At 33.1% G+C, this 72,089-nt stretch overlaps 2 protein-coding genes and 1 long non-coding RNA gene across 3 annotated transcripts; all 3 read right to left on the bottom strand.

Annotated features, from left to right (window-relative positions):
• Nucleotides 1–19,047: 19,047 nt before the first annotated feature.
• On the bottom strand, nt 19,048–27,117 carry LOC127711215 (uncharacterized). The gene is made up of 3 exons (XR_007986598.1): nt 27,038–27,117; nt 19,986–20,080; nt 19,048–19,277 (listed from the first exon to the last, which is right to left on the bottom strand). It is a non-coding gene; the product is annotated as an uncharacterized LOC127711215 (long non-coding RNA).
• A 6,749-nt stretch (nt 27,118–33,866) lies between these two features.
• LOC127710718 (heat shock 70 kDa protein 12A-like) lies at nt 33,867–41,440 on the bottom strand. The gene is made up of 5 exons (XM_052216680.1): nt 41,382–41,440; nt 38,295–38,647; nt 36,615–36,842; nt 35,538–35,694; nt 33,867–35,044 (listed from the first exon to the last, which is right to left on the bottom strand). Exons 2-5 carry the CDS (start codon nt 38,634–38,636, stop codon nt 33,996–33,998), a joined length of 1,776 nt encoding a protein of 591 aa, XP_052072640.1. The 5' UTR covers nt 38,637–38,647; nt 41,382–41,440; the 3' UTR covers nt 33,867–33,995.
• Nucleotides 41,441–57,423: 15,983 nt separating this feature from the next.
• Nucleotides 57,424–70,024, bottom strand: LOC127711635 (uncharacterized). Its single transcript, XM_052217742.1, has 6 exons — nt 69,989–70,024; nt 68,018–68,093; nt 66,835–67,152; nt 61,383–61,507; nt 60,680–60,860; nt 57,424–58,048 (listed from the first exon to the last, which is right to left on the bottom strand). Exons 2-6 carry the CDS (start codon nt 68,073–68,075, stop codon nt 57,852–57,854), a joined length of 879 nt encoding a protein of 292 aa, XP_052073702.1. The 5' UTR covers nt 68,076–68,093; nt 69,989–70,024; the 3' UTR covers nt 57,424–57,851.
• Nucleotides 70,025–72,089: the final 2,065 nt, after the last annotated feature.

Here is a 72,089-nt window from a genome sequence, read left to right as displayed (position 1 = left end):
TTATGAAAAAGTATGCATTTTTTAAACTTCTTTTGGTTTAATTTATCATTTGTCATTTTGGTTTAACAAAAGAGATGATGAAATAAATTATGAAATGATAAATGAAATGCCACTTTCACGGTATATCAGACGGACATGACCTTATTTTCGGCATTAACATAAAGAACAAAAATAATCAATTGGATAAGATAAACTTACTTGCTACTTTTACTTTTATCGTGTAATTACTCCATCCTCTATCATTTTGCAACACAACTGTTATGTTGCTAAAGTACAATCGATTTTCAATGAATATTCTGATATTAATTTCATATCCAATAACATCAAAAAGCTTATTATAAATAATTTCTGCAACTGTAGCTTTGTTAACTGATATACACATATCACATCTTCTTAAATACTTGTTGTCCTCTAATACAGTGACATTTGCGATTGGATGTGCTATATAATAAACTTTAAATTCGTTCGGCTGATTAAAGTTTATATAGTGCTCTGGAGTGTTGTTGGATGCGAAACGTGGAACAGCTGTGGTAGATGTAACAGAAAAAATATATATTAATGAACAATTTATATTTTGAAGAAACTTCTGTTGCATCAAACTTTTAAAGTATTATTTATCAATAACAATTGGTTTCAAAATTAAGCAAAACCCATTGTCGCTATTATTACCTGAATATATACTAAATGAACAATAGTCAGGGATATCAGCATGGGTGTATGTTTTATTAAATGTAGTATCATCTTCAAGGAAAAACGTTCCTAGTTTGTACCCCCACTGTTGACTTGGGAATAGACATATGGTCACTGCATGTCTTTTTCTGATTTAACCCATTTCATAAAAGGGGGGTCCGTTTGGGTGTGCTAAATGTACAAGTACGTCCAGTCAAAATGTCAGGTTTGTACGTTCCTGGTGAAGGTAATTACATTTGAGACGCACAAAAATGCTAGTGCTTTTTTAAAACTAGCACTGGGCTGTTAGTGGACTTTAAATTCCCCAGAGTATCATCAGCTAAGTAGTCTGAGCTGAGTGTGGATATATAGTAGGTCCTTTATTGTCTAATTCATATGCTAAAATTAAAGTATAGTAGATGATTTGCTTTTAAGTAAACTATTTTGTAGATACAGCAAATTTGGTTTTAGCTAGAACTTTATAAAGATGTTGTGTAATTAAATATTTTTACTCACTATTATACATCCCAAATCCATGAGGAAAATATAGTATAGCGTGATTTGATATTGATTGGCTTTGTGTTTTGCAGTTGTTTAATAAATAAGTTGACCGCTCTCACTCAAATTAATATCCTCAAGGGTATCATCACTTGCGCGTACGCGCAACGTCACTTGACAGAATAAGCCACGTTCTCCAAAAAAAAAACGAACACTATTTCCAAGTCATGATATCATTAATAAAAACATTGTTGTGACATCATTCTATTGTTGTACCCGTTCTTTATTTCAGTGATTATACTATCATTTACCAGTAAGAAACCATTATGTTACCTTTAACTGTTTTAGGAATTACCATCCCAAGGAAGCATAATTGATTCTTATAGGTAAACTATAGTTCCAAGAACTGAAAAAGGATAAATTAATTCACACAATTTGTTTCTTCGTATGAAAAAAAAAGTTACTACGAAAGAACAAATGACAATTACATAAAAACATTTTATTTAAGGTCACATTCATATTACAATAATTTCGTCACTCAACAAGACGGTTTCTTGAAAAAAACACTTTCAAATTGATTTTAACACAGCCAGTACTTATTTCACAGCCTGTTTCTTTATGTTTTGGGTTGTCTCTTATAGCTACGATTTGGCTGACAACGATCGTTATAAGTTTTCTTTTTGTTGCTTTTGTGTATTTCTTTAAGCAAATGATTTATCAATGTTCGTCTTTGGATATACAAATCGACATCTGGTATGCTCGCATTCTTCCTAGCATTTTTCCTACAATTATAGTGAAACGCTAACGCTTAATAAATCATGCTGCAATACAAGGTCCACACGTTAAATAATTGTATTATTATAATTAGGAGGAAATCGTTGATCTGACGTAAATGTTTTACTAAGTGTTGATGTGCAAGCCACACATTGTTCTTTAAACAATATTGCTAATCAAGAATAAATTAACAACCTAAATCTAACCATGTGTACAAAATGCAAATCGAGAACTTGCTTCATGAACTAGAGGGCTACAACAGTATTTATAATATTCAGGTGTCTGTGTTGATTTACAAAACTCCGCTTATTAATGACGATGAACATGGGAAGCAGAAGAAAGAAACACGTTACCACAGTTTAAACAAATCAATCAGGTCTTGCATTTGCACTTTGTTAGTAGTGATTTTTTTTAAACCGATGTATTGAAATTGAATAAACGTATGTGCTAGATAATATCATATGTTTGTTTGAAAAGTTTTAGACAGTTTGTACATGTGTTATATAAATTCAAACAGAAAACCCTCTCCTGCATTGAATTGATTGAAAAGGGGAGGTGAGTTGTCAATAAAAGTATTTTTACTATCTATGACACCAAGATACGAATTACATTTGTTTATTTCAAATTAATTTATCAACAGTTTCAAACACTTCACTTAATTTTAGACCTCAAATGTAGAATTAATTGAATGCAATATTTATACATTAAGCACAGAAACAGAGATATGTAGACTTGCATTGCTTTGTTTTAAAAGAAAAAAAAAGAATTATTTGCAAAGGGAAATCGGGCGCCAAATTATATTTCGGTTACACGAAAATAATCACAAGGTACATCAATTCGCTAATAAGCGAGTAAAAGAGCGACACGAACCTTGAAGGAAAAAAACAGAAAAAGGGATTGGATATTCAGGTGGTTTTGTTTGGATAAACAATAACGTGTCAAGAAAACAACCTCGTCGAGGTAAATTTTGGTGAAAGAGGAAAGAAAAAGGGGGCTTGCATCATACGGGAAAATTGTGAATAATGTTTATGGAAAGGTTTAATTGCATTTGATATATTGATCTCCGGCCATCCCATGGCGATGATTTTAGATATAATAACTATATTTATTCACGTTTACAAATAAAAGATGTACTATTTGGAGCACAATTCTCTAAAAACTCATTGAAATAATGTATGATGGAAAATTCTGATTAACAACAAAAGAATTTGAATTGATTACGCTTGTTATCTTTTCATTTGAGTTCATTCTTTATATTAGATAGTGTTGTATTTGAAATAAAATCGATTGCTGTGCACTCGACATGGTTGAATCCTTTTTTTTTTTTGCAATGTGAACCTGTCTTCAAGCCTCCTGTGTTTTTCGTTTTTCTCTCTCGTTCACCTAATAAAAAATAAAACCATCGAAGGAATAAGGAAGTAATAGGAGAGGACTACATATTAAAAAATATATAAAACTTGCCATTATTTGCTGATATCCTCTTCGTTATTCACATTGAAATCGGATATATCTGAATACACATTTGATTTCAATCCAGAGTTTAAATCAACACAATCACTATTTTACAACATCACTTTCTTCTTTCGTTTTATTTTTTTATTTTTTGCATTAAATATATACGTTCGCCGTCTTTATCCAATTTGATACACCAAACGCATCAGAAGGTATCCACGGAAAATATAAAAAGTAGTCTTAACGAACGCAAAAACCATTATATACTTGCACTGTGTCTTCATGTACATGTAGCTATGCATATAGTGTACCTTCAATTTTTCGTTGTCTATTGTTTAAGTTGAACAGCTATTTTAAGGGATATAAATAAAGTTTATCAACAAAACTAGTTACACAATTAATGAAAATGAATCCTAATAAACTTTTGTATTTGCTTGTTTTTTGCACTTTTTTTGACATATTAAACAATGTTTGAAGTAAGATATAAGCGTCCAACAGTTCATTCTGTAAAATAGAGGACAATATTTTATAGAATATACTGTAATCGTCCTTTACATAATTAAAATCGGCATGCAAAACTTTTGTGAAACAACCTACTCGAGGGCGATGTGAATCAGATGAAAGGTCTCTGTAATAGTACATACAATGTTAACATCTCTTCTCTTGTAATAGTTTCGACGTATCTTCTATCTACACACGTAATCCTCATTTAAATTTAAAAAGACATGAAATTTCTTTGATTTACATAAGTTTATTTGAAATACTGAAAAGGTCTGTACATTATTATGCGCACTTAAATTGATATTACTGTGTTATGCTTTATATTATGATATGAACATTTAATCCTTGTGTATTTACGTATATATTTTCTTTAGACATATACTAATGAATAGAGTATAATGGCTGGGTTATTGGTTGTAGTGGAATAAAAAAGTAAACATGAATATAAAGAAATATACAATTATTACATATGTCACCTGATATATTAAGATGATATACAGCACTTTGCGAATCAGTCGTTGTTATTGAGTCAACACTACCGAACACAGTGCAAAAATATAAACCAATGCTTTGAATTGGGTCATTCTTTATTCTGATCGTAGGTTTTGATGGTAGGAAACGTATATGATCATCGGCATCTGTTCTGTGTTCCCATTCGTAAGTATAATTGTCTGGGACACCGCCAAATGCCATACAAGTCAGCACCAGTGTGTTTTCCCTGATATTGATCGTATTTACAATTGATACCTTTGGCGTTCCTGTAAAAAAAAGAAATGCATACGTCTTGCGTTTTAAAGAATTAGGACCTTTGCAAGGTTTGTGTTGTTTCCGACCTTTATCGTGTTGATCAATTTATGTTTTGGTTTTAAAAACAAGAGTTTTCTCACAGGTTGTGAATACATTCTAGATTTTAAATGATTGTTCGTAATCATTGTTTAATCCATTGATCGAACGGACATCGATATGTTTGGGACAGAAGTATAATGACTGCTATAGATATATGTTTTAGAGCATTCAACAGATATTTTATAGTTTGTTTTTTTTTTTTCTTCTTCTTCGTTGTATTTGTTATATGAATCAGTGTCAATTTTCCTAGTTAGATTATCTACCTTTGTATCTTCATGGAATGTACCAATAAGCAGATACTGTATTATACAAAAAATGAGACGACTTCAGGAGTAATACAAAATTGTAAGTGAAGATTAAAATGATTTTTGCGATGAGTTATTTTTTTTTTTTTTATTTGTATGCAGTAGGTCAACTTTTTTTTTTCTGGCGGCACTTAATTTGTGAAATGGAATAAAATGCTTGACGAATAAGTTTTTTTTTTATTTCGTCTCCATATACATTTCTGTAATACTTATTCTTTACTATCCATAATTAAGCGAGTAAACTTGCTTGACGTACACATTAAACAGACGTCATACGTCTCACATCTTACATAAAAACAAATCTACAAAACATGTATGGTTTTAACTAATTTATTAGAAAAGAAACCAAAAAATCACTACGGAGAACATGTATAAGTAGAGGCAGGAGTTACTGTAGTTAACGGATTTCCAGCTTCTTCTTTTTTTCGCCGTCTCATTTACCACTGTCTACAATCTATACTAATATTTCATGAGTGCATTTTATTGAGGGATTGGTTTTGTTAGCATGCTGAAATAGCACACAAAGTTCAGTAGTATCCCACTTCATTACAATGTCTTTAATGCATCAGAACCAAGATGGAGGTTGCTAAAGAGAAGTGTTGATAATTTGCTGCTCTAATTTTCTCATAAATCTAACGACAAAGGACGGAGCTATCTTTGTTCCAATTGATGTTTCTTGAGTTGAGGAACTTTTCACCATTGAATTTGAAATTATTGCAATTCCATGCCAAATTAAGAGGTGAAATATTCATTTTTTGTATACAATGTGTGTGTGTGGGGGGGGGGGGGGGGGGGAGGGAAGGATGTGTGGGTGGGTGGGTGTGTATGTGTGATTTCTTTTTTCTGTAGACAAAAAATAATGTTTCTTACATATGTAATATTTTGTCTATTTATTGACTATTATGTGCTCCTAATATTGGCCAACAAAAATTTCAGTTTATGAAACACTGTGTCAACATCAAACACTGTGAAAACATCAAACTAAACATTTTGACGAGATTACACCTATAACATTGAACAATTGAATAAAAGTGCACCTGTCAGTACTATTAAAATAAATACCGCTTCTGGAGGTCTATATTTGTAACAAAAGAGTCACGTTTATCTCATGAAAGTTGCACTTCTGTAAATAGAGACAATGCAAATCCCATAGGAAATCCCTTTACGCCTCAAACTCTGCAACTTTTACTATAAAGTTTCGTAAAATATTTGATATCCTAGAATGGAAAGTTGATATGCACTTTTATTTTATTCAAAGGTCAACACATAGGGCTGTGCGGCAAATTGTCAACATGTATATGCCCCTTACATCTACGACTTTAAACTTATACTAGAATTATGTACTACCCCTCCCTTCTCTTAAGGTCTTCTTCAGAATTCAATTTTTGTCGCTACTATGTATTATTATACTGGTAACATTCCCAAGTTATGTCTATAGTTATCAAATGTACCAGGCTTATCATTTGATACGCCAGACGCGCGTTTCGTCTACATAAGACTCATCACTGACGCTCAGATCAAAGTAGTTAGAAAGCCAAACAAGTTTATAGTTGAAGAGCATTGAGGACCAAAAATTCAAAAAATTGTGCCAAATAGGCTAAAAAAGAGGGACGAAAGATACCAGAGGGACAGTCAAACTCATAGATCGAAAACAAACTGACAACGCCATGGCCAAAAATAAAAAGTCGAGTTGCTTATGTTATTACAAATCCGGTGAATAGTCTAATTCGGTAAGTCACATTCGTGAAAAGGGAAGGGTATTGTAGTTACGACATAAGGAACATATCCGATATCATCTGTGAAACGGTTATTTCATAACGGTCAACCAACTCGTGATGGCGTCCGTAAAATTTACGAAGGTAAATAGTCTAATTTGGTAAGTCACACTAAGGTAGTCTAATAGTATGTCTGGGATAAGAAAATCCTTAGTATTTCGAATAATTCATACTTTTGCAAACAGTTAATAAAATGACCATATAATTGATATTCATGTCAACACCGATATGAGATATATGAGATATATGAGGTGAAACATAGAGATCATATCTGGGAACCAGTACGTAAGCAAAACAAAATATATATGAATATTATATATCTCCCCAAAAGAGGCGTGGTTTGTGAATTAGCTGTATTTACAAAGTGCAACCTTTACTAACATTTATTCAAATTCTTAAAAAACACCTTTTCTCCCAACAATACTTATTTATCAGAATCATAGCCTTACAGAAATCGCTGCATATACTCAGACTTTTTTGACAGTACATTTTATACCCCCATCCCTGTTTCAATTTTTAAAGAATTTGAAAATAAGTCTTTAATTATTGTCAGCTTACCCTATGTGCATGTTTTCTGACATGAAATGTCTAGAACTTGTTTGAAACTATTCTGTTAACAAATTGAAAGCATTTCAGAATACTATAAATGTAAAGTTTAGTAGTTAATCATTCCAACATTGAATTTTATACCCGCGAAAATAACCCGCTATACGGTATTTATATGGAAATAACTATTAAATTAAATACAATTAAAGAGAAGAATGAGACGGTCGAATGCTAAACAAAATCAAATAGTTGATTTTTTTTGGAGTTGGTTATCAAAAAATTAAACCATTGTCGTGACGTCAGCCTATTCCTTTGCCGTGGATTCTTTTTTTAGAATCAACGCTTCCTAAATCTGTCGCTGAAATGGACTCCCAAATTATATTCAATTGTTTCCTTTGTGTGCTTAATTTCATTAAGTTTGAATTAGCTAATTTACTGATTTCTGTTCACTAATGGAATTAATTTAAAAACTTACCTTCAATTTTTGTAACTTTTATATGCCATCACTGGGAATAGAACCCCTCCTTGAAATCTGTTATATGTGACTGACATCAACATATCCATGAAACCTCTCGGCTACCAATGGGTTGCAAGTTAGATGTCTATTTTATATATAAATGAACATAGGATACTCATCGCTACACCGGACACACAGGGCTTGTACCTTTATATATACATAATAGGCAATCGTATAGTATAAATCAGTAGCCGCCAGGTTAACGTGGTTAAGATCAATGAGTTGAAGATTCAAGTTAAAGGTAGAGAGTGACTTGTCGGTTTAGGTTCGAATCCCTGTATTCTTTTTGATGTATCTTTTCTTCTTTAGTTTTTCCGTTTTTCTTATTTTGTATGTTAGTGTGAATATTTTTGTAATAGCTGGTTTTCCCGTTTATGTTTTTGGATTATTATTGGCCAATTCGGGTATTTCATAAAAAATGATTACATTCAATTTATCCATTTTTGTTTATATTTATATAATATGATTTCATATGTTCTACATGTCTTTACAAATGCTTAATCGCAAATACCTATGCGAGTAAATTGTGATGTGCCAATAATAAGGGTTCTTGCTAGAAATTTTGGTAACATACTTATTATATATACTTAAAAATAAATTCGAACATGTCTTATTTTGTAAATTAAGGATGATATTCAGATGCATAATAATTCAAAGACGGACGTGTTATGTTATATTTGTATTTCCTTAACTAATTAATTGTGAACCTTGTTAATGCATCGTTGCACATGATAACATGTCTATTTATATTCACTTACAATACCTTCTAATTAAGAAAAGGCTTTAATTTCGAAAAGAAATCAACACAATAGTTTAAGTAATAGATACAATGGATAAGCGTAGATTCATGAAAAACAAACCATTCGCCCTCCGGGCTCATGGTTTCTTTTTTAAGAATCTACGCTTATCCATTGTATCTATATTACATAAAAACTTAACGATACTTACGCAATAGCCTCAAATTAAATAAATCATCTCCGCCATTAAATGATATACACAGATATAAGCCTTCGTTCTTTGCTTCAAACTTAGATATCTCCAAAATGTTTTTCTCTTGCTCTCATAGTGGATTACTCGTACGTTCGTTTTATTACGTCTCTTAGTTCCAGATGAATATACTGTCAAATTTGGAGGTCCACGCCAAGTGAGACTATCTATTTCACTTTTCATTGGACAAGTAAGATTAATAGCATTCCCTTCCCGGACATATATTTCGGTAACAATGATACCTGGTGCTACAATGAATACAATGTATAAAGAGAGACAAGTTCAGAGTAAAACATATATGAAACTAGATATTATTTCTATGTATTGTGTGCGATTTTGTACACTTACTCCATATCCTTTTATTTTCTAATGAAACTAGATAGTATTGAATAAACTTAAAAGCGTCTTGTTGATGCTCTGAATCCATCAATTTTATGAAACATTTTACCGGCGCCTGCATATAGAGTTATTATCAAAGTTGAACGATAATCTGTTACTAGCGTTGCCTATAGTGGTTTACCTTATAGAATGTTGAAACATATAAAAAAAAAAGTTTAAATAGTTACCGGGGTATTCTGAAGTAATTTTACTGTATTTTTGTTCGGTACGTTATCGAAATTGTGATTTTAGCAGCTTGTAGAAATCGTTATGATATGATCCGTAGATGCGTAATGAAATATACATTCTATGACACATGTACAATAGCTTTCAAAGTTTTTATATTTAAGCGTCCAACTTTTAGTGCAGTGAAAGCAAAATAAAATATTTGACTCATTTATAGTCATTTAACATACACTAATATATCTATAATATTAAAATAATATAATATGTTTATTATAATCATACAGACAACTTGAAATATTAATAAAATGAAATTGATTGAGAATGGAAATTGGGAATGTGTCAAAGAGACAACAAACTGATCAAAGAGCAGAAAACAGCCGAAAGCCACCAATGGGTCTTCAACACAGCGAGAAAATCCTGCACCGAGAGGCGGGCTTCAAGTCTATATAAAATTAAACCAGACAACACCCTGGCCAAAAATACGACGAAAAGACAAACAACAACAACAACAAGACATTGGCTTTGAACTAGCTGTCAGAAACTGCGAGTACTCTCAGATCTTTAGCATGTGTCTTTTAGTTGTTAGGTATGTATGAATAACTTGCCACATCCGGTCTGTTTGTTATATGTTTTTCTGCTTTGTGTTGATCTGATGAGTTAAGCCCTGTTCAACTGATTTTTATAGTTTTTTCGTATGATGTCATGTAACACACAAACATGTTTAACCCCGCCAATTCGTTATGTGCCTTTCCCAAATCAGGAGCCTGTAGTTCAGTGGTTGTCGTTGGTCCATGTCTGTCATATTGGTTTTTCGTAAATTGTGTTGTTATAAAGTAGGCCGTTTGTTTTCTCAATTAAATTGTTTTGTATTTTTCATGTTGGGGCCTTTATAGCCGACTAAATGTTATGTTTTTCTCATTCTTGAAGGCTGTACGGTTGCCTATTTTTGCTTACATCCTCTTCATTAGAACTGTGTTGGATAGTTGTCTCGTTGGCAATCATACTACATCTACTTATTTTTTTATCGATATACCTTTTGGAAATAGAATGAGATGTTTGAAGCTGTACATTTTTCATGTTTTCTGCCTGACAACATTTATGTACTTTTCGGCAATTATGTGTATCTTCACTTAATATGTTCTCGTACTATGAACAACAAATTTATTTATTTTGTAAAAAAATATTTCCGTACTCCATGTACTCCTTACAACAAAATTATTTTTATTTACCTGTGTACGTTATTATATTTAACGGCATTTTGTCCAAGGTCATAGTTATCTTTCTGATTTTGATTTACATCTCACTCCCCCTTTTTTTATTAAGTTTGTAATTACTTTGTGTCAAAAATCAAATGTATTCGTTCAGCGTATATAATATGTCTTTTGATTGAGTTAAGCCATTCCAATTGATATTTTATAGTGTGTCTTTCTATGTTGTGATGTTACAATATTATTTCAGGTTAGGATGAAGGTTGACGCCAGTTATAAAGTTTAAACCCGCTGCATTTGTTTGCACCTGTCCTAAGTCAGGAACCTGTTATTCAGTGGTTGTCGTTTGTTGATGTGGTTCATAAGTGTTTCTCGTTTTTTATATAGATTTGACCGTTGCTTTTCCTGTTTGAATGGTTTTACACTAGTCATTTTTGGGACCCTTTATAGCTTGCCGTTCGGTGTGAGCCAAGGCCCAATGTTGAAGGCCGTACTTTGACCTATAATTGTTTACTTTTTACGCATTGTGACTTGGATGGAGATTTGTCTCATTGGCACTCATACACCATCTCTCTATATCTATTTGCAGGTTATATGCATTCAAATTGCGACACATTAATAGCAGACTTGCTACTATTGTAAAGAATAAGTTTTTACGGCCAAACTGAGTAAAGATTTGTCTTAAGGTGGATGAATGGCATATATTTCCCCAGATAAAACTTTCTTATACTTTGCCTGAATGTAGATTCTTCCATGTTTTTTTTCAAAAATATAATAAAAAGTATTGGTCAACGTGTAAAATTGCCCTAAATTGCATAGATTGTTCATGAAAAAACACCTTGTGTGAGTAAAAAGAAATCTATGAGATAGAATTTTGAAATAACGTATGAGAAAATAGGTTTTATAATATTCTTTAAGAAAATAGAAATTAAAAAAAAATGTGTCACCGACTTTGTTTTTCTTTGCTACAAGTAAACATTTTACTATTTGAGATATCTCCCCTTAAATGTCTAAGTTGACAGTTTGATTTTATGGTGTGTATATTACCATATTCGTTCGCTGTTCTCGTAACTGGGGTGACGTTTTATATTGCAATGTTTGTTATCTATGTATAACGAGTAAATTGTGATATTAAATTTAGTAGAACCTGTAAAACTCTTAAGAAAAACGGTATAAAGCATTCTAATTTTCTCGGTTATGTGGTAAATAAAGCCCATGAATTTAGATACAAACAACGTATTTATTCTTAGAATGTACTTATTCTTAAAGGATATCCATTTAAAACCGTAGTAAGATCTTTGAATATTGTTTTTATCGATCGGAACTGCCATTGATTTTGCATTTCATCAAGTAAAACATAATTAAATATGTACAGCTTTACATTAATGAAAACTTATGGTCCTACATGTTGTCGATATTATGACTTTTATATCTTGTACAAGATCTTTTTTTTTCTGAGACTGTTTACGTAGTACCTTAACTAAATCCGTTGGATGGGTACTAATTGATACTTAAGTCTCGGAGAATATAATTCATGTATTTGTCATTATTGGCTTTGAACTAACTTTTGGTGATTTCGAATATTCTTCTAATAGTACTTTGTGTCTTTTGTCGTTGTGTTAGTCGTTTTTGTGTTTCATGCAAATTTGATTAATCAAGCAATTTCCAATTGTATTTTACAGTTTGCTGTAATGATATGCTGTTACACCACTGTCCCAGGTTAGGGGAGGAATGAACGTTCACACAATTGTTTAACCCCTTCACATTCTATATGAGTCCGTCCTTAGTCTGGAGCCTGTAATTTAATAGTTGTCGTTGGTTGCCGTCATTGTTTTTTTATCAATCAGGCCATGGGTTTCTTGTTTGATCTACTCGAAAACAATAAGTGATAAAGACAGTGGATCTGCCATTATAATCCTGGGATCACATGATCTACTGTATGGTAAAAAGTATAATTACTACAAAAACGACAAAATATGATTTAATTGAAAGAATGGACATGTTGAACGAGACAAGACAATCAAATAAAGTAAAGGATGAGTCATTCCAACCCCCTGCCATTTCAAAATGATCAAATATCTTGAAATACTTCCATCCATTTCATCAACTGGATGATTGTGGAAAAAACAGCAGGGTATTGAATTAAGAACAAGGATGGACATAATAAAAAGGTCAATTAAGATCTAGAGAGATTGATAGTGTTAACTATATATATATATATATATACTTTCAAAGTTGAGAGAATTGAATTTACATTATTTTCACGCATTGTAAATAATGACTTACCTTGTAAAAAGACCAACACAACAATAAAAGTTATGCTTCCAATCAGATTCATGCTGTCAACAGTTTATTTGATATAGCAATACGGAAATTAGATTGTTTCCAAATTCACATCAACCTAATTCATAAAGTGGTCATATGACTTTGATTCACATCGCTTTCTAACATCATAAAAAATTAAAAAAAACACGTTTAATAATTTCATGCGTCCGAAGCGCTTTTCTGGATTGACCTTCATCAGGAACGCTCAAAGCCAAACATTTGAAATCCGAGGGATGTATAAGTACCAAAACAGTTGAAGAGCTATATGTTAAAAATACCTAAAACAAATAGCCAAATCCATCTAAGGTCAACTTTGCCTGAGGGGGTTGAAACATAAATGATAATTAAATGTCTTTTCGTCGTTTTTTTTTTTTTATTTTTTGTGCAAAGATTTTGTTGGTCTCTTAGCCTTATTAGTTTATATTCTTTTTTATTTTTATCTTCCATCTCTTTTGACAAGTTCTAGTTCAATTATTATGGTCTCTATTGCACATTTAAGACAAACCATTTACTGAACCTTTGTATCGAAAGCCAATATGTCAATAAGCAGACAAGATTAAGTTATTTTTGTCCGCACCATTGCAACTCATGTAGAGTTAGATATAGATTATCGATAACCCAACATACATGTCGTCACATGGAAAGGGCTTTCCCTACACATAAGAATTACATTTTCCTTTTTCCTACAGATAAAACAAGTGATTTTTTTCTTGATATTTTTAACTGCCATGTGTACATATTTTGACTTTTGAATTTTTGAAATCATGGTTATTGTTGCCATGGAAACAGTTTGGGTGAAATCTCATATTGCTTGCAATCACAATTCTTATTATCATCATTATTCTTCCCGTTTCTTGTACATGAACATGTCCGCAGCCATTATCAGAAATTGCTAGTCAGATGTACTTTAGATTTAATAGCATGTACAAAATTACATGTGTAGGTGGCATTCTGTTTGTGCATGGGGGTTCTATTGAGATGAGTTTTGAGGTACCAAGTACCATATGTGACCAAAAAAAATAATTGCACATGGAAGTTGTTATTACTTGAGAACAATAAGTAATAAAGATATTGGATCTTCTATTATAATCATGGGACCATATGATCTACAGTATGGTCAAAAGTTTAATTGTCACCTATGACATTGACCCTTTCCCTTGAACTTTTTTTTTCAAATTACAAAGGAAGCCATTCCAACCCCCTGCCATTTCAAAATTATAACATATCTTGAAATGGTTGAGATGCTTATGGTCCGTGTAACACTTATCAATTCAAAATTTCAAAAAGTTTTGAAATTTTAGATTTTTGGAATTTTGATCAAAGTTTTAAAATATCAAAATTCCAAATTTTTTAAAAGTTTTGAAATTTTGAAATTTTCACCAAATAATTAAAATTTTAAATTTCTAAATATCGTTTTTAAATTTGATAGTTTAGATATTTGATCAAACTTTAAAAGTACTAAACTTAACGTGCAGTTTTGATTATTTCGCTTTTTGAAAGTTTGATTTTTTAAATTTTTGATTAACATATCAAAAATAGAAAAGGGGAGAAAAGAGGGGTACCTATAAACACGGCTCTGATTATGATCATTCTTAGTTAGGAATAAAAAACACGAGGTATATCAAATCAGTGTTAATAACAAACTAAATAATTAAAAGAAGAATTCGGATTTTTATAAATCATATTAGACATCACAGTATCCTGAAAATTTTAATGTTGTGCATCTATTAAAAAAAAATTATCAACCTATTTAAGGTAGATAGGGTGTCTTCCTCCATCTTGGATTTTGTAATACCTGAAAACAATCGGTCTAGATCTTTAATAGAATGTGCAAATTTTGAGAGTAGTAGGTAATTCATGTGTAAGAATTTTCATTTCAATATAGAAAATGACATGTTTTATCATATTTATGGTTGTATTTTACAAAAAACAGAAAACTTTTGTTTGATTCAATTTTTTCCAACTTTGCCACATAAGGGGAGGCAACTCAAATGTAAGGGCAGATAATTCAGATAAAGGTACTTTTACAATAGAATGTGTTAGGAATTTACCTATTTTATTATGTAGCAAGAAAACGGGTCCGGTGACCCAATTTTTTCTTTTTCTTATCTGATAGCATACTATTAAAGCTATCTTCTCATATTTTATGTCAAAATTCTATGGTGTAGTTTTCGTTTTATGGCAAAAAATTGGGTTTTCCATGCATAATCTATACAAAATCTGTTAATTTTGAACAACCTGTAGCCTGAAAATAAGACCCGTGACCCATTCTTTTTATCATTTTTTTTAAAAAGCTTGATATAAACTACATTTTGGCAAATTATTAAAAAATTCTATGGATTATAATTTAGACACCCCATCTACCTTAAACCAGCATCAAACAAGTTGATTTACTTTTTTTTAAAAAATCTCTAATATTTTGGTGTCCCCAGGGCCCAACATATGGGAGTAACAGTGAAAACTGACCAACTCGCAGTAAGAAAAATAGTATTATTCGACTTTTGAGCGTTCCTGATGAAGGTAGATCCAAAAAAAGCGCTTCGGTCGCATGCAATTTTCAACGTTTTGTTTTCATTTTTTATCGATTGCATGACGATAATATATTGCCTTTTATGATTGATTTCAGTTCCAATAGATATAAGAAGATGTGGTATGAGTGCCATTGAGACAACTCTCCATCCAAGTCACAATTTATAAAAGTAAACCATTATAGGTCAAAGTATGGTCTTCAACATGGAGCCTTGGCTCACGCCGAACAGCAAGCTATAAAGGGCCCATGAAATTACTAGTTTTAAACCATTCAAACGGGAAAAACAACTGTCTAATCTATATAAAAAACGAGAAACGAGAAAAACTTATCTGAAACAATAGTGTAACATTACAACATAGAAATACACAAGTATTGATACAGAAGGAATACTGGATTTATGGTGTCGCAATGATCGTTGTGATAGGCGTGCTTCAGCTAACCCCTAGACAAAAATTTGTACTAGTTCAGTGATAATGGACGTCATACTAAACTTCGAAATATAACAATGAACTTAAATTAAAATCATACAAGACTAAAAAGGCAAGAGGCCCATGAATTGGGACAGGCGCACAAATGGGCGGGGTTAAACATGTTTTGTGAGATCTCAACCCTCCCCTATAACTCTAGCCAATGTAGAAAAAACAAACACACAGCAATACGCACAGTAAAACGAACTTAACAAGAAGTCCGAGTCCTACGTCAGAATAGGAAACAAAAGAAACTAATCAAAATGACAATGATATGTAAATTAACAAAGGACTACTAGCAGTTACTGACATGCCAGCTTCAGACCTCAATTAAACTAATTGAAAGATTATGTCTTCATCATATGAATATCAAGCACAATCCTTTCCTGTAGTATTTATTGCTAATCTGTTATCGTCCTGAACATGCATGAAATATATGCCACTGGCAACCAACAATCGATCATTTAAAATAGTTCGTTTACATACAAATTACAAAAAAACTTATGATTCAACTGCCTCGGGCAACGTAGCCCTTAGATGGATTTTGATATGGCCAAACACCTTTTCAATTGTTTCGGTTCTTATATTTACTCGACTTTCAAATATTCAGTTTTCAGCGTTCTGTAGGTGAATGCTTTAATTAAAATTCAGCGTTTTACATTGTCCTGGTTTTGGAGAGCAACATTGGTGTATGGCCAAAAATTAAAAATCCATCATGCAAACAGCGGGGCACTCTCTTTAAACGCCCCATTCTGACTGGACAGGTACTGTCTTCTTTTACTTTGCTGAAAGTTGATTGTCGTACGATAACTTAAAATGCACACATAACAAATACGGAACTATCCCTTAATACAAAAAAAATTTCCGTTTCCTTTTATTTGCTATTTAAAAAAGTGGCGGATTGAGGACCCCTGATCGAGCTTTTTTACAAGCATCAGTCCAAACGTTGTCTACAAAATAACCATTTAACTTCAAACGTGGGGGTAGTGTTGTTTTGTCGAGGTGAGTTTTTTTTTTGCGAAGCGCTTTTCTGGACCTACCTTTATCAGGAACGCTTAAAGCCGAATATTTGAAGGCCAACAATTTGTAAAGAACTGAAATAGTTGATTAAAAGGTTAAAGATGATCGTTCAAAATGTACAAGCAATGATTTCATCTGCCGACATGATTGCAGAAAGTAAGAAGTCGTAGAGCAAAACAGAAAAATTTGAAATCAAATTTGAGATAGCACAAGGTGTATTGAGCCATTTTATTGCTTAAAGTTCAATAGAAAATGTATATACATACTCAACCTAACCATACTATTTGACCTACTGCGAGTTGGTCAGTTTTCACTGTTACTCCTAAATGATGGGCGCTTGGCAAACCACATAGTTCTGAATTATTTATCTGAAACGCTATAAAGCTTATGTTCGAGATTTTTAAAACGTAAATCAACTTGTTTGATGCCGGTTTAAATAGGTTTACATTTTTTTTTTCAATAGATGTAAAACCTTACAATTTTCAGGATACTGTTATCTCATGTGATGTCCAATTTGTTTTTAAAAAAAAATTTCTTCTTTAGATTATTTATTTTGCACTTAAAAATGATTTGCTATATTTCGTGCTTTCTTTTCTAAGGTAAAAATCATCATAATCAGAGCCGTGCGTCTTGTTTTAAAATGAATTCTCTTCTTTTGAGAAATATTTATGTTGTTATCCAATTTTTAACCGCTTTCAACTGTCTGCCTCTGGGTTTTTTTTATACATTAACTTTTAAGTAACAGTAACTTTTCACTTCATTGTATTTCACTTCGTTCCGCTTTTATTTTGTTTCGCATTTTACAGGTATACTTCGTGCTTTTTATTCCTAGCTAAGAATGATCATAATCAGAGCCATGTTTACAGGTACCCCTCTCTTCGCCCCTTTTCTATTTTTGATATCTTAATCAAAAATTGAAAAAATCAAACTTTCAAAAAGCGAAATAATCAAAACTGCACGTTAAGTTTGGTACTTTTAAAGTTTGATCAAATATCAAAACTATCATTTTTAAAAACGATATTTAGAATTTTAAAATTTTAATTATTTGGTGAAAATTTCAAAATTTCAAAACTTTTAAATAATTTGGAATTTTGATATTTTAAAACTTTGATCAGAATTCCAAAAATCTAAAATTTGAATTGATAAGTGTTACACGGACCGCTTATCCCTGCACGTTATATTGTTCTTGTATGACATGTCAAGATGCATTGAATGATATATAGGAAACGTTTGCAAGGGCATTCCCAACTCCTTCCATGCGAGAAGTTTTGAATATGTATAATGGTAAATTGTTAGATCTCCACCTCTAAGCTAAAACTTATTATTCGTCACATCAAGTTGAATTATACACTGTATAAAGTGCGTCAAAGGGGGCGGGTCATTCCCATACTCTTTCATTTGAGTTAGAGGATGTTACAATATCTAGAAAATGGTTGAAATGTTAACCCCCTCAAACACATAATTTCTTGTTCGATACGTTACGATAAATTGTATGATATTTAGGGGGAGTTACAATGAATATGAATCAATGCCCAGCAGGCATTTCAACATTGAAACAACGTTGAATCAACGTTGATCTGTAACGTTGAAAATACGTTGAATTAACTGTTGGTTTTGAAAGGTTAAACGACGTTGAATATCTGTCGTTGAAACAACGTTATATTTTCAACATTGTATCGACATTGATTTTTGATTGAATATAGGTTGAAACTTAACATTGAAACAACATCACCCTTATATTGCAACAACATTGTTTCATGTTGAAATAAGTACCCCGGTAATTCATTGTTTGTTGTTGGTTCATCTGTCATATTTGTTTGTCGTTACAAATTTAGGCGGTTGGTTTTTCTCGTTTGAATTGTTTAAAAAAAATTGTGTCCGGGTCTTCTATCGCGGATTATACGGTGTGGTGTTTGCTTAATGTTGAAGGCCGTTTAGTGACCTCCACGTCAATTGGACTCTGGTGGATATTTGTCTCATTGGCAATCATACCACATCTCCTTATATCTATAATACTTAGTAACCACAAAAGATAATGAAGCCACGTTACTCTACAGAGGACATCAGCAAGATTTGATCTTTAAAAAAAAACAGTACAACAGATGTCAAGTTATGACAAAAGCTCATATAGCCAAAAGGTGATCTGGTAAATGAATACAAATAATCTCTTAATTCATTGTTAATATTTTCGTGAAAATGAATTGTAGTCTCCAAGCTCCTCCAACCATTTCTGGTGCATAATCCTTCTTTAATTCAGCTTCCGTTATTTTTGTGTAGGCATCCATTACTCTTCCTGAAAAAAACAACCACAAACAATATTTTGTAAACATAAGTTAACAATTACGTAGAACGTCAAAGGCAGGGAATAAAATGTTATATAAGGCCAGTGTTTTTTTTATTAATTTACTGGTTTACATAAACGCGGATCCATTTTTTCCATTTTTCGCTCCTGCACATGTATCAATGCCACTTATCTCGAGCACCAGGATCTATTGCACAAATTCCACCTATTTCGAGCACCAGGATCTATTGTGACAATGCTACCCATCTCGAGCATCAGGATCTATTGTAACAATGCCACCCATCTCGAGCACCAGGATCTATTGTTAAAATGCCACCTATCTCGAGCACCAGGATCTACTGTACAAATGCCACCTATTTCGAGCACCAGAATCTATTGTAACAATGCCACCCATCTCGAGCACCAGGATCTATTGTAACAATGCCACCCATCTCGAGCACCAGGATCTACTGTACAATGCCACCCGTCTTATTGATTGCAGACGGTTTATGTTTTAAATTTGATATGCATTAAAAAAAAATATTAATACAAATCAAATCAAATCGAATGTCTTTATTCCTAATTAAAGGGCCCATATAGAGCATATAAATCAACACAAATCACAAAGTTCATACAATATCCACACGAACAACACATACAATCTAACATACATACTGATGATTGATAATTCAAAATGTTAAAAATTAAAAAAATACATACCTTGACAGCTATTACCTCTATCCTTAAATCTTTCCTTTTCATTTTTCTCATTTAATAAAATGTTCCTAAAACTTTTACTGTTCTGTCCCTTATACCTGTACAAAAAATAAGAATAACATCGATCATCATCGCCATGCAATATTTTAAATTTGTAAAATTCGATTGAAGAATAAAAAGAAATCATTAAAAATTTCAGAGCATAGTTGACAATAATTATAATAATGTGATTATGGATGACGGGTTAAAATTTTAGATAAAAAAGAGGGAGATGATAATCTTACTTCGCAAAAAAAATCCTTTTCTTTAACAAATCAGCAGTAAAGAACTAAAATAAACTTTATGTAGGATCATGTAGGCTGAGTATGCTGTTTCCAGATTATAGTACATATTTATATAGAAGTGCAGTCATATTGGAACATGCCGCACTTTCACATGCTGTGTCTTATCTATGATTAAAATATTTCCGGATAATAACAGATTAGTTAGTAGCATATTTCGATGAATGATAATTTATAATTTTGTATACTTTTATGATTTTGATAAACGTCCCGGTTAGACGTCAGTTTGAGCTTATATTTCTTTGGAATATTCCTGATTTTACTAGATATTGTGCAAAAAAATTTAAAGGCAACATTGATTACAATTTTCGATAGCAAAATCCTTATTTATGAACTTTTGTTGATGCAACAACAAACGATGTACAACTATAATGATTCCCCTTTAACACTGATTGTGAATAATTTTTACACCAATGCATACGATCTGTTTTCTCGACGAACCTCCATCGTTGACATATCAACCAACATTAAACGTTGAAACAACATATTTACTTCAACATAACTTCAACATTAAAAATTCAACTAAAATTCAACGTCGAAACTACGGAAGCCGATAAGGGTCATTCCAAAAAAAAAATTATGTCGTAATTACGACATAACATGTCGTAATAACGACATAACATGTCGTAATAACGACATAACTATGTCGTAATTTCGACATATCATGTCGTAATAACGACATCACTATGTCGTAATTATGACATCGCTATGTCGTAATAACGACATCCTAAGTCGTTATAACGACATCGCTATATATATATATATATATATATAAAATAGTATGTATTATGATTGCCATGAGACTATATGACACAGAAATTAACAACTATAGGTCATCATAATGCCTTCAATAATGAGCAAAGCCCCCGCATAGTCAGCTATAAAAGGCCCCGAAATGACAAATGTTAAACAATTTAATTCAAACGAGAAAACTAACGATTTTATTTATGTACAAAAAATGAAAAAAAAAATAATAAATATGTTACACAGCAACAAACGACAACCACTGAATTACAGGCTTCTGATCGATATGTCATAATTACGACAACCTTAGCGTTGTCACTTTTTGAGGCGATAGAAAATTCAAAATGGTCGTAAGTGAGGGCAAAGTTTGAAGCGTAAACATATTCATCTTTTTTTGGAGAATAATGAACACTAAATGCAATCAAGCCTAATTAAAGTTATTTACTTGCACATATATATATACTAGAACTTTATTTCATAATCAAGTCAAATGAGACCCAGTTGCACAGGGGAGCGATTCGGGCTTCTTGGAGCCTCTAGTTATGTTTGGCATGTACAGATTCGTGTAAAATATGACTGCATTTCCATTGCAGATTCTGAAGAAGATGAATTTTAAGCTTTTCCAAAAAATGCTTGTTGATGTGTTACATATTTGTTTTTCGTTCATTTTTTGTACATAAATTAGGCCGTTAGTTTTCTCGTTTGAACTGTTTTACATTTCTTATTTCGGAGCCTTTTATAGCTGACTATGTGGCCTGGGCTTTGCTCATTGTTGAAGGCTGTACGGTGACCTATAGTTGTTAATTTCTGTGGCATTTGGTTTCTTGTGGCAATCATACCACATCTTCTTCTTTTATATTTAATCCTCATCATATAAGGATCATCCATTCTCTAAGATTGATCCAATATGGCCTGTAGTTCTTAATGAGAAGATTTTCAAAGCTTTTTCCATTGGAGCCTATGTTAAACTTTAGACCCCTAATAATCGAGCCTAATGGGTCCCCTGATCTTCACCTATCACCTAAGGAACTTGTGTCTCGTACTCGAAGTGGTATGCGAGAGATTGCTATCGTTTGTTGTCCGTCGTCGTCTGTCGTAAGCGTGTTTTAAAAATCTCCTTTGAAACTACTGTACAAAATTCTTTAAAAGTTAGTTTGATTTTTCCTTGTTAAATGTTTCCCTCACAAAAGGCGTGCTTTGATTTTTGACTCCTTAAAACACAGCCGCTGTTATTAACTTGAAAATATAGGACATAATGGTCACACATTAGTTTTTTGATAATGTCTCGAATATCGTTACATTTATCTCAAATCTGTTGAGGGTTCATCATGACAAAATGGACCTATGCCGAAAATTTCAGAAAGATCAGTTTGACCCATATCTAAGTTGTGTCCTCTAAAACATTTTTTGAGGATAGCTACATGTATTGTTATCACTTGAAGTCCGTCGATTGTGACCGGCAACCAACAGCATGGACACTGTTACTAAATAAAGGCAACAGTAATATACCGGTGTTCAAAGGTCATAAATCGATTGAGAGAAAACAAATCCGGGTTACAGACTAAAACCGAGGGAAACATATCAACTGTAAGAGGAAAATAAACGAACAACAGGAACACTAAAGTGAACAAAAATAAACCCTTAACATACATAGAAAGAACTATTTGATAACAACTGTCATATTCTTGAATTGGTACAGGCTATTTTAAGAACAAATGGTGGGTTGAACTTGGTTTAATGGCTAGCCAAAACTCCCGTTTTATGACAATGTTAAAAATGGCGCTGAAATGATAACACTACGTGACAGAAATACAGATCAAACACACGCAAGACCATATATCACAGAGAAACGCACACACATATAATATACTACAGTGTAGTAATAGTCACAAAACATGTAAACTGCAGAACAACAGCGAACATATTTCATCAATACGGAAGCCGATAAGGGCCATTCAAAAAACAAAAAAAAATGTCGTAATTACGACATAGCATGTCGTAATTTCGACATACCATGTCGTTATTACGACATCGCTATGTCGTAATTTCGACATAACATGTCGTTATAACGACATCACTATGTCGTAATTACGACATAGCTATGTCGTAATAACGACATCGCTATATATATATATAGGAATATGTATTATGATTGCCAAGAGACTTAATGACACATAAATTAACAACTATAGGTCATCATAATGCCCTCAAAAATGAGAAAAGCCCCCGCATAGTCAGCTATAAAAGAGGGACGAAAGATACCAGAGGGAGAGTCCCCGACATGACAGCTGTTTAATAATTTAATTCAAACGAGTGAAAAAAACGGTTTTAATAATGTACAAACAAAGACCGAAAAACTAATATGTAACACAGCAACAAATGACAACCACTGAATTACAGACTCATGACCGCTATGTGATAATAACGGCAACCTTATAGTTTTACTTTTCACTTTTTGATGCGATAGGCATTTCAAAATGGTTGTCAGTAAAGGCAAAGTTTGTAGCGGAAACAAATTCATCTTTTTTTTTAGAATAATGAACACTATATGCAATCGAGCTTAATTAAAGTTATTCACTTGCACCTCAGACTTGCACATACTAGAACTTTATTTATGATCAAGTCAAATGAGACCCAGTTGAATAGGGGAGCAATTCAAGCTCCTTGGAGCCTCTAATTATGTTTGGCATGTACAGATTTGTGTAAATTATGAAGTCCTGCATTTCCATTGCAGGTTCTGAATAAGATGAATTTTAAGCTTTTCCCAATAAAGACTATGTTAAACTTTGGACTCATAGTGCTCAGACCCACGGATCTCTGTACCTTCATTTGTACACACTTGAATCTTAATGTACAGTAACTACTGAGGCTTGATGCAAATTATTACTGCATTGCTATTGTTGGTTCTTAATGAGATTCTTCAAGCGTCCTCCCCATTAAAGCCCTATTAAAACTTTGTACCCCAAGTTCTTTTAACCACTGTTCCCCAGGGCAACTATTCCTACAAATTTAAGGGGAGGGTTAGGATCCCGCTAACATGTTTAACCCCGCCACATTCTTTATGTATGTGTATGTCCCAAGTCTTTAATTTACATATTTGTTTTTCGTTTATTTTTGTACATAAAATAGGCCGCTAGTTTTTCTCGTTTGAATTGTATTACATTTGTCATTTCAGGGCCTTTTATAGCTGACTATGCGGTATGGGCTGTGATCATTGTTGAAGGCCGTACGGTGACTTTAATTGTAAATTTCTGTGTCATTTGGTTTCTTGTTGAGAGTTGCGTTTTTGAACAAACCAGCGTATCCCAAGGCCTTGATAACCTCTGTAGGCCCAAAATAAGACGAAAAAAACATCAAAATTGGAGAGAAAACTGAAAAAAATGGTTTCTAACCTCAGGGATATTAACCCTTGGCTATCTTAGATTTAATGCAATTAGTATGCATCAGCATCAGGGTACAGCTCATTTGCATATCATTTGCATATTTTTACAAATACTCGAAATTAAGCCAATTTCTGATAACAATTCAGCATGCCAAGGGTTAATATCCCTGAGGTTAGAAACCATTTATTTTCAGTTTTCTCTTAGCAAGTCTGAGGTGCTAGTGAATAACTTTAATTAAGCTTGATTGCATAAAGTGTTCAATATTCTCAAAAAAAAAGATGAATTTGTTTACGATACAAACTTTGCCTTTACTGGCGACCATTTTGAAATTCCTATCGCTTCAAAAAGTGAAAAGTTAAACTATAAGGTTGTCGTTATTATCTAATAGCGGTCATGAGTCTTTAATTCAGTGGTTGTCATTTGTTGCTGTGTTACATATTAGTTTTTCGGTCTTTGTTTGTACATTATTAAAACCGTTTTTTTCACTCGTTTGAATTAAATTGTTAAACAGCTGTCATTTCGGGGACTCTCCCTCTGGTATCTTTCGTCCCTCTTTTATAGCTGACTATGCGGGGGCTTTTCTCATTATTGAGGGCATTATGATGACCTATAGTTGTTTATTTCTGTGTCATTTAGTCTCTTGGCAATCATAATACATATTCTTTTATATATATAGCGATGTCGTTATTACGACATAGCTATGTCGTAATTACGACATCATGTTATGTCGAAATTACGACATAGCGGTGTCGTTATAACGACATGTTATGTCGAAATTACGACATGTTATGTCGTAATTACGACATAAAATTTTTTTTTTTTTTTTTTTTGAATGGCCCTTATCGGCTTCAGTACGAAACAGCTGACTTTCTGTAACATAACTTCGAAGCAACGTCATGACAAAATATCAACCACATTTCGACGTTGAAATGACGTTGCGTGCCGGTTGGGTGGTGACCTTGTTTTTTGGAGACCTCTTGCCAGCATTATATTACAATCATTACTTATTTGTAAAGTTTATTTTTAAATAACATAAACCTCATTTTTTTTTTTAATTTTGTCTGAATGCAATTGTATGTGCGGTTTATGTCAATGAGACAATATCCTACAACAGAAAAATAAAAACACATCTATAGGTTAACATAGGTCTTAAATCTTTGGGAAGATGAAATTATCAGAGTTGTGCCTTCAACACCTAAGTCTTTTCATTGAATAATAAATATAAATATATTTTAACTACAACGAAACAAAACAAAACGAAACGAAATAGCACAAAACGAAACGAAATACAGCAAAAATCGCAGAATGAAAATAAATAATTGAATTTGACCTTATAAAAAATCTATGATTTCACCCCAAAAATAATGAGAATTAAAGATTTTGATGCAATAAGACCCCCCCCCCGCCGAAATTTTTATCATACCCTAATTTATTTGAATTTAACTTGACATAAATCCAATAAAATTTTACTTAGGCAAACATGTAACAAAAGGAAATTTGCATAGAATTACAAAACACGTAACCGAAATCTGACATTCTGACAAAAAGGCTACTCAAAAACTGCTTTCAAGACCATTGCAGACCCGAAAGACCAATGCCAACCCGAAATTTTTTGAAACATACTCACAAAAATGCCCAGAATTGTCCTCACATAAACAAACTGTAGTTATCCCTTAACCCTCCCAGATCACCTGAGAGGACAGCCATCACTCGTAACCAACGTAGGTGTACACATCCATACCTAGACCTGACAGCGAAATAAAGCGTAAACAATGCTTTCGTTCGATATGGGTGACTCGCGGCTTAACGTCAGCCCGGGAGCAAATATTTCATGTTCACGACAACAAATAAACCAATATTACGATGTGTAATGTTCTTTATATGTAAAAAAAATAGCCGAATGTAAACCTGCTCACACAAAAACAGTCCACAGAAAAACATTCTAACTACTGAATCATATCCCGATAATCCCACTTTTCGGACCCATATATATCAGTTCACACTGCCTTCCCTATATTGGTACATATAAAGACATTGAGCGGGACATTTAAGTTGAAATTGTAAAAAAAAAAAAAATATTTCGTTTCATTTCGTTTCGTTTTGCTGTATTTCGTTTCGTTTTGCGCTATTTCATTTCGTTTCGTTTTGTTTTGTTCCGTTCCGTTTCTTTTTCGTTTCGCACTTTACAGGTACCCCATATTTTATTTACAAATGAGCAAAATCCATTCTATAGATTTAACTGAAGACAAACTCTCGTGTAAGGGTTCCTGTAAACGGCATTTCTATAACATCAGACGACAAGAGTTACTATTTCCTTTCCGATTGTTCTGCTAGCATTCCTTTCATGTGCAGATGCGACAACTATTACGCTAACCACTTGAACATACTATTGATTTATGTGCCGAACTTATGATGTTAACAAAAGCTGTTCCATCAAGAAATAGAACATGTAAATGGTTGATTTATAGAAGTCAAAACTCGTTAACTTTGCTAGGAGGTTCAAAATGTAGACACCTGTTTTAATGAAATATTTTGTGTCTGTGATATAAACAAACCAATATACAATTATTTTGTTAAAACGACTTACATTTTGTACTTCAATTGTTGAATTATCGATAATATTAAATTAAAACTTTTCTTTGCAGCATTATGGGTTAAGGATTACATAAAAACAATTTGTTATTATACCTCTTTAGATAGATTGCGTGTTTATATAGTATATTAATGCCTCAATATATGAGCCAACCAATCATTGTCAAATTATCAAAATATAAAAATTCTGATTGTTGAAGGTCAGCTATTTGATAATTAATAGTTTTCTGTTAATTGATCTTCATGAATATGTTAAATGCAAGTTGTTCGAAGAATTTTGACCTTGTATCGCATGTTCTAACTAATGTACTTTAACACCGGAATGCCAAAAAAGGGCATAGTTACTCATATTGACAGGCTAACCCTTTAAGTCCATTCATGTATATTACAATATAACAATATCAAACAGGAAAAGAAAACTAAATAGTTTTGAGTGCTTAGGATGTATTAATCATTATAGTGATAGACATATCCTGCGTTTGTGTTTGAAGTACTTCCATATAGAAATGCACTTTAAAATAATTCTCATGGACAAAACATTTTATATATATCTCATCGAATCCATCGAAGGATGTTCATTCAGTACTTGTGATGATGTTATTTTTTTTTTTATGTACTTATAGTATTTTTTTCGCGTTCTAAAGAGGCTTCATTTTAGTGCTCTGTAAATGTAAAAACAAAAGAATCAATCTTTTTACTCAATCTTAAGTTTTGTGGAAAATTTGTCTTTAAACTGTTTGTTTATTGTCAATGTTGTCTTTCTCCATCATTACGGCTTTGGTTGATTGTGAGATTTCATTTGTCTGGTTCACTGAATGTTAATGATAAGTCTCTGAAGTGGAGTGTGAGTCTTTTGAAAATATCACGCATTCAATAGAGATGCATTTATTTCAATTTACATGTTGATAATTCAATAAAATGTACTAAACAGTAAAATTCTGAAAGGAATACAGGATATAATTTCAATGGTAATTTTATGAGCAAATCAATTGGTGCAATTAGTTGAGCAGGATTATTTCATTTCTGCCGGATAACCTGAGACTAGACCCAGTTTGAAGTGAGCTTTGTTTGGCTCAGTTTTTAGTTTTTTATGTTTAAAAAATATATTGGTCTTTTTTTTTTCTTTTTTTTTTTCCTTTCGGTCATTGTATTGTCGGTTCTTCTTCGAGGAATTATTTTGTTATTGAACCCTTGAAATTTTCCTCTTCTATTATTAAACAATTAGACTACATTGAAACTTTATAAGAATGTGTTATGAAAATATTAAACATAGGTAAAATTACGGTAAAGGGGAGATAACTCTAATTATCCTTTTGGTACATACTTTAATATTTATACTTTAACATATATATAATAATAGGGATACGTGGTATGATTGCCAATGGGACAAATATCCACCAGAGCACAACGGGCGTGTGTGGTCGCCACTTTATCAGCGTCTGGCTTTCAAAAATAGGGAAAACCCAATCTATGTAGAAAACTATAATAAGCTGGGAAACAGTTCAACCCAGAAAAAACTTACGGCCTGTTCTGTACTAAAACAGTAAAATAAAATCAAAAATGGATAAGAGCAACAAAATTCAACTGTTGATTTATAGATCCCTGATTTGGGATAGGCACGTACATAATAAAGCGGGGCTCAACATAGATGCGCACACTCAACCCTCCCTATACCCTTAGCCAATGGTGTTGCAGCAAAACATAATATTGATAAGTGTCCTCATTTATCGTTTAAATGGTTCTATGACGACATTTGACGTTTACTTTTCATAAATAATTTAGTCTGACCAAATGAAAACAATATTGCAATCATCATGTTCAGATTGTTTAGCCGAGTCTTAAGATACGACTTGTCTGTTATATTGCTCATCGTTTGTTTCAGATATATCAAGTCTTAATGTAATTTTCTTCTACGTGTATATGAACTTTTATGTCCTATTGATGTTTTAAGCAACAATTCCAGATAGGAAAGCAATGGAAAACAAGCAACTTCTAAACATTTGAAGGTCCCTATTATGTATTGGTTACCTAAACTACACCAAAAAAAAAACCCAGTAAAATATCTTTTCATCTCGACCTCAAGTAAGTGTTCTACAACTAATCTTTCAGTGCTTTTAACTAGTTCCTTAATTACTATCAAAGAACTAATCATTAACTTTTGTAATAAAATATATGAAAATAGTGGAATTTTTGGAGTGTAAAAAAATCTTTGGATATTTAAGATAAATTATGTGCTTTTGATGGTCCTTTTGGTTCTGTTGACAGTTTTGACTTTTCAACTCTTTAAACTACACTTCCAGACAATCTTATCAAGCTTTTCTTGTAAAAAAACTGAGATGCCAATGCAATTTTTTAATTTCAAGGGCCATAGACGTGGGCAAAAATTCAGTTGGAGCGAATCTCTAACTCAAACTGCAACTTTATACACCAAACATCAAACCAATATATTTAACCGTTACAGATAAAAATAAGCGAACAGACATACTATAGAACGGACTGAAATTTAAGCCAACGTGCTGGCTCTATTTCTAACTAGTCTTAATGTCTAAATTGTAGAATTTTAAATACAATCAGGGTTTGAAAAATACTTGATAGATTTGTAGTATGATTTAAGATGGGCGTACTGAAATTTTAGATGTTAACATTACCGACACCTAATTAAAAGGATCGTTTTGGGTGTAGAAAGAGATGATCGTGTTTGTGATATTTATAACTATATGAACAATCTATAGTTGATGCGTATCATTATCTATTAAAAATTAAAATTTCATTTTATATTTAAAGGAAAAAAGAGCCTTTACCACCTGAGCTTTCTTTACAACCTTATGTTGACAATATTATATATTTCCATCCTATTATTTGATTTTCAGTTTTTTTTTTTTTCTTATTTATCAATTTGATCGTCCTTATTATGTATATATGTATTGTTTTTAAAATTCAAAACACCTAAAGGCAGTTAATTAAAAAAACCCAAGGCAAACGTGGCAGAAGCTTAAGTTAAGATGAATATTGTGGAAGAATTGGTTTAATTATTTATTTCAGCTATTTCAAATTAAAAAAATGGGTGTACCTTAATGTTTCCGCTATCCAATCCTACCATTTTCAAAAGTTATTTCTAATTTATCTTAAATATGTTTCCTTTAAAATGAGCCTTAAATGAAAATTTTTATAGGCCCAGAAATAACTCAAAAAATAATTAAAGTAAATTCAACTTAGACTTATTTCTTGCATCAATTAAATTCTATAATAAACAAGAAATAATTGGATACTGTTACGAAGTCTCCCAAATAAAGCTCCCATAATTCGTCATTCCCATGGTCGCCTGACATTGGACCGAGTCCAGTACAAATTGGTTGGGTCAAGTAAAGTGATATGCATATGTGACCCCTAGGAGATTGACCTTGTATGTCATTCAAACATTCTTGAGTTGACGAACAGGAATATATATGGTTTAGGGGTGGGGATCTCGACCGTTTTCAAGTTCTCAAAAGGTGGGAGTTGATCCCCAGGGGACTCTCCCTTTATTTATTTGATTTGTTTTAATGTCCCATACAAGAATATATATGGTTTCGGGGTGGGGATCTCGACCGTTTGCAAATTTTTAAAAAGAAGAGGGGTGGGGTGACCCCCATGGACTAATCACCTATATTTTATTTTATTTGTTATATTGTCCCATACAAGAATATATATGGTGTAGGGGTGGGGATCTCAACCGTTTACAAGTTTTCAAACAGGAGGAGATGTGGTGACTCCCCAGGGGCTCCCCTATATTTAATTTGATTTGTTTTATTGTTCCATACAAGAATATGTATGGTTTAGGGGTGGGGATCCTGACCATTAACAAGTTCTCGAGCAGGAGGGGGTGGAGTTGACCCCTTGTGGACTCCCCCTATATTTCATTTTATTTGTTTTATTGTACCATACAAGACTATGTATGGTTTAGGGGTGGGGATCTCAACCGTTAACAAGTTCTTAACAGAAGGTGGGGTTGACCCCCAGGGACTCCCCCTATATTTCATTTGATTTGTTATATTGTCCCATACATGAATATATATGGTTTAGGGGTGGGGATCTCGACCATTTACAAGTTCTCAAACAGAAGGGGTGGGGGTGACACCTGGGACTCCCCCAAATTATTTTCATTTGATTTGTTTTATTGTCCCATAGTATATATATGGTTTAGGGGTTGGGATCGCGACCGTTTACAAGATAAAAACACATTTTCAAATTGAAGGGGATGGGATGACCCCAGGGGACTCACCCTATATTTTATTTGATTTTTTCTATTGTCCTGTTATCATTACTGAAGATCGTGTGTGTCTATCACTTACTGTTTTCAAGTAATAGTCATTTGAAAATTGAAAAAAATAAAATCCCATAGGGTTCTATAGTAAACCCCTCCCTTAATTAGGCCCCTCAAAACACCCCTAAATAGACCCCAATGCACAAACGAAAGATTGATAACTCCGCTAGACATGTTAGTCTAACATTTTATGAAACCCTAAGTAAATCTGACAAGCGCTCCGAGTTGTCTTCTAAGACGGTCCGAGTGGACTCGGTCCGACTTGTCTCGGGGACGAGTTGTCCACATTTCTTAAAACATCCCATCAACGTCGATTTTCGGATCTTTTTCATTCATGAAAACAACATTCATAAAAACAACAACTGCCAAGGTCAGTGATAAACGGGATAATATAATAAAAGAAAGGAATTTAAATGTGCATACATTTAAATGAAATAAATAAAATAATCACAATCTTCTTAAACGAAAAGAACATCATTATTAACAAAACTTACTTTAAAACATCAGAATACTTACCTTACGTTTCGTATAAGTTAAAATTACCGCCAACTGCCATACAATTGTTCTTTGACATCTTAGCCAAAAGCACATGGGATGATAAACTACGTACGGATTTCTATTGAGCACTACTTCCTATGTGCAACTTCAAAAGTTTTGGGTAGTTCGACGATCATTTAAGGTTTTTCTGGTCATATTTTTTGTTTTCCAGAATTGAAAGTATGAAAAAAGTGCCCAATTAGTTATTAATAACATATAAGCCAGCTAGATAATAACAATAGCACTTTTTACACCATTTAGTGAGAAGAACACAAATCGAGGGTGGTAGCATAAGGCAGCTTAACTGCCTAAAAATCATATACCCAAAGACTGGGTCTTGGTAATTCAAACTTCAAATGCAATACATATGTAAATTTTGTTTTTCATGGTAGCTGCCTCATTAACATATAGACAATATCTCTTTTTATTCGTAAGATATAACAGAAAGACATAGATATTTCAAGACAACACCAATATTGCGTCATCGGCAAATGCACTTTTAACTTCATTTGTCAAATATTGCAATTCAGCATATTTGCCTATATTATTTCCCCATTAAGCTTTGAATAACTAAATTAACCTTTTAATTTTATTCAATGTTAACAAACCCCTCTCGTCGAAAATCTATAGCTAATAAAGTCATCGAAGAAAACAGGCTTAAAGTTTTTGTACGTCAGACGTGCGTTTCGTCTACAAAAGACTCATCATTGACGCTCGAATATTTTTTTTTTCATTTTAAAGCCAAAAATAAAGTTCGAAGTTGAAGTACACTGTGTAACCGACATTCCAAAAGGTTTGCCAAATACAGGTTTGACACATCTCATGATCTAAATTGTGGTCCAGTAGTGTGGGTTCTACTCCTAGCTCTTTTGTTCACACATTGCAAAGACTGGGTTCCAACAGGAAGTTCTAGTATAATACTAATGCATTTCAACGAAGTAGAAAATAATGTAGTTCAGTGTCTCACAAAACTTAAAATGTGTATACCTACCCGTGATTATCGAAGTTATACATTCTGGAATTCTCTTTTTACTTGACTTTTTTTTCAAATATCGTTGATCTTAGCCTGGTTGGTTCTGTTCTGTTTCCAACCTTTTAAAAAAAAATCCTACTGTTTGAATTCTCAGTTCGAAAATTCGTTTAATCTAATCTGGTTGGATTCGGAAATTTGGTATTATTTTTAAGCTTTACAAAATCATTGGCGAACTATTTAAGAAAGCCTAGGGACACAAGAATGGGCATGAAAAATCAAACAGTAAAGAAATCAAGTCTGACATGAGAAAGAAAGAAATCGGGTCTGGCATTAGAAACAAAGAAATCGGGTTTGACGTTGAGAAACAAAGAAATCGGGTCTGACATGAGAAACGAAGAAATCGGGTCTGACATGAGAAACACAGAAATGTGATCTGACATGAGAAACAAAGAACTGTGGTCTGACATGAGAAATAAAGAAATCTAGTCTGACATGAGAAACAAAGGAATATGGTATAACATGAGAAACAAAGAAGTGTGCGCAATACTCTCTAAACTGAAAACTAGAAAATCGACATAAGAAACTCACAAAACCACGACAACAAAACAAAAACGACAAAAAGACAAATAACATTTTACAACAATACTTTGATCGTAGTGTTGTCTCTTTGACACATCCCCCGTTTCCATTCTCTATTCTACGTGTCAATTGAAGACTGAACAACACGAAGTCCACCAAACAAAACGAGTAAGTCTCATGTGTTGAGGAAAAGTAAGCAGATACGGCTCCACATACGTGCTAGCTAACAAGGTCACAGTCCACACAAAGGTATTTTACATCACCCGGAGACTTTATTCTGACTTCTAAAGGCGCCTAATTACGGGAAAGCAGTAAATACGATGTGTTAAGACTTCATTTTGACCTGGCCGCTGATCGGACTCACGACCTCTCGAACTCAAAAAGAGCAAGTACAAGAGCCAACAACCGAGCCGGTTACCAAATTAAGAATGCTGATATATAAAAATATATTCAACATTGAAATCAGTAGGCTGATATCACAGAAATGATTAAATATAGCATAATTGTAGTAAATCTCTTTTTACACAATAATCACAAACAATTTCAATCTGAATTCCTGATTTACACTAATGAATCAAACTTTTTACTGACAACATTGTTTGTTCCCTCTTCCACAGCTGTTACAACAATTTCAGTGCTTTCATAAGTGATTCTGACATTAATAGGCCTGTTTTTACCTTTTTTTGTGTCAGAAATATTCAAATGGAGGGAACCCAATTTTTTTACATTGTCCCCTCGTCCGCTATATGTGTATTTCGGATTAGAGTCAGGTGAAACGAAGATATCAATATTTGCAGTATCGTCATTAGAACACGTTGGAAGAAATTGACGTTCAAAGCAACTTTTGCCTAAAATTATTGTATCTCCTTTCTTCACAATTGGTTGGAAGATGTCCGTACACATTTCCCTGTCATCATACACTTGCCGCAATTCTGGTGGATGTGTTTGTGCGTCAAAGGGAAAATTACAGGCAATTCCATAAGTTCTTGCGCAAATTCTTTCGGGTATCACTTCTGGAGTATGACCAAAAATGACTGCGCCTTTTAAAACGGATGACACGGCGTCATGAGGACGCAAAACATTAATTTCCGTAAACTCCGATTTAATCCGTTGGTATAATAGTTCAGAATCGGAAAAACCACCAACCATAAGTATCGTTCTAATGTGTTGAAGTTCTGGTTTTTGGAGCAGTTCTCTTACATGTACAATAATTGCATTGAAAGTTTTACTAAACAGATTTTCCAATACATCCATCGGAAATATTAACTTATCTCTTGTTCTAGTAATACCTAATGAAGACTGAAATTCTCTTCCTGTAGTCTCCTTATATTTATCAAATAAATCTCTCGGAAACAAAAGTCGTGTGGTGTCTTCGTTATTTGAACCAATGATTTTCTTACGGCTTTCAAACATTCGAAGTATATCAAGACAATCACGCATATTGGATTTTTCAAATTCGCACCACACATCTTTGCCGAAAATTTTTCTTACAATATTCAAAAACTGTATATCTACTTCTGCTCCACCCCACGGTCCTCCAGATGGTGGACACAGTTCAATTAGCTGATCCTTTGTCTGAACTTCATATGCTGTGATGTCAACTGTGCCTCCTAAAATAAAAATAAAAAGTTCATTAGACAAGATAGCTATATTTTTTCAATCATACACCACTTATTTTAAGTGTTTTTAGGGTTTAAGTTCATTATGTGATTTCGATCAATAAAAAAAATGGGAAGTCGAAATAAAAAAAGAATTTGATACTAGAGTTACCCTTTCAGAACGCTCAAAATATGTATTGTAGATGCGATTATTGTAATTGTAATTCATAGCCATAAGAAGACGTGGTATGAGTGCCAATGAGACAACTCTCCATCCAAGTCAAAATTTATAAAAGTAAACCATTATTTCATATTCACTACAAAATCTAAAATTAAAACGGGAAAATACCACTAAGAATTTATTGTTAAAATAACTAAGTAACACTTCATTCGTATTTGTTCATATCGATATAGTTTAATCTTTAACTGAACTGACATTGAAAATAAGGTTAAAAGTTTCATAGATACAATTTTGTTTTCTCATGTTTAACGTTCACACTCTGACCTCCACAATCTAGAACAAGAAACTGGTGTCCAGAATCAAATGTTGACAAACAAGCATTGTTTCCGACAATCTTTTTCTGTAACGTTATATCTTTACAGTAGATCGCAGCTGCTTCGGGTTCATAAGCCAATGATAATAAATCGTCTTCAATTCCTGCCTGAAAATGACGGAATCAGAATTAAAAGTAATCTAACATACAACTGAAGACAATTATAATCCTGGCAAATAAATTGTAGGCATCTGAGAGGAGAGTATGATAATTCTGCATACCTACATGTAATATAATGATTAACTATAATTCAAATCTCTTTTGTCTCAACATACTTAGCATCAATTTCAGTCAGCGTTTGTATCCAATCCTTTATTAAGTTCAATGAGGAAAACAATTGCCTTTGATTTTTTCAAGTAAAAGACATTATTTACATAGATAACAAAAGGACAAAAGATAATGTCAGCTTCGTTTCATTTTTCATGATAAGCCTTGTATAAAGTCTGAATTCGAACCAATTATTATTTTTAAAACTTTAAGAGATTAAACCAGATCGGAAAAGACAGTAAGTACAGTAGAGAAACCTGAAACAAAAGTGTGTACCATTTATTCGATTAGCTGCATGTCTCACGAACTTTTATCTTCGTCGCAGTAGGTAACAGCATGGTTAAAGGTCTATGATCTATATGAACGGTTTAAACTGATTAGAACAGTTTAAGTCTACTGTAAGGTCCAGTTTGTTTAATACTTAGTTTGTATAATTTAAACATGACTGACCGCCTTTTTGGTCAACAGTTAAATCTGATTGGGCCAGAAAACTGCCACACCCAGTGTGTATAATACTAACTGAATTGACCCTTGTCTCATTAACTGTTTAACCTGACTGGACTAGATAGCAGATACACTACGTACCGAGTGTGTATGATGCCTAAATCATGAACTGTATAGCTTAGTCAGACTATATATGTGGTACAGTCAGGACCGAGTGTGTATAACATTTACCTGATTTGCTGCCTATCTCATGAACTGTTTTGCCTGATCAGACCATACAACTGGTACAGTCAGGACCAAGTGTTCATTATATTTACCTGATTGGCTGCCTGTCTCATGAACTGTTTAGCCTGATCGGACCAGATAGCTGGAACAGTCAAAACCCAGTGTATGTCTTTCAGCTCAACAAAATTCACATTTTCATGCAAAATTTTAAGGAAATCATTTCTTAAGAACCTAAGACATTCTGAAACGACCATTAATGATTGTAGTTTTTGACCATTGACATCGTTCATCATCCGTCTTCGTGAAATTTTTCGTCTTACCTTAAACAGACAATTTCCTTATAATTCACATTTTTATATTGAAGATAATGATAATGAGATGATGATGAGAGGGTGCAGAATGCATTATGACGACATGTTTTTGGTACCTTTGTTTGCAATAATGTTATTGTTGTTCATACTATTAGGTTTTTACGCAGAAAAAAATTTATAAATTGAGGATAACTAAAAGAAAAGCAAGTGTTGTGTTTGCTAAGAATATGCCAAAAGGAACACTAACGTAAAAAAAAGGAAAATTAACAATAGGGAACGAAAAATCGTCCCTTTTGATGTAATTTGTTGTATGGAGTTTTCCGTGTAAAACTGAAATATCTAAAATTAGGGAAGGACAGATGTTACCGTTTATATTTGATTTATTTAAAGTAAGTTCCTTTGGGTAAATTTCGGCAGTATTTTTAGAAAATTCTTCGTTATTTAACGAAAAAGTATCATCAAGGCAACGGTAAGTGTTGCGATTGTAAATGCAATTTAGACGGGTCTTTACTGATTTTGGTCATTAACTGTGATTCAGTAAAAGAAAAGTCTGCTATTAAAAGAGCGCAATTGGTACTTTGGGAATACCTACAAACTGCCGATAAATTCTATTGCCGACACGTACATAAATATCATCAAAGAGAAAATTAACAGCTTCAGTCATCTCATCACACTTCCAGTAAGAATATCTAGCATATTTACCATTCTTATTAGATTGTTTGAAAGTGTAGTGTAAATAGTTGAAAAGTCAAAACTGTCAGCACAAAAAAAGGACCATAAAAAACACGTAATTGATCTACACTTGAACATCCAAAGAATATTTTACACTCCAAAAATAGTTAATTGCACTATTTTCATATGTTTTATTACAAAAGTGGATGATAAGTTCTTTGATAGTAGTTATGGAACTAGTTGAAAGCGGTGAAAGATTAGTTGTAGAACACTTAATAGGGGCCGAGATGAAACGATATTTTACATGGGGTTTTTTGTGTAGTATAGTTAACCAATACACAGTAGGGACCTTCGAATATTCAGAAGAGGTCTTAAGCTGTGATGTGGTTATGATACGATTGTTTACTATATGATTTTCTGTGGAGCGCACGGACTTGAATGTGAAAGAATTAAAAACGTTATTCTTAAGAACTTCCGTGTAGTATTTACGGCATACCACCACCACATTGGTGGCTGCTTTATCGGCCGGTACAATCACAAAGCGCTTATTTTCATTCAGATACAATTTAAGGTCCTACAATAAATTAATTGCATTCCTGGAAAAGAATTTGCTCATCAAATCAAAATCTAGACCGATTTCTGCTACTAGTATTTTTCGATCCAAGATTGCTAATATCTCTACACTTCCTTAAGCAGTTTTTTTTTATCAGAAATTGAAAGACTAAATGTTATAGAATCATTAATATTGTGTGGTCATTTACATATGTTGAATGTTTAATTGTGTCCTACCTGGCTAGTTTCATCAGAAAACAAAGTCATCTTGAATCTTTTAAAATATTTCCATCCAGAGGCTTTGTTGTCGTCAACCAATTCTGCATATTTACTTTCTGCATTATACCCAAAGCTGTGAAACTTGTTCTCATGAGTGAATAAAACTACTGTTGGTGTTTTGTCTGTAACTAATCCGTCTCCAGATTTCCAGCCTCCTTTTGTCTTAATGTCAGAGCGATTTTCTTTAAAATCATGCCGTACTGAATATGCCCATCCTGAATACGTTGTTCCAAAATCTAAGGCGACAACTATCAATGCATTTTCTTTTGGGGAGTTTAAGTTGGCCATGTGAAACACCATATGCTTTAAAACTTGAAAATGAAAAGATAAAAAAAATATAATTTTGAATAAATAAATGAACAAACGAACGAACGAACGAACGAATGAATGATGCATACTTTATTTGCAAGAAGCACATACATGCTATGGCAAACGACGATATAAACAATAAATGTGAAACAAAAGACAGTAGAGAACCGTAGTAACAGAGTTTACAATAATATTATAACAATATATGTGATCTTATTTTCCAAGCTGCATTTAAATGTATAATTGCATAGTTTTATTTTCAGACTGTAATAAATTATCTTACTTGTACCTATTTGGCCATATATAGTAACAATAAGGTTACAATTCTATTCGCACAGATCTATATGCTGGACCTTTTAAAAATCAACTGTAGTTGCTTGTATCCTAGTCTTTACATGTAGGTCTCTGGATGATAGTTAACTCATTGGCAATTTTTTCGCTTATTTTATATATATTCGGTACGGTCAACAGTGTTGTTTATATACACAGTAGGTCTTTAAAGGATACTTTATAGAGATATTATCTTTTTCAGGGCCGTAACTAGGGATCGGAAACAGACGAGGCAGGGGTTTGGGGGCCGCCGACTGAGGCCCGATTAGGTTAATAGGGGGTCCACGGAACGAAGGCCCCCGGCCGAAAATTGTGATATTAAGGTCCGAAATAAAACTTGTTACATCCTTTTTTGTCGTTTCATATTTACCGTATGACGACCTGCATAAGGCTACCAAAGCCGGCTGACAGATACTTGCGTCGAATTTTGTACCACCAAACATGTATCCATTTACAGTAGGATACATGTCTGATAGTAGAAAAAGAGGGACAACTGTGTGTGGTCAACGCTTCATTAAAAATAACATACACTTTAATAACACTTTAATAAAGCCCAAAGAGTAAACATAAGTCATGATAGTCACTGTATGTGAATGCTAGTTCGACCTTTCTTGTGCCAATACGATCCTATCGTTTGAGAACAGCTTCTGCTTTCACTTGCCCGACATTGTCCGTGCGATGGACGTGAAGCATGACTAAACCACATAATCTGTCCTCGGACATTGTTGACCAGCAACATGACTTTAAACTTCGAAGGGCAAAACGATCTCTCACATGAGCAAGAACCGACGAGCAATGTCAATAGTAACTTCTCCTGGGAAACCAAAATCTCAGACTCTGACGGTCGAACTTGTTCAAGAGACTTTTTCGCGAGAAATAAATAACTGCAGAACCGAATGCCGGTTTACTGGCGATGGTAATCAGACAGAGAGTTCGATACCTAGCGTATAGTTTACATAAAAGTACAGAAGCTGCACGTCAACATTAATTACTATTCGAAGTATGCATTACTTAATTCTTGACATGAAAATGCAAGGATGTGTTCTACCCCTGCATGTCTAGCTTTCTTCATTTTCTTTTTTTTTTCTTATCATTATTTTTTTTTGCCAGAAAATCAGACGAGGCAATTGCCTAGTCTGCCTCATCGGTAGTTACGGCCCTGTTTTTACGGGGAGTGCAAGGAGTTTTATACATTCGTTTTTTTTTTAATAAACTTCCGATAGAAGTTACCTGACATTAACTTTTTTCAGTGAACAAGATAGCATTTTTGTTTCTCTAGTAAATCATGTGAGTTATTATTGCATGTGCACTTAATACATCTTCGTCTTGCAAAAGTAAACTAACAGTGATTGCACTTCCATGGTTCGGTGATTAACGGTTACAATAAAATAAAATTACGAGAAGAAGAAGGGGGAAGGATTCTCCCTCAAGTAGAATTTTAAAAGATGTACCAGTATACTTTTATTTATTCTAGTTATACGTCTTGACTAAATAGTTGATCATGGTCCAATTTACCTTCGAATCGAATAAAGTTTTATATAAAGCGATTTTATTGTTTTGTGCAGTGGCATATTGTTATATACAATGAAGTTGTAATTTATATATACCATTTCCATAAATGAAGAATATTCCTGGCTATTGTTCAAAAAGTTGACATTTATACAAATAAAATAATAAAATCATGACAGAGGAGACAGTTCTATTGTGTAAATCTTACAGTTATTATAGGAATTTGTCTTGTTTACATGTATCTAAATTCAAAATCCAATTGTGTATGATAAAATATAAGTGCAATAAAAAGATAGCGTAAATATATGACTGCTCCGGTGGGCGAAGGGGACTTTTTGTCTGAAATTCTGCTATTGAAGCTTGAAATCACACTTTTCCGTGGATAATGTGTCAGCAACTTTGTATCATGACTTTGGAAACAGGAGAGTGATCGATGTCGGTAACAATTTACATCATGCTTTGAAAAAAAGAGAGTATGTCGGTTAAAACGGTTATAAAACTCCTGCTATTTTTATGCAATGTCTGTCTTTTGTATCCGGACTTGTGGTTTTAAAATAATTCCCAAAATCATGTCCACAATAATTTACTTTGGCTTTCGTATAATTGTTTTATTTGTAATTGCGTAGTATATTAATTCCATGAGACATGTGTTTTGTTTTTTTTTATTATTTGAGATCTTTTGAAATAGATGAATTCGATTTTAATGAAAATGAAAATACACTTCATACATATACATTTGTTTTGTATGTGGCGCTTTTCTAAATTTAACTTCAACGGGAATGCTTAAACCAATAATATTGAGAGTCAACAAGTATATAAATACTTGAATACTTGAGAAGCTATGTGACCAGAAATGACCATAAAGAAATTATTCCACATAAGGTCAAATATTCTTACCTTTTGTGAAAATCTCATCACACACCTTTTTAAATTTGAATTAGCTTTATATATACTTCCTTGAAAATCACGAATGAAGTGTAAGTATATAAATAGGTTGTCACTTTAACAACTTACTATACGGTAAAGATTTTTGCTTATGTTCTAATGCAGTACGGTTACTTTGATTTGCTTGCGTCTAACGAGTATGGGTGTTATAAGTATATATATATATTTATGAACAAAAGAAACTACCCCTTTACAACGGGGGCACTTGCAGGCGGGGTACCTTCAAATGCTTCTAAGAGCATATACAATGAATAATCACGGGTGAATTATGTACAATGAAATAAAATACACATAAGACAATATCATAGTTAAAAATTGATACCCTTTGAAACAAGTCACCTTTCTTGAAAGACATAACAGCATTATATATTAAGAAAAAATTTCAACATTTAGAGATCACATCAATAAAAATGGACACGCAAATCAAAGTAAGCTTAATTTTCTAAAATTGAAGACCTAGCTGTAAGTGTACATTTCACTCAACATCTTTTTACTAAAAGACTAAGTGTCAACATGTTTACAAACATTTGGATCAACATGATAAAAATATTCACCTAGCAGTATGTTTATTTTTTCGTAGGACGGTAACTCTGTGAAGCAATTGTCGGGGAAGTTAGTACTTAGGTACTCATTTATATCTGCAAAATACTTGTTTCGTATAGGGGAATATTCAGAACATTCGAGTACGAAGTGTTCCACGGACTCCTCAGATTTACACGAACACATTTGACAAATGGGAATCTCGCTCATATTCATTCTATTCAAAACTTGATTCATGGGTAAACAATTTGTTCGTGCTAACAATTTTAACCGTGTAGACTTAAAATCGAGCAAGTTTGACAAATAAGGCTGTCTACCAGGCGCAAGGTTAAATTTGGAGAACGCATTTAGACTGCTTTTATTTCTTATAACTTGAAATTTTCTTTTACGAACAAACTTTCCAAAAAACTGTTCGAAATATTCAAGTTAACATTTGAATTATAAAAATGATCAAGACCAACCGTATTGAACAAGTTTTCTATATACTGGGGATATCCCCATCTTCGATCCCTTTAGCTCGTTAAATATGATTCGACAAAATCTATTCTTATCTAGGTCATGAATTCTAGCAAAAAAAGACACCATTTGTCTATCAAGGAAATCATTTATTGGTTCCCAACCTAAATCTACGAAAAGAGCCGATTTAGGGATATTCATATTAGTACTGAAAATATATTTCGCCGATTTATATTGCCAAGTTTCAAGAATTTGTATGCTTGAAGCTGAAGACGGCAGCCATACAGCACAACCGCTCGCGATAGACAGCCGTATTACCGAGTTCCAAAGGGCATCTCCAAAGAATATACGATTGAAAGATCCGTGCTCATTTAGCAACTTAGTCATATAATTGAGCTTGCGCTCGAAGTTATCTTTTAAGTAACAATTTATATGGTAGGCGAAAGTCAATGAACGGGTAAAATAAACTCCGAGATATTTGTATTCATTGGTTTCATCAAGGAGGAGATTACCTAATTGCCATTTCTTATCTTTATCTAAACGCTTACCTATTATCATAACCTTGGATTTGTTTTAGTTAAATTTTAGATTCCACTTTGAAGCAAAAGTAGCTGTTATATCAAGCAGACGATGTAGTTCCTCCTCTGACTTCCCGATAAAGACTACATCATCAGCAAATAAAAGGTAATTCACTAGTTGTGAGGATAGTTCGGCACCAACATTGCTGGCTTCGAGCATACTTACAAGATCATTCATCAGAACAGAGAAAAGAGCCGGAGACAAGACACAACCTTGTTTTAAGCCAAATTCTTGATCAATGAAACCTGTTTCACAATCATCAAACAAAACTTTTTGATACATTACTGTAAAGTGATTTGAGCAGTTTCCAACACTTACCTTGAATGCCGGTTTTCCACAATAAGTAGAAAAGGCCATCACGCCAGACTCTGTCGAAAGCTTTTGATAGGTCTAGAAAAGTAAGAAATGTTTTATATTTTTTAGCTTTTCGAATAGAATAAATATATTGTAGAGTAAAAATATGATCCTCTGTTCTTCTGTATTTTCTAAATGCCCCTTGAACCTCGCCTGAAATATTATTTTCTTCTAAGTAGGTCATTACAGTTTCCTCAAATTTTTTCGAATATACCTTGTATACACATTAGACGTTAAAATAATCTCCCTATAGTTATCAATATCATAGACAGACCCAGCTTTGAGTATGGGTTTGATGATGCCATTTTGCCAATCATTAGTCACAGCTTCGATGTTAGTAATCATAGTGAAGAGATGAACAAGTGAATCAGCAAGCGCATCGCCACCAAACTTTAAAAATTCATTGGAAATCTCATCGATACCTCTCGATTTGCGCGACTGAAGGTTTCTTATAATTTTATCTATCTTCTATCTATCAATTTTTACTGAGATAGGCGAGTCAGGAAAAACTTCATTTTTTTCTATACTCGAGAGAAATTCCTTAACCTCATTTTGCATATTACATTTAAAAGAAGAACCTCTACCGAAAGAGTTAAATGGTTACTCAAAAAACTGCCATGGTTCATTAGACCTTTTTCTCATTTGATGGATCAGTGATCAAGGTTAAAGTTACGTGAAGAGGTCCGTTTTCACATAATATGATTAAAAGGTCTACTATATGTGGTGTATTGAATGATTGTTAGGTGAACATGTCAGTTGCCAGGTATCATCTGACCTTGACCCTATCATGGCTCATAGGGCAATGTTACGTTTTTGTTTTTTGGTCTATTTTTTCGAATACTATAAGCAATAGGTCAACTATATTCAGTTCATTGAATGATTGTAAGGTGAACATGTCTGTCTGTCTGCCAGGTATCAACTCACCTTAATCTTATTTTCATGCTTCATTGGTCGATGTTAAGTTTCTGTGTTTTTGTCTGTTTTTCCAATACTATAGCAATAGGTCAACTATATTTGTTGTTTGAAATAATGGTTAGGTATTCATGTATGTCTGGTAGAATTCATCTGACCTTGACCTCATTTTCATGGTTAATTTTGCAATGTTTTTTTTTAATGGTTTGGACTGGGTTTTTTTTTATCATTTAAGCAATAGTTCATCAACTATATTTGGTGTATGGAATAATTGAAAGGTGTACATGTCTCTCTGACAGGATTTATCTGACATTGACTTAATTGTCATGGAACTTTGAAAACATTTAGTTTATGTGATACTTGTAGTTAAACCTTTAAAACAGACACAACATTTCAGCGTGTGGACTCTTCTTTTTATATGTTATGAATTTTCAAATAATTAACCTCGATCATCGGTGAAGAGACATGTGTTGTCGAAAAGCACATCTGGTGCAATTTAATAGGTACCATAAATGTTAAAAGAGTTGTTCTGATTTCAGTTTAGAAACCTGATGTTTGGGTACAAATGGTAACCAACCAACATGTATTTCCTGATCTCTTATGATCAAGATAATATATACACTTTTGTTTGGAAGAGAGGAAATGTGAATGTCAAAAGCATAAGAAGGAAGATCAAATTCAAAACAATAACGAATAGACAAACATTCGTCTCTTAAATTAAAATGTCTGATTTCCTTGATTGCCCGACATGTTATTAGTGACGTCTAAACATTTTGCGTTTGTCACATACGCAACGTGTTGTCCGTATGGTATGGTGCTAGGAAATTGACAAAAATAAAATATAAATTCTTGAATTTAGATACATGTATCGCTATTTTTTAAAATTGGCAAAATGTTTTTGGCAAACATTAGCGAAAAAAAGTAGCCTTACTTAGTGGCTTTTTGTTGTTGGGATGTACAAGTACCCTTCCACGTCCACTTTGTGTTTTTGTAAGATGTATTTCTATTCGTATCCATCTGATGATTTAAGCCTTTTAAAACTGATTTTTATAGTTTGATCTTATGTTGTACTGTTACACCACTCTCCTGGGCAAGGGGGATGGTTGGGCGCCCGCTTACAAGTTTAACCCAGCCACATTATATGTGCTTGTCCCAATTCAGGAGCCTGTAATTCAGTGTTTGCTGTTATGTTACATATTTGTTTATCGTTTTTTATGTTGTACATAAATCAGTCCGTTAGTTTTTTGTTCCAACTGGTTTACAGTTGTCATTAGGGGGCCTTTTATAGCTGACTATGCGGTATTGGTTTGCTCATTGTTGAAGGCCGTACGGTGACCTATGGTTGTTAATTTCTGTGTCATTTGGTCCCTTGTGGAGAATTGTCTCATTGGCAATCATACCACATCTTCTTTTTTTTATATACTGTCATGTCTCATGTTTCACATTCATTTAGTTTTCCGGAAAGATATCGGACTTGTTTTTTTGTATTACAATTTTCATGTCACGATATATTTCTCTTGGACAATCCTTCTGATGCCACGATGTAAGTCACTTATACTTACCTTTTTTATACATGCATAGCGTAAACATATTAACTTTGATGGAATACAATTGTTTTTATAAGTTTTTGACGATGCAAACAATTTTTGATAACTGCATGTGAATTTTAGTCACTGTAGACAAGTGTGAATCGATAAAATGTTTTTATTAAAACGTTTAAACCCGCTTCAATTGTTTGCACCTGTCCTAAGTCAGGAATCTGATGTTCAGTAGTTGTCGTTTGTTGATGTGGTTCATAAGTTTTTCTCGATTCTCGTTTTTTATATAGATTAGACCGTTGGTTTTCCCGTTTGAATAGTTTTACACTAGTAATTTTTGGGGCCCTTTATAGCTTGTTGTTCGATGTTAGCCAAGGCTCCGTGTTGAAGACCGTACTTTGACCTATAATGGTTTACTTTTATAAATTTTGACTTGGATGGAGAGTTGTCTCATTGGCACTCATACCACATCTTCTTATATCTTTTTAAGTTGGAATATGGTCAGAAACGTCGCTGTAGGTAAACTTGATAATAGATAAATTGCTTTTTAGCGAATAATTAGATACTTTGGATTTATCAATTTTGTGTACTGAATTCTTATTATGAATTAGATGTGTCCATTAGATGTACATGTTATTTTCTATTATTTGATACTATTTTTTATTGATTTGTCTGAAATGTTACATTAGCTGTTGTCATATTGATTGCTTTTATTTTTTGTAGCTTTTCACCACATACATTGTAGATGTGCAACGAATAAATACTAAACACACAGTATTGCATTTGTTTGATTTGTTAGTCCCTAACGATTTTGGCAAGCACATCGGTTTAGCTTGGCTGCGTCTAGGCAGTCACAGTGAAAAGATCCATTAATCAGCATGGATTCGGCAGGAACTGTTGATGATTCAAAACAGAGAAAACACTCGATGACGGACAAAGGAGTTGAGTTGTTTCACACATGGATAAACACATCAAAACTTTACAAGGTGTTTCAAGTAAGATAGACGAACACTGTGTTAAGGTTTCTTCTGGACAATTGGACACCGATAAGTTAGATTTACTAAAAAAATCATTAGAAAAATATATTCCTAATAATAGAAATAATCGAAATAATCAACACCTGGAATCCATTACTCAATTCATACCTCCTCTGGATGCTGAGGCGAAAATCTTACTTCTTATTGGTAGAGATTTGATGCAAGTACACCAGGTATTGGATCAGAAGATTGGCAAGCCGTATCAGCCATAGGCCCAGAGACTAAAATTAGGATGGATTATTGTCGGTGAATCGTGCTTGGATGGTGCTCATATTCTCAAAGATGCAAACGTTTTGAAAAATTACATTCATTTTAATGGAAAATCTGCAGTTGTAGAACCTTGTAGTAGTAAATTTTATTTTTCTGATTGTGAATCAGACAAACACCTGTTTAAGACAACGAAAGATGACGACAAACCAAGTTTGTCCGTAGAAGATCAACGCTTTTTAGAATTGATGGACACTGAAATGAAAAGAGACAACAACAATCATAATTGAGTAGCACCGTACCTCTTCCCTTCAAACATAACCGTAAACATTTATCCAACAACCGCACTCAGGCTATCAATAGGGCCAAGAGCTTCGACGCATCTCTTCGGAAGGATCTCGTTAAGAGACTGCACGTTTTTGATTTCATGACAGCTCTTTTTGAAAACGGACATGCAGAACGTGCTCCAGAACTTAAACGGAATAGTGAAAGCTGGTACCTACCTTTATTTGGGATCTACGTACCATCCACATAAAAAGGATCGTATACGAATCGTATTCGACTCATCAGCTAAGTTTCAAGGACGGTCCCTTAATGATGTTTTGATGACTGGTCTGAATCTGACCAACAATTTGCTAAGAGTGTTCATGAGATTCAGATGGGAGAAAATTGCTGTGATAGCTGACTTGCAACAAATGTGTTGGCAACAGCCCCAGTCCTGCTGTGGCTACCTGTGGTTTACAGAAAACTGCCGATATTGCTGGTGAAACGTCAGGTATGGATGTCAAGGAATACATTTATCGTAACTTCTACGTTGATGACGCACTGTCCTCACATAGTACGAGCGAAGAAGCGGTTAGTTTGCTCAAAAGAGCTCAGTCAGCTCTACTCGAAGAAGGAAATTTACGGTTTCACAAAATTTGCTCTTATTCAAGTAAAATTTTGTTGGCATTAGAGAAGGACGACTTTGCAAAGGACTTAAAGAAACTTGACTTTGATCAAGATGATGACCTTCCTCTTCAGAGGCGTCTTGGTGTCTGTTGGTATCTCCGTGACGATGCATTTACTTACCGTTTAACACAGGACGAGAAGCCATATACAAGGAGAGGCGTATTATCGATCAGCAATGGACTTTACGAACCTCTCGGGTTTGCCGCCCCAGTGACATTGACTGGTAAACATCTTTTGCGTGGAGCGATGACCGCACAGTTGGATTGGGATCAACCATTACCAGATGAATTTTGTGGAAAGTTTGAAACTTGGAAAGACTCATTGAAACTGTTAGAAAATGTTCAAATTCCACGTACTTATGGAGGAGACCTCTCTAATATTCATCATCGAGATTTTTTACTACTGTTTTCTGATGCCTCGGAAAAAGCTGTTTCAGCAGTGGCTTATGTGCGTTCGATTGACAATGGGGGTCAACAGGAAATGCGATTCATTTTAGGAAAAGCTAAAGTAGCCCCTAAATATTGACATACAATTCCGCGGCTCGAATTGTGTGCTACCGTTCTTCATGTTCTTGGTGTAGAAATCTTTGAAACAGTTCAAAAAGAACTCGACACGGACTTTAAAAACGTTACATTCTTTACAGACAGTAAGGTAACGTTGAAATATATCTACAATGAAACCAATCGATTATTTGTGTATGTTAGAAACCGTGTAGACCGTATTAGAAAATCCACATCTCCGACACAATGGAAATATGTAAATAAAGGCAACAGTAGTATACCGCTGTTCGAAATTCATAAATCGATTGAGAAAAAAACAAATCTGGGTTACAAACTAAAACTGAGGGAAACACATCAAATATAAGAGGAGAAATACGACACAACAGAAACACAATATTAAAATATAACACACACAGAAACGAACTATAATATAACAATGGCCATTTTCCTGACTTGGTACAGGACATTTTAAGATTTTTAAGATTTTTAAATATGTGCCATCTTATCAAAATGCAGCTGACGATGCTACTCGCAATTCTGTCTCTTCCGTAGATCTTCCAAATAGTCTTTGTTTGAATGCCCCAAAATGCTTCATGTATTGATCACATCGATGAGGTTCCGTCATCATTTCCACTTGTTACACCGGATGAAGACTGTGAAGTTCGAACTTTGAAAACAACTGTTGGCAAGGATGTTCCTTTCGGAAGTCATAGATTCGAACATTTCTCAACATGGCCAAGTTGACAACTATGATAAGAACTATCTGTTTCGGTCCTGACAAGAATAGTAGACAAGTTACTCGTGAGGAGAGTCAACATTTCATTCTTCAAGCCGTTCAGAAGGAGTTCTTTCCTGATGAAATGTCAGCTTTATCAACTGAAGAACCGATCTCTAAGAACAGTAAAATCTTGAATCTCTCACCTTACCAAGATGAATTTGGATTTTTATGTGTTGGAGGGAGATTAAGGAATGCGAATCTTTCAACTTCTGAAGCTAATCCTATCATCATTCCAAAACATCACATTGCCGTATAACTAGTTAGACACTTTCACGAACAAATCTTCCACCAAGGACGACAATTTACCGAAAATGCGATTCGAAAGGCAGATTTCTGATTGTTTGGAGGGAAACGTACTGTAACATCCTATATCTTCAAATGTGTTCAATGTCGTCACTTCCGTGGGAAACAGGAATTTCAAAGAATGGTAGATCTGCTGCCCTTCTATAGACTTGATCCGGCTCCTCCATTTACATACATTGGTATCGATGTATTTGGCCTGTGGATAATTTCTACACGCCGTACTCGAAAAGGACAAGCTAACTCTAAAAGGTGGGCTCTCTTGTTAACATGTCTTGTTGTGCGAGCTGTTCATATCGAAATCCTGGAAGAGATGACGTCATCATGTTTTATTAACGCACTAAGACGGTTTTGTGCAATCAGAGGCGAAGTTAAGATTATACGTTCGGACTGTGGTACCAAAATCATAGGATCTGTCAAGGACTTGAACATTAACGTTATAAGTGTTGAGGATCGACCAATCAAAAAGTACTTGACTGAAAAAGGAATAAATTGGATTTTTAACCCTCCCCATTCCTCCCACATCAAAGGAATCATGGAACGGATGATAGGTGTTGCTAGACGGATAATTGACGCTATCCTACTTAATGTCAAACAATTGACCCATGATATGCTCGCTACATTCTTTGCAGAAGTTTCTTCCATCATCAATGCTCGACCTCTTTTGCCTATATCTTATGATCCGGAAGTTCCATTTCCGTTGACACCTGCAACAATACTCACCATGAAAACTGATCACATCGTCCGATCCTTTCATCTGGAAGACTTCAGTTCCAAGGACCTCTCCAAGAACCAGTGGAAAGATATTCAGCATATCGCAAATCAGTTCTGGTACCGTTGGAAATCTGAATTTCTACCATACTTACAATCTCGTCACAAATGGAAACATGACCGAAAAAACATACAAGTTGACGTTGGTCTCATGTGCGATAATTCACTACACAGAAATGACTGGCCAGTAGGAATCATTATTAAAACACACACAAACGATGACAATCGTGTGCGCAAGGTGGATGTTCGCTTAGGAAAAGACAAGAAAATATTCACAAGACCTTTGAACGAGTTGATAGAGCTTCTACCAAACTAATAATTTGTAGTTTCAATGGACAATATAATTTATTAACACTCGTTTTATGTCAGATTAAAGGAATAGATCATTTTATGACTTCGTCAATATAATGTGATATAAATAATATCAGGCTAGGAGTGTCATGTCTCATGTTTCACATTCATTTTGTTTTCCGGAAAGATACTGGACTTTGCTTTTTGTATTATAATTTTCATAAACTTCCGTCAAGTCACGTTACATTTCTCTCGAACAATTCTTCTGATGCCACGATGTAAGTCACTTATACTTACCTTTTTTATACATGCATAGTGTAAACATATTAACTTTGATAGAATACAATTGTTTTTATATTTTTTTTTGACGATGCAAACAATTTTTGATAATCGCACGTGAATTTGAATCACTGTAGACAAGTGTGAATCGATAACATGGTATTAGTTGGAATATGGTCAGACACGTCACTGTAGGTAAACTTGATAATAGATAAATTACTTTTTAGCGAATAATTAGATACTTTGGATTTTTCAATTTTATGTACTGAATTCTTATTTTGAATTAGATGTGTCCATTAGAGGTACGTGTTATTTTCTATTGTTTGATACTATTTTTACTGATTTGTCTGAAATGTTACATTAGCTGTTGTTATATTGATTGCTTTTATTTCTTGTAGCTTTTCACCACATAGATGTGCAACGAATAAATACTAAACAAACAGTATTGCATTTGTTTGATTTGTTAGTCCCTAACGATTTTGGTCAGCACATCGGTTTAGCTGGTCTGCGTCTAGGCAGTCACATATACGTAAAATCATACTGTCTTGGGCGGATAATTTTGAGTATAAAGATGTAGTATGGTTGTCAATAATGTAAGATTAAAAATATAATTGATGTGTACAATTACTGCTGGACATACAACTTTCACAATAAGCAGAACCTATATCGCATAGTATAATATATAAGTGCCCTGGGATAATAAAACGAAATAATTATACCTCAACCCCGCCTTCTTTCTTCGATTGTAACATCACTTAATAAGACTCATCACAAAAAACTAAAAATTGTAATTACAATTAATGACACAACGGATTTTACTATATATTATTCCACTGTATGTAAATATTGATAGCGAAATTAACATTTGATTGGAGAAAGTAGAACCCATGTGGCATTGAACAAGACCATATTCCCCTCTGAGTATCGTACTCCCATCTTAAATGATGGGACAACCTCGTGCGACGTTACGCGCGATTAATGTACATAATGTTTTGAACTTTTTATCAGATAGCGATGTTATTTTTGGGTTCAAAACTATTTCTGATGTGTAACAAATTAGAGAAAAACTTCAACTTGTCATTGATAAAATGATTAACTTTTGATTGATATGGCTAATCAATGTTTATGTCGTGTTTAGTTTTAAAAAGCGGGAGTAAAAAAATTGTATAGAAATTAATATTTTCTATTCATGAAGTTATAAAAAGTATAGGCAGTGGAATAAAACATTTATTTCCCTTGGCTTAGGGAGATATGAAGATTTGTTCACCCTCGAAAAGTCATGTATCATTCTCATTTTTTTTTGTAGAGTCCATGTTGCTCGTCTTTGGGTTTTATGTAGTGTTTTGTGAACCGTCTAATTGGTAATCATACCACATCTTCTTTTTATATGTATTGTCTTTTCGTCATTTTCTCTCGAATGAGTGATCCTTTCAATTGGTATCATGGAAAAAAAAAGTTACGATAACAAACGATGATGTTTGATAGCATGCTTCTAGTCTAGAATAGTCATTTACGAAATGTTTTGGGATTTGCTTACTGATATTACCCGCACTTTTGTTGTTTTGTATGAATTGCTCAGGCGTTTGTTTTCTATGTAGTGTTTGTAGATTGTTGTTTGTCATTGTATTGAATTGTTTAACATACTGGATCCAGTTGTTCATTTCTCAGTTAAATATAACCCAGGGTTAATTTTTTTTTATTGGGGGTTACGTAACCTAGGGTAAAATTCTGTTGTTCAAATTCTTTTTAACCCTTGCTTACGTTACCCATGGTTAAATTTTCAGTGAATGTTCATTTTTATCAACAACAACAACAAAATTCTTAATGCTTTTCTTCTGTCCCAGAAAAAACTGTTTGGTCAATAAATATAAAAATTAAATAAACAATACGATTTTCAGCGTCTAAAATCATGAAATAGTACAACAACAACACGGACGACAGAAAGCACCTTTTTTGGAACAGAAGCGTTATACTCGTTGAATTGTTTTTCATTATAGAAAAAATACATTAAATGTCTTACTAAAAGATGTTTTATTTTGCTATATCAGTTTGTGTATTGATCTGCTTACCCTTCCCGAGCACCTGCCATCACCCCCAGTTTTATATGGGGTGCCTGTTGCTCAGTCTCTAGTTTTGTGTTTTGTGTATTTTTGTTTGTCTGTTTGTCTTTTTCTTTCTTAGTCATAGCATTAACCGTTAATTTTCGACTTCGTAGTTTGAATGTCCCTTTGGTATCCTTTGCCTCTCTTTTACAAAGAAGATGACAGGGTAAAAAAAATGTTGATATGAAAATGTGTGTTATGTAGACACTGTATGAACGGAAACCTCGATGCAAAAAGGGGGGGGGGGGGGGTGGCGGTAAAACGTAACAATAAGTTTTTGAATACTTATGGTCGAAGAAAACGGAAAATATGTTGTATCAAACTTTTGTTGACCATTTCGGTCAAGTTATAAACATGAAATCGTACTTTTAGATAAAATTATTCATGGTTAAATTTTTAACCTAGGTCCAATGCAGGGTTAAATCTGAATAATTTAACCAAGGATTTAACAAAAGATTAAATTTAACCACAGGATGAACAACAGAAAATAACCTAGGTTTAAATTGTAACCAAGGATTGTGATATTTAACCCTTGGTTAAAATTCAACCAAGAGATGAACAACCGGGGTCCTGTTATCAGTTTATTTAGACTTACAGGTTTTAATAGTCTCTTTGATGTCTTTTGCCTCTTCTTCAACATGAACAATGAACCCTCCTACTAATCATGTTGAAAAGGCTTGTCTTATCAGTTCATGACAAATATTTCAAAAAAAGAAAAAAAGAAAAATTTGCACAGTACCGGTCTTCCTTACCTAAAACTAATTCAATCATAAAAACGAATAAACACCATTTTTCCCAAGACAAAAGATCAACATATTGCTTCCAACGAATTTGAGGTAAAGACGTTACACCCAGCATAATAAAAGCATTACAACGACATTGCCAACTTATCAGTATCGATGTAGAACCAACAGGGTGTATACCTGGATAGAAATACATACTAGATATTGTATACAAACATTTAAAAGTAAAATTAATGTTGTATTATGAAGACAATACTCAACGATCTTACATACGAATTGAGTTGTGTTTCATTATATGAATGCCTTTGTTAAAATCGTTAAACATGAATATATTGATTGTTATTCTTGATTGTTCATTGATAATCTTTTTTTTTTGTGTTTCTTCTTAAATTTCACATACGTTTTTTTTATTAATAAACATAAAACCATAAAAAAGACAAGAGGAATCTTCATTGATTGAGATTAAAGTTAGAAGATTAACGGCTAGTTAATCCCATCACATAGACATGTGCTTGTCCATACCCATGAACATAATTTTTATCACATAATTTCTTATTTGTTTGTTATTTGGAGAATTAATTAAGTATAGATCCTGTGTTGGGGTCGACTGGGAAAGAGGACCGGAAAGTTATTTGGAATGCCACTGGCAAATGAGAGTAAATTAGATAGGGACATAAATTTAGCCTTGCAACAAGCCATATATTTACCTATCATGGAGTTGTAGCACTTTTTTTAGCGTGCAGTGAACGTGGTATTTTCTACATGAAGCATGGAATCTTACGTCACCATTCTAAAATGCAAGACCTTTGGCAAGGGTTTTGCGTCCTGTCGGAAAAAAAAAAGGATTTTCTTATTCCCTGTCACCCTTTGGGGGTTTAACAGTAGATGACTCGTTCGTATTTGTTTAATACATATTAATGACGGAATAGCAATTCACCAATAAATATGCTTTCGATAAAAAAAGAAAAGAACTTTGAAATTCATTATTTCTAGTTTTGTAAATATGTGGCTTGAATAAGAATTCATTCAAAACCTTCTAAAAGACAAAAAAAAAAGCACCTTGCAAAATTCTTTAATTTTACTTTCAGATATACATGTATTGATGATGTCCTATCACTGAATAACCTATTTCAGTCAGTACTTGCATCTTATATATCCCAGTAAACCTGAAATTATGGATACTACTGATACAAGAAGGACTGCTTCATACCTTGATCTTTTCCTCAATATTGACACAGATGGACGACTTCACACTAAAATCTATTACAAACGGGATGATTTCAACTTCCCAATTATCAATTTCTCATTTCTCAGCAGTAACATACCATCTGGTCCGTCGTATGGTGTTTACATATCTCAGTTGATACGTTATGCTCGTGCATGTTCACACTATACTGACTTCATAGACAGGAGTGTGCTCCTTACGCAGAATCTGCTCCAACAGAGTTATGAGGAAGAAAGATTAGAAATGACACTACGTAAAATTTATGGACACCATCACGAATTGGTTGATCTATACGATGTGTCTGTGTCTAAACTAACTAATGACATTTTTACCACGTCTTAGATTGTGGTATAACATCTATGTCGTCTGTCTGCTAAGTACCGAACGTGACCTATTCCCAAATATGACTGTTATACCGAGTGTGAATTTGGATTGCTATACGACGTGTCTCGGTATTTTGTACATCCAACATTCATGTATTTATTTTTGATGTTTCTGTTATGGTTTCGGTTTGATCATGTGTTATGTCTTATCGTTTGTAGTCCAAATAATTATAAAATTGCCTTTCAATACCATCATTGTCATGAAAATTGTTATTCTGGTTTCTGAAAATAATTGTATAAAGTTCGAGATTGCAGTTTCGTAACGTAAGTAAGTGCGTCACTGTTTTTGGTGTCTGTCGTTTATGGAAGATGTTCGTTGTTGTTCTGCGATTTGCATGTTATGTCGACTATTATATTATTTGTTTGTGCGTTTCTCTGTGATGTGCGTTTGTGCTGTATTTTTGTCAGGTAGTGTTGTCAATTTAGCGATATTTATTAACATTGTCATTTAAGGCGGGAGGTTTGGCTAGCCATAAAACCAGGTTCAACCCACCATTTTTTCTTAAAATGTTCTGTACCAAGCAGGGCCGTAACTACCAATGAGGCAGTCTAATTTTCTGGCAAAAAAAAAATAATAATAAGAAAAAAAAAGGAAAATGGAGAAAGCTAGGCATACAGGGGCTAGGGGTAGAAAACATCCTTGCATTTTCGAATAGTAATTAACGTTGACGTGCAGCTTCTGTACTTTTATTTCAACTACTTTAGGGATTGAACTCTCTGTCTGATTACAATCGCCAGTAAACCGGCATTTCGTTCTGCAATTATCTATTTCCAGCGATAAAGTCTCTTGAACAAGTTCGACCGTCAGAAGTTTTGGTTTACCAGGAGAAGCTACTATTTACATTGCTGGTCGGTTCTTGCTCATATGAGATATCTTTATCTGTCCTTCGACGTTATAAGACATGGTGAAGGTCAACAATGACCGAGGACAGATTATGTGGTTAAGCCATGCTTCATGTCCATCGTACGGACGATATCGGGCAAGTGAATGAAAAAGCTGTTCTCAAAACGATGTGATCTTAGTGGCACAAGAAAGGTCGAACTAGCATTCACATACAGTGACTATCATGACTATAGGTTCCACCCTTTTGGCTTTATCAAAGTGTCATTAAAATGTGTGTTATTTTTAATGAAGCGTTGCCCACACACACTTGTCCCGTTTTTTCTATTATCAAACATGTATCCTACTGTAAATGGATACATGTTTGATGGTACAAAATTCGAGGCAAGTATCTGTCAGCCGGCTCTGATAGCCTAATACAGTTCTTCATACGGTAAATATGAAATAAAAACGGATGTAACAAATTTTATTTCGGACCCTAATATTACAATTTTCTGCCGGGAGGCTTCGCCCCCCTAGACCCCCTATTAACCTGAGGGCCTCAGTTTGCGACCCCTAAACCCCTGTCTCGACTGTTTCCAATGTCTAGTTATGGCCCTGCCAAGTCAGGAATATGGCAGTTGTTATCAAAAAGTTCGTTTCTATGTATGTTGGCGTTTGTTTTGGTTGCACTTCAGCGGTCCTGTTGTTCCTTTGTTTTCCTCTTGTGGTTGATGTGTTTCCCTCGGTTTTAGTTTGTAACCCATATTTTTTTTCTCTAAATCGATTTGTGACTTTTGAACACCGGTATACTACTGTTGTCTTTATTTGAATAAGTGTGGTACTGAGAATGTAAGAGTCTACGTTTTCCATTCATTTAGAGGAAAACAATTTTAAATATGTCACATGTGGACCAGGACCCGCTTAGCCTTCTCTAACACCGGGGATCACTTCCAGTTTTGTTTTTGATGTCGTGTTTTATCGACTGGTGTTGATCTTTTTGTCGTGCTCATGTTTTTGCAATGCTTTTGTTGGTTTGTACTTGATTCATGATTGGCCGATTTTATTGAGATGAATAGAATAGAGCATAGAAACGAGGAATGTGTCGAAGAGACAACAGCCCGACCAAAGATCTAGAGGACACCAATAGGTCTTCAATGCAGTTAGATAATCATGCAACCATGGCTAATTTAAAGATCGAGGAAAACATGTAAGAACGACGAGAGTTTGTAATTTTTATTGACTACGATTACCGTCTTTCAACCGAATTCAATGATAATAAAATTTTAACTATAACAATACTTATGTTCGTATATATTACATCGATACTAGTGTCTTTTTTTATCAGTTGGCAAGACCCGAGGCAATTATGCATGCTGATTGATGTCTCTAAAACATCATTGGCAAAAAAATATATTTCAACTTTTAACAGAAATGTACTCATCGGGCCTTTTTTATATACAAATTAGTCTGCAAACACTACATGTGTACATACACTTCTAATGACTGAGCACACGAAATCAACCAAAATTCGGACACTCCTCTGGTGCTCTGTCATGAAAGGTTGGTCCAGGTATGAAACCTCTGTCGAATTCGATTTAATCTATAAATGTGAACTAATTAATTTATAAACGTAAAATATAGTATTTATTTTCATCATAGATCTGTAGTTTCGTATGTGTCTTCATTTACTTCATTTGGCTGTTTACAAACTTTATACTTATTCTTACTACATTTCTTTTTAATGTACAACCCTAGCATTACGAAAAATACACACGGTGCTATTCCACTCAATATCCCAAGTATAAATCCAGTATCGAAAAGTGCATCTATCCCTTCATCGATATCTTTGCCTATAAAAGATAATGAAGAACATTCAGTAATGCGCAATATCAAATGAATGTGTAAAGTGTCACCATACTAAATGATCCACCCTACTAACATAGTATGTTTTGTAAAGCAAATTTCCAGAGGCCAACTTATAAAGATAGAAATACGTAAACATCTGGAATGATTTACACCATGAGAGGTGTTGACCTGTGTTTTGAAATTCTTTATTATATGAACTATTTCAATTGATATTTTATATGCAGTTTTCAGTTGAGACACAGGGCATCGTATCGGTCAACTAATTTTTTTATGGTAACAGTAACATTTGAGTAATTTTTACGTTACATGTTTACATCTATATGAAAGTTCGTTAATTTCACGTTGATATATATTGATAATGTTCTGTCGGTTGATAGCCAACATTTAAGCAATTGCTGGTACGTCATTGATCTCAATCTCAATGCCATTAAAGACACTTCTGAGCTTTATATTTGAATCTTTTTCTTGTCATCAACACATAATGATGAGTTCAAGTAAGAGCTATGATTCAATTCTTCCAAAGTCAACTTCTAATATTAAAGAAGCATTGCACATCCTGCATCGTCGCATGTTGTAATATATTTCTCAATGAATCTTTACACTATAATAAACTGTCGACATGAGATATATCTCGCCTTTTTGTAATTTTGATAGTAAAATGTAAATATTAAATTCAAATGGCAATATTAAAACATGTAAACTATGCAAAACATTCAAAATCTATAAACCATGATGCAATGATTGGGCCATACATTCTCCATGGAAAAGAGGCTTGCAAAAGCTAATACATACCAAAAACCAATAGACCATTGATCTACCACTAGTGGTTACACTTAACCTGTTCCTAATCACAAACCTATACTTATGAGGTAAGCAACATTTTCAAAGTCAATAGACCCTGACTGAGTGTCGGGGCCAAATAATCTCCACGAAAATAGTATGTGCAAACGGCATGATAAATATTATTGACTTAATGTAACGTGATGTTTATTCATTTGTTATTCTTTAAAGAAGTTGGTCACATGATAACACTGTTTTATAGTTTCATATATTTTTTTTATCGAAAGGGTAGATTGAGAAATATGAACAACCTGGTCTCTTATATACAGCCTTACACAAATTTACTTTAATTTAAATTTTTGTATTCTTGTCTTTCATTTTTGCTAATGTGCTTTGTCTATATGCATTTTTGTGTTTCTTTGTTACATATTTGTTTGTTTTTATAGTGATTAAGATTATAACACTATGTTGACTGCTGTACCCAACTTTTGACATTTTCACATCGTTGTCAATATAATGGAATTTTATGCGACTGTCATACAAGTGAGAGGTTTAGCTAGCTATAAAACCAGGTTTTATCCACCATTTTCTACATAAGAAAATGTCTGTACTAAGTCAGGAATATGACAGTTGTTATCCAATCGTTTGATGTGTTTGAGCTTTTGATTTTGCCATTTGATTAGCAACTTTCCGTTTTGATTTTCCTTGAAATTCGGTAGTTTTTGTGATTTTAGTTTCTGCTACGAAGCTATTTAATATCTCATTGGTATGGTTTATGCTTTCATGCTAACACACCCTTTCACCCGGTCGACAATTGCTCTATAACAATTGGCTGTAGGAATTTTCGGTTCTTTATCATAGACAATTTTAGAACATACCAAACTTTTGAGGTGCTCTTGAACTGAAAATGCATTACATATTTGCTTATTGGCTTAAGCAACAATCAATCAACATTTTTGTTGATTTACTTCAATTTCTTAAGAATGTTCATTAGTCATTGTATAAATGTTAGCATCCTACCAGAGATAAGGCAACATTAAAGATCAGATGGGAATTAATTTACTGTCACCATATTTTTTGTATTTGATTGGGACGTGTACAAACTATTAATTACAGTAGTGATACATTTCTTAATGTTCTAAAACATCTAAAAAATGTTTTAAAGATATTAATTTTTAACATAAAATCATAAACAAATTGATCGATATAAAATGTATAAAGAATAATTTGTGTCCTTTTGGGTACTTCAAATTAAAAAGTATACACATTTCATTTCTATTAATAAATTGACAAAAAAGTATTCAGTCGCATTAAACGTGTAGACATGAATGTGAACAGCCTTTGAATGAAAACTGATTAATTTATTTGAGAACTGCCATTTTGTTTAACTTTGAAAACTAATTGCCTAATTTTCAGTAAAAATACACACATGTCCATTTTCTCTCATAAACCGATTGTTGTTTTTCATTGTGTTATTGTAATATTTTTTTTATCGCCGCGATATAGCCTTGTTGTGCTAATGCAGCGTAAAGCAACCAACAATCAATCAATGTAATATTTTTACTTGTGAACAGCAAGACCTGTCATGTACTAGTTCTCATAAACCGATTATTCTCAATTGGATTACAATATTATTGTTCACTATTTAAACACAATAGTCATCATAAAATGTGCTCTTCTAATTTTTCTCGTACATTTTATAAAAATGAGCAGTATGAAATAGCCCATAAATAAAAGAGAAAAATTCAAAAAACAGAAAGTTCTTGTCAAAACTTAAATAATGCAAATCAATTAATCCGCAAATACTGAAATATTAAGGATATGAATGAACTTACATGACTCGATGCTGTGTGACTTTTGAAAGATTTTTACGTTGTGATTTCCTATTGAACATATTATTGCTACCACATACTCTTTCCCCGGCCCGTGCAAAGGAATTTTTCGGTCAAATTCAACGCCAAAAAATATTCCTTTCTCAGATATTTTTAACGATTCTTCTAATGAATAATTACGAGCCTGAAACAAAAAATTGTGAATTATATTATTCAAAGGTACAAAGTATGTTCAAACTTAAATATGATGAATCAATAATGTTTTTCTAGTACAATTTACGTTCTGCCATATAAACCTTGGTGACATGTATAGATGCGCGTTGTTTAAATCTAATGACAGCTGAAGACTCTATTGGCCTGGTTGCATTTGCATAAAAGGTGAGGCATGCTTACTAGCAGGGGACGCTTAACCCGTTAATACCTCCACCATATTTCCTGCAGGTCATACGATGGCATCGGTACTTTTGCTCCTGTTGATATATTCCAAATTTACAAATTGAGAAAATTTGTAATATCTATCATTTTACCATCTTAATCATGTACTACCAATAATTTTGACAGTTTTTGATTGATTACTTTTTTATTGTTTACTTTTTTATTGTTTACTTGATAAATATTAAAAAAAATCCTGTTTTATGTAATGTTAACCCAATAAGCTGTTTTATGACTGTATTCACTGTTATTTGATAATATATAATTTATTTACATTCAAAACATGCCAACAACTTCGAATAACTGGATATACTTTCCGAATAAGAACATTAACGTAGATGAAACTGTACGTATTATCAAATGACGTTGTGACATGGATATCATCTCCCGTCGGATAATCTACAATCAAATACACATGCATCATTGTTAGATAGATAGGTAAAACTTCAGTACCGAAATGTTGCATTTAAATGTAATTTGTTTGGTTGATTTGTTTAATAGCGTTAATAGTATAAATAAAACCACAAAAATACTGAACTCCGAGGAAAATTCAAAAAGGAAAGTCCCTAACCAAATGGCAAAATCAAAAGCTCAAACACATCAAACGAATGGTGAACAACTGTCATATTCCTGACTTGGTACAGGCATTTTCTTATATAGAAAATGGTGGATTAAACCTGGTTTTAAATAATGTCTTAACAAAATCAGTTTACCTTTCGGGAACACTTGAGAAACCCTCTTTCCACCGTTGTTTGGGCTCTTGCTGCTCATTCTTCACTATTCAGTGTAATATTTTGTAATTGCTGTTTGACATTTTGGTGTTGGTCCTATTGGGTGTATCTAATTTACACCAAGTTAGTTGGGTTACTGCACAATGATAGATTTAAAAGTTTAAGGAAGGGGTCTTATCAGAAATACATATTTTTTTAAGGGGAAACACGATAAATTAAGGATATTCAGTTACATTTTATTGCATCTTTTTGAAAGTATGTATACTTTACCTTCAATCTGTATTGTATACATTTTTTGCAATGACAGTTAATCAAACGTGGAAAAATATGCGTTTAACGTTTGGAGCTTAAAATATCAGCAATGTTCGTTTTTAGGTTTTATTATGATAAATATGTACTCAGGCTGATATCCAGTTGAAAATAAACAAACGAAATGGAACTCTTTATTAAAGAATTGTTTACATTTGTTTATATGGGTTTTAAAGTTATATTATAAGTAGGTGCCTAATGAAATTGGGTAATTAGCTCATCAAAAAGAAAATTCGAGTTCACCTTTTTATGTTCAGGCGTGTTTGAGTTGACTGTTTTGTCTTGAAAACGTATAAATCAAACATATTTGATACATAATCTCGATTCAAATTCTATTATTTTTTATATATTTAGGCTACATGTTGACAAAATAACATTAAACATGTTAAAATTCACAGTACTAAAAAATGTAATATGGGTCATGTGAAATACCTTTCTAATGAGTCATTATAACAGAGTAGGTGTATTTGAATAACAAATATTTCACTAAAAGTACTTGACAACAGGGGTCTGTTGTTCAACTTGTCGTTAGTGCTAATGAGTCGTTAAAATTTCTTAATCATTCGATTAAAAATAATCATATGACTAGTGTGTTGTTCAACTTGTCGTTAATTTTAACGCGGTGTTAAAAATGCTAAAACTGTCGTTAAATTTAATCCACCTCATGCAGGTGTATTAAATTTTAATCATATGATAAAAACATCCAACATGGCTGCTGTACCAATGCAGAAATTGGTTTATGCTCGAAAAATGAGAAGTTTAAGAGATATTTATCTCCAGCCATGACCAGCTATGAAAGCGCTTAAGATTTGAAAGAAACACAATATACTTGCTAGGAGTTGAATTGAAACATAAATTGGAAAGAGATTTTACAAGATAGGGCGAAGGATCGGACGGATACATACAATGGTCGTCTGATAACAGAAAGAAATTGCACATTTCGGCAGTTTTTGATTGTATTTTACCGCTCAGTGACAGTGTTAACGTTGATAGTACATACTAAAGAAGGGCCACATTATTGTGCGGAATCATTCAACAAATTATGAGGAACCAGTTTTTATAAATAATAAATGTTACCATAGCATTAATGTACAGGCCATAAGTGATTTCCAAAGCAAGTCTTTTAATTTTTCCCGTTTTTCGAAGTTCAAATATTAGCACATTCAGTAGCGCCCTTGACCTAATTGCTCGTAAATTGTAATGGATCAATTCGTCCCACAGATAGCTCGGACCTTACGATATATATCTTTACACGGAATTTTTAAACATCATATATTTATTCCCATTTTGTAAAATTTATGAGTTTAACGAGGATCCAAATCAGGGGCAGATCCAGCCATTTTTAAGGGGGTGGGGGTGTGTTCCCACCCAGGATAAAAGGGTTGTTCAAACCATATGTCCCCTTTCAAAAGCATTGATTATCAAAAAAGAGGGTTTCAACCCCCGGACCACCCCCCCCCCCCCCCCCCCCCCTGTTTTTTCTCAGCTGACACAATATACAAAAACAAGCACCTGTTACTAAGAATTTGGAAAATCTCATTTCCGAGTGTCAGACTTTTTCAAAAGAAGTCTTATACCCCCGTTGGATGAGAGGTAGGGTGTCTACATGTATTACTATATTACGAATAATTTAGATCATCACAGAATATATGTATGAATTTTTTAACACTGAACTATGCTTCTCCGGTTAGTCCGAGTAGGAAATGATAAAATATAACTTGCATCAATATTAAAAATAAAGAGCATGGAGCATCCTTGTTATAGTATACACTATCAACCATATAACTTTCAACATGTTATATTCTACCGTTGTTATGGTTATGCGAGTTATAAACATAGTTGAGGTTGAAATAAAAATAAATAGTCAACATTAAAAGTTATTTTTTTTTGTCTCGCTTGCGACAAAAGTCACAGTATGCGAGACATAGGGAATACTATCCGGCTGCGGCGGCGGAAAAGCTTTATATTTCAAAAGGTAGATGATCTGTCTGCTTGATACCTTGTTACCGTGTATGCAGATACCTTATGTTAGTAGGTCAACTATATGTGATGTATGGAATGATTGTTAGGGGTGCATGTCAGTCTTGCGGGTTTCATCTGACCTTGACCTCATTGTCATGGTGCATTGGTCAAAGTTAAATTTTTGTGTTTTCGTCTGTCTTTCAATTACTATAAGCAGTAGGTCTATATTTGGTGTAAGGAATGATTGTAACGTGTACATGTCTGCCTGGCAGGTATAATATGACCTTGGACTCATTTCCATGGTTCAATGGTCAATGTTAAGTTGTGTTTTGGTCTGTTTTTCAATTACCATAAGCAATACACATGATAAATGTAGGTCAACTGTAGGTGTATGGAATAATTGTAAGGTGTACATGTCTGTCTGACTAGATTTATGTGACCTTGATCTCATTGTCATGGATCTTTAAACATGTTGAGTTTATGTGATAGTTGTAGTTAAACCTTTAGCTATAAGACTTTCAACATAAAATCAATGGTCAGTAAAGAAGGCTACACATTTCAGCGTGTTCACTCTTGTTATTTCCTTTGACGTCGTTATCCGACAGTGTGATTTAAAATTAAAAAAACTTTTAAATCACTTCTTTATTATGGTTTTTTACTGGTTAAAACTTTATTAATTTAAATAAACATAAATATAATCAGCCATTTCTGCATGTTTATGTACGTTTTTTTTTCTTAAATTCTTCAAGCACCATTCTGCATCCTTTTACTGTCAATCTTGTGATATACTTTATTGTTTTTCTTTTTTTATTTCTGAACTTTTGGTTTTGTTATTTTTTTCAATTGAGAGATATTGGTTATGTGCGTGTTTTCGTAAGAGCAAATTAAGACTAGTCGGCTCGCAGTGAGGTTAATGTGTCTGAAGAGGGTAACATGTCTTCCTGCGGACTGTTATCTTGTGAATTAGCATGCTAAAAGTCCGGTTCAGCTAGTCGGTCTAGTACAAAGCAGGATTAATATTCATAACATACTAGCATGTTCTGGTCCTAAATATGCATATAATCACCGCGCAGGAAGTTGAACAGCATATTTATAACGGAGAGCAATTAAGAGAATGTACTTCCAACAAGAAGATGCACGTTTTGCCAAAAAAAAAAAAAAAAACATAAACATAATCCATAGTTATTTTATTCATAGTAAGCAGCCATCATTGTTGGTCGGTTGAAGCATAATCTCATCCAATTGTAAAAGAAACCACAAAAAGGGACCAAATAAACATCTGCTACTTGGTATACAATCTGTTTGCATGTGCCTGTCCCAAGTGAGGTGCCTGTAATTCAGTGGTTGTCGTTTCTTGCTATATATCATTGTTTTACGTTCATTGTTTTTTACATATATAAGGCCTTTAGTTTTCTTGTTTGAATTATTTTACAGTGATTTGTCATTTCTAAGCCTATTATAGCTTATTCTTCGATATGAATATTGCTCGTTGTTGAAGGCCGCACGGTGACCTATAGTTTTGAACTTCTACATTATTTGGTCTCCGACAGGTAGTTGTCTCGTTGGCAATCATACTACATCTTCTTGTTTTTATATTTACTATTATGCACCCCATCCCACGTGAATACGGGTCCCCAAGATATAAGATACTGTCGGATTGCTTTCTTTGATCTTTATTATTGTTTTTATTTGGAAAAAATATAAAATTTGTTCTGACAGGGTATTGTCAATAAATGTCACGAACAAGTCGTTATTTTAGTTTTAAAAAATCATTAAAAAGCTTCTCTAAATTTATACACTGTGACGGACTATGTATTATGCCATTACACTTACAAAATTGAATATTTAAAATTGTCAAACTGTATCTTCTTATGCCGTATGAACTACAATCGATCACAGTTCTGTAATTTATTTACACCATCTCTAATATTTATCTAAAATGTTAACTTGGCATGCCCTACTTGATGAAATGCGGACGTGAAAGAAAGCACTCTTCACCTACGCGTCAACGGAGTTTTCAATCCCAATGATTTCGTCATTTATAAAACAAAGGCGAATCTTTAGAATGTTATAATTTAAAGCAGAAAAGGAAGTTATAGGCCTTGATTTACAATGCATTGTAGGAAACACTTGGTTATTACCCAAAAATTAATCAGTGATTTACTAATACAATGATTAAAATAAGTTGAACAACGCAATTTAATCGTTGTATTTACTAATCATGCGATTAACTTTTAACGACTCGTTAAATTTAACCATATGATTAGTTAAATCACAAGTTGAACAACAGGCCCCAGACTTTACAAGTGGATCTTTAGAATACATGACTTAAAGAAAAACAATTTTTGTCTGTGGTATCTCGGGTAATAAGTCTTCAACCTCTGAAAATAGTTATTCTGCCCTTCCACGAAATACTTATTTAATTTTTTAGTATTTTTTTAACATTCTAAAATTTCCCTTGACAACCGATCAGAAAATTATCTAAAGTTGACAAAAGGCCCAAAAGTACATTTAATGATGCTTAATAGCTAGTGGATACATTTGTCTTTTTAAATACAACTCTCTTGCAAGGATCGTTATAAAGCTATGTGGATACATTTATATGTTTTCAAGAGCTGAATTGACAGCGTGTCATCCCTACAATGGCTTCTATTTTTACGATTAAAAAATAGGTGTCGTAATGAGGAGATGATTTTGACAAAGTAGAATCCTGACTGTACTTACATGCAATATCTATAGTATTCAAAGATAGGTTAATCCATGCTTCGTGTAGTCCAAACTCGCAAGAATAATTTGCGCTTACATCACTTGCGTTAATTGTTGATATTTTAAGAACACGTTCAAAATCTTCCTCTCCATGTACATCTTTATATTTCGACTTAAAGAATGATTGTTTGTTATTGACCAAAATTATTCTGCCGTTTTCACTTTGTTTATACCAAGTTACACCATTTAGATCATAAACAGTTTTACTCTGAGCAACACAGGAAAGCCTCAACATTTGTCCAAACTGAACAGGTTCTTCCAGCAGTCTCAATGTAACTAAAATTATTAATTGAAAGCAGCATCTGTTCAGACTCAATGTAAAGTAAAATATAAATGTTTACATTTACGCCTACAATACAAGTTTAAATGAAAAACGATAAATAAGTAAAATGGTATTCAAAGTATTAGTGATCACGGTAACAGGCTCTGATATACATTATACATGCTCGTATTGGAGAAGTTACAATCATCTGGACATTGTTATATAATTAATATTTGAAATATAAATGTTCGAAATGCTTTTGAATTTTTCCTGTTTAGAACAGCACATTCTGGAAGCTTTCATATGAAGATAATCAATGAAGGCATTTTTGTTTTGTTTTAGAGTACTAGTATCTAAACCAAATCGGAAACATCATACAATAATGTATACTCATCCAACAATCAAATAAATTCTATTACTTTCATATTCATACTGCTTTTATATACATCAAGTGATCTTTTAACTATTACTGAATATAATGAGGTTCCCACTGTATTTCTTGTTATATTACAATTGAATTATATTGGTTTGTTATATTATTACCAGTCATTGTGTTTGTCTCTCCATATGTTAAGTCTTGAGCTATCTGACGAATTTTAATCCAGAAGTAAGGGTTGTCTGCAAGAAATTGCGTTCAAACATTTTAAATATTCCTGTGTATTCGGTTGGTCGTTGGATACCACTCATTCACCATACACGTATGCCCGCAGCAGAAGCTTTAGAAACCATATGAATGATTTATTTTTCTCTGATAATGTTGGATTTTTTGTTATTGAAAGAGTAGGCAGTAGGTTTGGATCATGTCAATTGGTGTCTTTATTTCATCTTTAAAACTGACTTGCTGATTTGAAATTATTGTAGATTTATACTTTATTTTACCTAATTGAGTTTGTAGATGTCCAAAGCATGAAATCCACATTAATAGACTTGGTAACATTTCTGCTTATTCTCATTCCTTAAATAAATCAATTTTTAAAATCCAAACTGCTTTATATACAGGTATAGCCCTTATGAAAAAAGACTACAGATAAAATGAATAATTTGTTCAAATGATTGTTTATGGCGTGATGTACATATATTTGGATAGATGTATAATTATGTAGATAGATTATATAATTATTTATAATGGAAATTGTTTTCCCTCATGTGCATTTTCCCGTAACAAATGAGACGGTATTAATGCGGGGCCCCTTAGTTACTTCCCTTGACATCTTAAGGTTGATGTAACAGCTGAGATAAAAGTTCAAATGGACCATTACTTACATACCTCAAAAATTTTATCAAAGTATACGATAAAAGTTATTCCCACAGCTTGCATTGTTACGGAGGTTTTTTTTATAAATTTGTTTCTCTGTTATTCCTCTTAATCATAAAAAAAAATACATTCAATTACTACTATGTATCATAACACGTAATCTGAAAAGTGGAATAACACTTAATAAATGTGAAAAGTAAAATAACAAAAATACCGAACTCTGAGGAAAATTCAAAACGGAAAGTCCGTAATCAAATGGCAAAATCAAAAGCTCAAACACATCAAAAGAATGGATAACAACTGTCATATTCCTGACATGGTACAGGAATTTTCTTGTGTAGAAAATGGTGGATTAAACCTGGTTGTATAGCTAGCTTAAACTTTCACCTGTATGACAGTCGCATAAAATGCCATTATATTGACAACGATTTGTGAACAAAACAAACAGACATAATAGGTAAAAATGTCAAAAATAAGGGTACAGCAGTCAAAATTGAGTTATAATCTTAATCACTAAAAAATCAAACAAATATGTAACAAAGAAACACAAAAATGCATATTAGCAAAAATGAAAGACAAGAATACAAAAATTTACCATAGCACAATAACACAATGACGGGATGTATAAGTACAGAGCCACGTCAATTGGATATCACCAAAAACAGTATAAACAGTAAAAGAAATATTCTAAAAGACAAATAAAAGAATACTATAACACGTTATTAAGATGATAAACAACGTCAGTACCCAGAGTCTATACTTCAAGACCATCGTGAATTATTTGTAAAGTTTATACGGAACTTTTATCAACAAGGTCTTGGTATCTTCCGATGAACTTTTTTTTAGAAAAATGACGCGACGTTCTTTGACATACCCCTGGTTCAACAACTTTCTACTCAGACACTGGTGACGTTTTACAAAGTCTGAGTAGCAGCTGCAAGCTCTTGAATACCAAATAAGTTGAGAAAAATGTATCCCATATGTAGTTGAAGTTGGAATATTGCTACAAAGGTGACGGAAATTGATAATTTCAAAATTAAAATCGGCTCGTTTGTCATAGATGCTGGTACTGAGATGACCGCGTATGTCAAATTCGAGGTATGAGTCTAAAAATGAGGCGGAGGAAGCCGTGTCTGTTGGTTCTTTAATTTCTAGTTCTTGGGGATATATTAATGGAATCCAATCAGAAAATTTTGAATTGTTATTGGAAAGACCAACATCAATATATCTGAAAGTGATAAATTCTGTCCACTTATACGCTTTTCTAATGACATTTTAAGTGCTACCAATTGTACTGCTCCAGATGTGTATTTCGATATAAATAAAGATATAACTAATTGATCAGAGAAATATATTATATACACTCATTCATTCTTGTGACGGATTAATTATGATTATACAACTGTCTGACTTTACTAGATTAAAAGCATTGTATATATTATTCGTTAAGAAAGAAAACGCAATATCGATTTAAATAAATGAATAAAGTATTGAATCAACACATTAGAAGTTCAATCAAAGATAAGTTCTGAGACTAATGACATCGAAAATAAAAAAAAAATATTAAGTATTGGAGATAAATAAAACAAAAATACCTAGTCCGCCATTTTGATGTATCCAACCATTTTGTCATTGTAAGATAATACATGCAAATTAGATTAATACAAAAATAAGTTTTTCTTTGTTTTTATCAAGTCATTGTGAAAATATACCTTCGAACTAAAAATAATCATATTTCTTAAGTACAATATTTTTTCAAGTTGAGACAATTATAATATTATTATACACTTTTGGCTTCCTCTTTTTCGTCTATCTGTTTGTCCTCAAATAATGTATATTAGAGAAATATTATCCAATATGCGTTTTCAATAGTTATATGATTGAGGATAAAATAGACTTTTTTTTTATTGAGAAATAAATAATAAATTTCAGAAACCATTCATTTATCTAATTCGAAATTACAGACACCGCTGTTTTTGATTGTTTTTGTTTTCAATTAAGTACCAAATTCAAGGATTTGTATTGTTTTTTTTTTTAATTAAATAAATGCAGTTTCATATTACGTGACTATTAAAGGGGCCGTATGTTTTGTTAAGTGATAAAACATGGACATTGTTAAATACATGCTTAAATTCATAAAAATAGGAAACCAGAGATTGACGACTTTAACATGAACGGCACTCTTGCTGAAATTAAAGTAGTTTTAAAAAAGATATATAAGAAGAATAGGAATAACCAAATATATTCAAAAGTATCTAAATTTTGACTATCTGCAAAAGGAAGCATTTTAATAGAATAAGTTAGTTTATTAAACCTGCGAGAAACATGATATTTACAGATAAGAGGATGATAAGTTGAGTGAAAGTGAATCGAAGCATCCATGAGATTGTCGTGTAATTTTTGTGCTTTCTACACGTATCAACCTGAGCATGTGGGTTATTTTTGTAACCACAATAAACGTCATTTATTTATGAAGATTTCTTTTAGCAAGTACTAAACAACTATATTTGTAGTGCTGTAATTTGATAAAACTTTTTATTAGCATATTCTTAAAAAAAACTTAAGTATCACTTTTAATTTTCATATAATATACATTGTCACTTTAAACAAATGAAAAGTTTACCAATTTATTTGATAAAACAATCACTGTCAAAAGAAACAAAACAAGAGTTGATGTATTGTCTTTGTATATCAATGTGTGACATCTAAAACAGATTTGAACGAATGACTGACGTTATTGAATATATTGGTTGAGATTAAGGGTATAACATTTTGAAACAATTACAAGACAGTTTTCATATCAGATATTTTATCGGATCTGTGACATTATATATATAGTATATATATGATATGAAAAATGTGATACTATGATGTTTCGTCATATTCTTTCACTTGGTAATGATGATTGTATGATCCGAAAATTGTTCGTTCACAAGTTACTATTGTTGATTTTATATCTTTTTATATTTTATGATTGGTCTTATCATTTCGATTCCTTATCGATCTAAATTGTTCACAAGTTACATGTATTTTACGCTTAACTATAATCCTTTAATTTACATTAATTATTAAAGATTTATATCCGTCTTTATGTTCAAACATTGCGCAACATAGAATTAAGATAATTTGACACATAATGATACAATTGCTGAAAAGCGACTCTTGACAAACTTGAGAAACAAAACATGTTTTAAACCGTAATCCCCGCTTTCGGCAAAACGCGAATTTATATTATTTGATAACAAGATATTTTGATTGGTTCATTTTCCGCATGTCAATCAGTCTTTGAATTTGTATTTTATATTTGTTTTTCATGTTGTTATTCAGTTATGTTTTGATGATTGAAATATATGGATGCGAAATGAATATGTAAATTTTCCAGCGACTTGGACTTTATATTAGAGACAGCTACATTTGTAGTTTTCCCCCAAAAATGTAATATATGACCGATCCGACAACTTGGTCATATTATATGAAAATGCTTTCATAAAACAAATATACCAATCGAAACAACGCAATACATGCACCAAGTCAACAACATAGGCAGTTTAATATATATATATATCTATAACTATATTTAAGAAATATATAACTGTAAAATACTCAAACGACAATTTCATAGCTTAAACGAATATTTTAAAAGTTTAAATCAATGGTTATATTGTAATATTTGTTTTTTTATAATATATTTTCCAG

The sequence above is a fragment of the Mytilus californianus genome, unplaced genomic scaffold (assembly GCF_021869535.1).
Source record: "Mytilus californianus isolate M0D057914Y unplaced genomic scaffold, xbMytCali1.0.p SCAF_8, whole genome shotgun sequence".
NCBI lineage: Eukaryota > Metazoa > Mollusca > Bivalvia > Mytilida > Mytilidae > Mytilus > Mytilus californianus.
Note: the sequence above shows the minus strand (reverse complement) of the source record. Positions and strands in the feature narration are given on the sequence as shown.

Coding starts and splice junctions, on each gene's coding strand:
- LOC127710718 (XM_052216680.1), bottom strand. CDS start 38,636: ATGGTGTTTCACATGGCCAACTTAAACTCCCCAAAAGAAAATGCATTG. Junction 36,843..38,294: donor TTTCTGATGAAACTAGCCAG/GTAGGACACAAT, acceptor TGTCTGTTTAAG/GTAAGACGAAAAATTTCACG. Junction 35,695..36,614: donor TGAGACAGGCAGCCAATCAG/GTAAATATAATG, acceptor CGTCATTTTCAG/GCAGGAATTGAAGACGATTT.
- LOC127711635 (XM_052217742.1), bottom strand. CDS start 68,075: ATGTTACCAAGTCTATTAATGTGGATTTCATGCTTTGGACATCTACAA. Junction 67,153..68,017: donor ACATCTACAAACTCAATTAG/GTAAAATAAAGT, acceptor TAATAATTTTAG/TTACATTGAGACTGCTGGAA. Junction 60,861..61,382: donor GTTGTTGGCATGTTTTGAAT/GTAAATAAATTA, acceptor TTTTTGTTTCAG/GCTCGTAATTATTCATTAGA.